The sequence below is a fragment of the Protopterus annectens genome, chromosome 11.part0 (genome assembly GCF_019279795.1).
Source record: "Protopterus annectens isolate FY-2018-M chromosome 11.part0, PAN1.0, whole genome shotgun sequence".
Taxonomy (NCBI): Eukaryota; Metazoa; Chordata; order Ceratodontiformes; family Protopteridae; genus Protopterus; species Protopterus annectens.
In genome coordinates this window covers 358,365,385-358,437,473 of record NC_056745.1, presented here as the reverse complement: position 1 = coordinate 358,437,473, position 72,089 = coordinate 358,365,385, and positions in this window count along the sequence as shown.

Genomic DNA, 72,089 nt, shown 5'->3' with positions numbered 1-72,089 from the left:
CACCTGGCAGCTCTGCTAGTTCTCCTTGGTAAACTTCCTACTACTTCTTTTCCTTCCTTTTCCCATTTCTGTTTCCACAGGGGGCAGCGCCGTGCAACCAAGCGCAAACACGCGCACACGAGCACACACGCATGCACACAGCCTTACACAGGCTTACACGGGCTTAGGCGGGTGCACATTCGTGCATACAGGCTTAGACAGCCTTACACAGGCTTACATGGTTGCACAAATGCGCACACAAGCTTAGATCGGTTTACAGGCACACACACAGTGTAAGCATCTTTGCAAGAAACTTCAGTGATAGCCATGGCGTACACCTTCGGTTTCTGGGTTTCAGTTTAGACAACTGTAGACATGCCTCTTCCAGTCCTGAGTAACTCACAGCAAACTCATGCCACTCTGCTCCAATAAGCTTACAGTCTTTTTGATACATACCCCCTCATGATGTCACCTATCTTCTACTCTGTTACTCCCCTAATCCTAATCTTACACTCTAGGGACATGGTTCACATGGCAGGGAAATTTGGGATTCACTATCCTTATACTCATTTGCATAGGATTGCCTGCTAATGCTTGGTTACATCTCTCATAATGAGCTTCCCCCCCTTCACAACCACTACTCAGTAGTCATGTTGTCTTCAGCCTGCCGTTCACCTGCATGGCAGATGAATATTTTGAATAAAATACCTATTTGTGGTTTTTATTTTTTGTTTTTAGGGTTGTTAGAACACCACAGGTTTGCACAGCGCTGCCCTACGCTTAAACATCGGAGTTCGAGGAAAAAAAAATATTTTTTTATTATTTTGCAACGGACAAAAATGCCAATGGCAGTATATTTGGCCATTGGAATGCTTCCTCAACTGGATGCATCCTTTATTTGGAGCTGTCATAGCTCCGTTTTGCTTTTTGTAGAACGGTACTCAGTTGCCAACCGAGTACATTTCTACAAATAACACTACTCTTACTCGGACAGGTTAGTGTTTCCTGGATCGCAAATTTACCTCATTTGCACAGCTTTCAGCAGCAAATGAGGTAATTTGCATAAACTAACACTGTCCGTGCAAGAGTCGTTTTAGGAGCTCTCTTGCACGCCCCTGCCGGCTGTTCCTGGATCGCTCAGCAGGCATGTTGGCTGGCTGGAGTCTTACTCTGCTCTTAGACTCCCTGCAAGCCTTCGTGAATCCGGCCCACTATGAAGCATTCAGGTATATTGCCAGTTTATTGCGTATATGATATTTTCCGTGTTGAACTTGTAGTTACATAACTGTTACAGGAGAAAAAGTGGTACAATCTATCTAACTAAATGCATTTGAAATAGATGTGGTTTCTTTTGTTAGAACTTTATTATACTGGGCCTCAGAGCTGGATCCAGTACAAGGCAACCAAGGTTGTTGCCTATGACCTGATGTTTGTTGGAGGCCCTGACTGACTTTAAAAAAAAATATTGTTGCTATAAAATAATGCCCCATTGCTTGTCTAATCCCAGAAATGCTCTGCTCCAGAAGCACATATGACCAACACATACATGTAACAGGACATTTGAATTTGCAACAGGAACAAAGCAGCACATCAAAGTCTCCTCCAGCATGGATTGTTTTTTTAGTTCAGGAAATGTGCAGGATTGTCCTGTCCTTTGTGGGTAGATGATTTAGACAAGTTAGAATGAGTTTTGAAACACCCCAGTTAGAGGGCACTCTCTAGTTAGGTGGCTTGTTTAGAGTCAAATGTTGAACCTTGACTAAGGGAAGTAAGAAACCTAATCCTCCACACCAACTGCCACATTTCCCTTAACTCTCTTGTTTTCCTTCTTGTAAATCACTGAGGATTGCAGCCTGCCAATGTCAGTCATAGTTTTGTAGTCTGGGCTACAACAATTTGTCTAGCACTTAGTGCAGATGAGGTAGGCCTTGAGCTGATAATGAGCTGGTTCCTGTACTACACAGCTTGATTCCCTCAGCTTTTATTTATCATCTTTGAGACTCTGCTAAGTTTTTTCACTTGACAGTACTCCTGGGTAGTTCCTGAAAAGGAACACCTATGTCCAATGGACTGTCCCAAGCTGTCGGCAAATGCATTATTTATTTATTTACTTAACATTTGTTTACCAGGAACATCTGACTCAGAACAAGCTGATTTTCAGCAGAGGCCTGGGGAGGAACACTCCAGACACATGTCTTTGTAACGTGGGAGGAAACCAGAGCACCTGGAGGAAACACATAGGAACATAGGGAGGACATGCAGACTCTGTACAGAAGGCACCCCAGCTGAAAATTGAACTAGCCTTTATATATGAAATTTAATTCCCCATCCCGTATTTTTAAGACTATTAACTTCCAATGCATTTGAATTTTAAAATTTAAAGGGGGTTACCAGACATTTAAAAACTGATTTAAAGGGGGAAAAAAATTTTTTTCCAGCAAAATTTTTTTCTGGAAGGGTTTTGGAAAATGGGTTACTGAAACTTTGAAAAAAAGGGGTGAAAAAATTTTTGAAATTTAAAGAAAAAGAAAAAAGCACAAAGGGGGTTTTTTAAATAGAGAAAAAATACATATATTGATTAAACCCTTATTTTTCCATGAATGCTAGTTTGGAAGTTTATTTCCCAAAAATCAAATTATTAGATTTTGTAGAATACTGATTGTAATGGAATATTTTTTTTTATCAAAATTTTTTTTAAATTATTTAAAAGATTAGAACTTTTTAAAATTTGGCTTTTAAACGAAAAAAATAATAATTTTCATGGGCCCTGGTTAAAAATTAAATTAAAACCTTTGGGCCAATTTTTAATTTTAAAGTTAATGTTTTTTAATTTTTTTTTAAATACCTTTTTTCATTTTAAAAGAAAAAGTTTTTCCCCCCGGACTGTTGCCCATGGTTAAAATTCTTTTTTTACCATTATTGAAATTTCTTTTTAGAATAAAAATTTTAAATGTTTTTTAAATTTTTTTTTAAATTTTTTAAAGCGATAGAAAACAGATAAATTTTTTACATTTAATTTTATAATTAAAATTTTTAATAAAAAAAATTTTTTGGGGGAGAAAAAACCAAATTTTCCCCAAATTTTTTTAAGTTTAAAATCAAAAATTACCGGGGTTTGGTTTCTAAGTTTTCCGAATTCTCATGAGTTTTTGTAAAACATCTGTTTTTTTTGAAGGTTGTCATAGGGTAATGAAAAAATTTTCATTATACCAATTCCATTGAAAAAAAGAAAAATAAATCAAAAAAATAAAAATTTTTTAAAATTTTTTAGTCTCAAAAATAAATTTTGGGGGGTTCTTTTTAACTTTTTTTGGGCAAAAAAAAAAATTTGTAAAATTTCAGTGAAAATTCTGTAAATTTTGATGTTTTTTTAAAAAGGTAGCCTTTTTACTCCAAAAATTTTATGCCCAAATAATGAAAAAAATTTTGGTTTAAAAATTTTTAACAAAAAATACATTTTAAATTATTTCTTCTTTTTTATTTTGAGAAATTTCAAAAATAACATTTTTGGTTCTTTAAAAAATTATTTTAAAAAGATCTTGTGATAAGTAAAATTTTAAAAAGGTTAAGGTAAAGAAGGGGGGTTTCAAACCTCCGGAAAGGGTTAAAGGGCTTAAGGACCAAATTTTGGGTGGGCAAATTCATAATTAATACAAATAACCTTTAAAAGTGGGGGCTTCCCAAAACCCCCTAAAAGGCCCCCCCAAAGAGAAAGTAAAAAACCCCCAAAGATGTGTAAAGTAAAAAACCAAAAAAACCATGAAGACTTTTAAAAAAAATTAAAAGCTTTTTATTTTTAAAGTTTTAAAGTTTTGCCCTGATCTGTTTGCTGGCCCCACAAAAGTTGATAGGGGCAAAAAGAAAAAATTGCAAAGAAGCCAAAGAATACATGGGTAAACCCACGAAGAGGGGGTAGGGTTACCCCAAACATCAAATTTATAAATAAATGAAAAAATTTTATTTAAAAAAAAAAATTTTTTTTTAAAAAAATGTTGGGGGCCAGTATTTTGAAGAAAGGGGAAAAAAAAAAAAAAAGAACCAAATATTTAACAAGCTGATTTAAGCCGTAGGTGGGGGGAACATTAAAATATCCAGGGGGAAAGGGGAACTGAAAATAGGGGGGGGGTTAAATTTAAATGTGAAATGGCCCAGTATATGAGGAAATGGGGGAACCAAACAAGCCAGGTGCCTTTTGCGACTACTCCAACAAGCTAACCGGGGGTTGAGAAAGGTTAAAATGTTTAAAGCCATTACCCTGTTAACAGTTAAAATATGGGGCCCAGGTTAACTCGGAACCCTGCCCATAGCAAAGTATGAAAAAAGCCTGACGGGCCAAAAGCGTAAAGCTAAATGGGAAAAATGGAAAAGAACAGCAAACAGGTTTTGGAATTTAAAAATTCCAAAAGGGCCTCACAGAAATTGGGAAAAAAAAAAATTTTAAAACCCCAGGGGGAAAAGCTAACTAGGGAACCTTTTCAGTCAGGAGGGATTAGGGGGGGGAGTTGGCCAAGAGGGGGGGCATTAAGCCAAATATATGGTTTGGGCCATGAAGAGGTAGGGGCCATCCGGGGGCAAAAAGGGTAGGGTGGGAGGGGCAATTTTCCCCACCCCCAAAAACCAAGGATGGGAACGGTTCACCAATCCCCTAAAGAGAGGAAGGGCCAACAAATTGGATCCAAGGGGCTCCCCCCAACAAAATTCAGAATTTTGAAAGAAAAACCGCTAAAATTTTGGGAGGTTTCCAATATTTTTAAATTTTTTTAACAGTCAGGTGTACAGTCTCACCATCCCGTAGGCGGGGCCCCACCACGGAAATTTTCCGAACGAAAAATTGGAACGCCAAAAGAGTCAGTTAGTATATTAATAAAATAAAAACTTTAAAGAGATTTCAATATTTATTAAAATGGTGCAGTGTCCAAAAATAAAAATAAAACAAGCAAAATGGTTTTCCACCGAATATAATTCAAAACCCGGGAAAAATTTAAGTAAAAGCTGGAAAAAGTGAAATTTTCCCTTTAAAATTTAAAATGCCAAAGTAACTTTTGGAAAGGATTTTAAAACTGTAAAACATGTAATAAAGCCTGTTAATCCAAATTTTAAAAATAAAACAAGTGGATTAAAAGGTATGAATAAAAAAATTTTAATAACTCCAATAAAGTAACGCAGTAACAGTGAAATAATTGGGGGAAACCCAAACAGCAAAAATGTTTTGGAAAAAGATGAACTGGAATTTGCCCCAAAACGGGATATTTTCTCTATTTAAATAAAGTAGGTTGAGAAAAAAACACCAAGTTTTTAACCTTAAAAAAATTACGGAGTTAGTAACAGAAGAATGAATGTGAGAAAAAAAGAAATGTTATTAGTAGAGTAAATTTTCCCAACTGATAATTTCCATGGAAATTGCAGATGTATGGTTTTTTGATAAAAATTTACAGTTTAAAGGGATTTAAGGGAATAAAAATTTTTCTTACCCCCCCAAACCAAAATAATTTATAAAGGGGATGTTATTAAATTAACCCCCTACATTTGTTTTTGGGTTCATAAATTTGCTGTATTTTGTGCATTCCCTGAAACATAAATGACCCTTTGATTAATGAGTTGTTATTTTATTTTTTAAAATTACATTTTATCTTCTTTTAATGGGTTTATGGGTTTTTTAAATTTAAACAATGCTGTGTTCAACAAATTGTGAAGGGTTTTGCATTTCCCTGAAAAAATAATCCCACCTTCCCACCTCACGGCATGTGGATGTGGGGGCCCTTGGGTGGCCCTGTCCATGGGGGAATGGGGGAGGGGGTCCCCCTCTGCAATGGGGAAAAAAAATCCACTCCCCCTCCATGCCCATTTATAAATCCATTTGGCTTGGGCCCCTCCCAGTTAGGCGGGGGCCCTCCGGGGGCCTGTCCCCACCTGAGCCCCCCCTTGGGCGTCCGGGGCAACTGCCCGGGGGGATCTCACCCGTTGCCCTGTGGGCTAGGGTCAGATTCCCCCTCCCGTAATTTGTGAACCCCCACGTGTCTCCCCCCCCCTTAGCACGGTTTTTTTGCTTTAACCTCCCACCTCCTGATCCAAATTCCTGTCCTCTCCCTCTCCCTAAAAAAAAAACATCGTCCCCAAAAAAATTACCCCAAACATGCCCCCCTTTTTCACCTGTTGCTCTGTCTGCTTACGGCTTACCAAATTTTATTTTGTCCTACACCTCCCCGGGGGGGAAGGAAAATTTCCCCCAAATTTAAAAATATGCCACTTTGCTAAAAAAAAAGGGGGCACAGGGGCCTTTTACTTTCCCCTGAAAAACCCCATTTTTTTTTCCACTTTATTTTGTCCCTTTTTTTCAATTTCCCTTTTCCCCCCTTTTTTTTTTCCAAAAAAAAAGGCGGAAAAAAATGCATTTTTGCTTCCCCCAAAACCCCTTTTTCCAGGCCTGTGCCTCCCCACCCACTCCCTTCCCTCTTAAAAGTCCCTTGTCATTGAATAAAGGGCCGTATTTTCCAGCAGCAAAAAAAAACCCTTTGTCTCAACCCAGGCCCTTGGCCTAGTCGCAACACCCTAACCTACTGCTTAAAGCTTGTCTAAAAGAAAAACTTAGTGGTTAAGAAAAAATACTCTAGTCCAAACAGCTGAAACTGTCTCAGGGGTTTTTTAAAAAGACTTTAAAAAACCCAGATTTATATAGGAATAATGTAAGGATTGGCAAGAACACAAAAAGGCAGGATAAAACTGCCAATTAATGTTGGAAAATAGAACTGTGATGAGACGGGGATGTTGTGTGAAAAAAATGTAAACGTCCCCCACTGCACCCGGAAATTTACTCAGGGGAAAAAAATTAAACACTGCAATGGTAATAAAAACGAATAGCAACTTGGGAAAAAGGTGTAGTAAACAATGTAAATCCCACGCACCTGGAAATGAATACATTGGAGAATTGTATTACCTTTCCATGACTATAAAAATGCCCCGGGAAGTACAGGTGTACAATGTCAAATACCTGTAATGAACCCCAACCAGGGCCAAACCCCTAGGAAAACCCCACCAAACAAAACATAAACCCCAAAAGATTTGCGCAAAAGTTTGAAAAAATAAAATAAAAAGAAGAAAATTTAAGGAAAGCATAGCACATAAAAGGGGGAAAAAAGGGCCCAAAATTTGAAGAAGCAAAATTGAAGGGCCATGCAAACCCGAACCACAACCCCCAAGGAAACACAAACCCCAAAACAAACACTATTCAGTTTACATCCAAGGGGGGGAACACGGGGGAAGGAAACTGAAGAAAAATCTTCGGGTTTACAAACACCAAAAATTGGGGCTCCCAACCCCTTTAATAAGAACACCACACAAACCAGGGGCCCCCCCCCCAAACAAAAAGGGCCCTATAACGATTTTATCCCTTTCCTAAACCTAGAACTGTCCTAAAAACAGGGATGAAATTTATAAACGGCTAACAATTGGTAGGGCCCAAAATGGTGTAAAACCTAAAAAGCATCCGTACCCCCAGTCCACCATCAAACTTTATTACCCCTGGGGGAGAAAGAGAGAGAGAGAGAGAGAGGGGGGGAAAAAAAAAGAAGAAAGAAAGAAAAAAGAAAAAAAAAAAATTAAAAAAAAGTAACAAAAAAAAAAGGGGGAACAGCAGGCCAACTCATGCAGGCCCCCCAAAACCTGCAACAAACACAGGTAATGTAAAGTACTAGTATAATAGTCTACATACTGTGAACCCTCCAGATGTGTTATTGGTCTGTATCTATGTATATGAAGATGTGCATAGGGCGGGACATACTGCAACTGTCTCTGAAGGCTCTACATACATATGTATGTGAAGGTACCTATGTGCACATAGCAATGTAGGTTGTAGTGCAATGTACAAGTAGGTTGTACAGTAATGGATGTTAAAATTGGTTTTTTTTTTTTAAAAAAAAAAAATATATATATATATTATTATTATCATTGTATAAATATGAAAAAAAAAAAAAAAAAAAAAAAAAAAAAAAAAAAAAAGGGGGGGGGGGAAAAAAAAAAAAAATTTTTTTTTTTTTTAAAAGGGGGGGGAAAAAAAAAAAAACCCTTTTATTTAAAAAACCCCCAAAAAAATTTTTTTCCCCCCCCCCCGGGAAACCCCCCCCCCAAAATTTCCATGAAGGGGTCAGTGAGGGTCTCTGCCTAACATGAACTGGGATCCTGTTCCACAGTATGGGAAGCCTCTGAGTTATGGATCTGCCCCACATGTCCTATTCATATTTGTGCTGAGGTTTAAATCTGTAGCTGTTGTGGTTCTGATGGATTTGGATTTTGAGGTGGAACAGCCATCAATTCCTGATTGGACATGGCCTTACTCAGGCACAGATCACCTCTAAGTAGGTATGCTATGGAATAGAGCAGAGTTTCTTTAGTCTGGCAGCATATGAAATTTTTGGGGACCCTTGATCCTCCTGGTGAGGCTTATGGGGTCCCCTAGCTGTTGCAAGTGCCAGGTGAGGTACATACCAAATGGGGCATAGTACACAGTCATGGGCCTGATAAGGGAGGAGTATAGGGGTACAATGACCTTTTTGATCTGGATGTGAATCCCTTCATGATAAGGTGGGCAAGGTAGGAAGTCTATCCAACCACTTTGGCAACATGGGTGTCAAATGAGAGGTCACGAGTGTCCCCAGGTCTCTGATTACTTTGTCTGTACTCAGTGGGTTACTGTCTTGTGATAATATGTGGGTACCTTGTCTTTTCCGGGTATGACTATACATTATTTGGCATGCAGTTTAAGGCCATGACTCCCGGGACCAGTTATGTTTCAGTGGGTTTTTGTAGGATGTATGTGTCAGCTGGTGTATACTATCCCCAGTATGCAGTCATCTTTGAACATTGTCAGCCACTACCTCCCATGTTTTCTTCCACATCTGAAAAAAATGGAACATGAGGGTCCCAGGACAGAGCCCTGTGGGACACCATGTGACTGGCTCTGAGTCTAAAATGGCACCAGTGTTTGACTTTAGGGTTTCTATCCTTAGCCAGTTTGCAACCCATCTTGTGACATATGGATTTACATTTAAACTGTTGAGCATGTCTATGATGCCAGAGTGGGGGATTGTGTCGAAAACTGTAGCCAAGTCCAGGTAGGCTGTATGGACTGCTGTGCCCTTTTAATGGCTCTAGTGACTGATTTAAAAGGTCAACCAGGTTCAAAGGCAGGATCTGCCCTCTACAAAGAACTGGGTGGGATCAAGTGTCTGTAAGTCCCCAATGTCTCTGTGTATGAGTTCCATAATGATCCCTTTTCCCTAGCGTTGCAGACCAGGCTGGTTGCTTAGGGGGAGTTACCAGGGTCTGTAGAGGTGCCTCCTTTTTGGAGTGGGACTACTGTTGCTGTATGCCAGTGTCCAGGTACATATGCTGTAGTAAGGCTATGGTTAAATAGCATTTTATGTGGGGTTTTGCTCCTCTTGGTTCACAGCATGCAACCTGCATACCGGGGGCCCATTGATGCTGTGTTTAAGCTTTGCTGAGGGGGGTTTTCAGCTGGACATCTGAGATGACAGGGGGGTTACAGTCAGCTGGGATAAGTAATTCCTCATGGGGGGTGAGGAGGGGGGAAATCTGCACTGAACCTGTCTGCCAGAATGTTGGCAATATCTGTGTGTTCAGTGTATTTTTTCACTGTGAACTAACTCTGAACATATCTGAGGGTTTTCCCCCCAGGTGTTAACATAGCAGAAGAAGGCCTTGTGGTTATCTGTAGTGTCCATAGTGATTTTCCTCTCATTGTTGGCCTTGCATGTTTGTATGAGAGAATGTATCTTTCTACTGCTGATCAGAGATGCCTTATCTTTTTGGAATTCTCTTGCAGTAGCTACCTTCTGTTGTTATACAATTTGTTCATGGGTGGGGTCCACCAGACATGCCTGCCCTTGGTGGAGATTTTGGGTTTTTTTTGGGATTGCATGATCCATGCATTCTTGGAGATGTCCAGAAAGCATTTGTGAAGGAGTCTGCATTGTGGGAGTGGTTTCCACTGGCCCAGTGGGCTTAAAAGGGTACCAACTCAGTTTTAAGAAGTGTAAAGTCGGCATTTGAGAGGTTTTCCTGTAGTCTTTTTTGTTGTGGGGAGGTGGGATATGTATATCCAGGGGGATTAGTCTGTGGTCAGATGTGACTAGTGAGGGGTATACTTCCAGCACATTGTCCCCCTGTTTGTGATGATCAGGTCTAGTATATTATTTCCTTGTGGAGAGGTGACTAGCTGTTCCATTGGCTTAGTGAATTCCAGGAACCTTTGGGCTAGGGTGTTTGGGTAGAATAATGCACCCAGTGTATGTTAGGGTAGTTGAAGTCTCCCCAAAATGATGGGTGTGGTGGGACATTCATATCCTCCAATGTCTTCAGGAAGGCTGACTGTGGTTCCTGAGATTGGGAGGGTGGTCTGTAACATGCTACCAGTTGTATAGCGGTTTGCCTAGGTTATTGCACCTGGATGGTCTTTGATGCTTCATGTGTTGCCACTAACCTGGAGGTGTGGGGTCCTTCATGAATATGGACACCCCCCCTTTTGTTTTGGCCCCAGTCCTGGGGCCAAAAGCATGATTGGGGATAGCCTGGTACTGCTGGTGTGCTCTCAGGAGCCTTGAACCAGGTTTCACTTACTGCACAGACATCAAGATTGTAGAATATGCGTACAGATATATGTAATACACACAACATATATAGATGTTGAGATAAAACATATACAGAAGATCTGACTGACAACAGATATGTCTGTATATGAACTCTCTCTCTCTGTCCCACCCCTCTCACTCTCACTCTCCCCCTTCTCTCTCTCACTCTCCCCCCCCCACATCTATATGTATATATCTACATGTATATACATATTATATATATATATATATATATATATATATATATATATATATATATATATATATAAAAATATATATATATATATATATATATATATATATATATATATATATATATATATATATATATATATATATATATATAATATATAAAATATATATATATATAGTGAGGCACATGTGTGCAGATGTATTGCAACAGGTGCCTGGTGCAAAAGGGATGGAGTGAACACCAGTGTGGATACTGGAGTACCATACCCCCTTCAAAACACTGACACCAGTAACCACCACATATGTGCATGCCTGCCCACCACTGCATGTGTCAGGGGAACAGGGGGAACAAGTGTACAATAGGCTCCCCCTTGATATAACAGTGGCACACTAGTCCTGTAATACCTGTACATGGAATGTGTCAGGGGCATGGTGTGTCAGCTATGGACATGTAGGTCACTGACCCCACACCCCACAATGTCCTACGGTATGTACCTCCCATGACAGCTACAATATGGAGAAGGACACAGACATAAAATAACTGTGTCAATGCACTCAAACATATTACCTATGCAGAATGACTGACAAGAAAAGGACACAGACTACCTACATAGAGGTTACCACTGCTGGATATACATAGTTCAGTCACACCCATGACAGTTGTCTAACAACCATGGTAACACCCCAACATCCACAACAAAAATTTCCTATGTCTGTCGTCCTTGTCACTGCAGTATAGAGCACATGGTGGAGGTACAGGTCCCTACCCCCAGATTGACATACCCTGGGTAAACCACACAGAATTGAAGCAAGGCTCCCCATGAGTGATGTCAGACATTCCCTGCTGAATGTTATGAGATAGGTAATATGCCATATGAGTCACCCTGTGTAACTGTTTGTAAGGAGCAGGTGCGATCATAACACATGTGTTACAAAAGGGGAGGGTAGCATAACAGTATGCTGCTGTGGCTCAGGGCCAATAGCATACTACCTACCTAAGACACAACACACACCCATGAACCCATTGCAAACCAAATATGTGAGGTGGAATGAGTGTGCCAGTGACTGGGTGCATGCTATGTACTGGTATGAATGCTCACCATGACTGTCTGTCTGCCATGGTAGTGTGTGTCCTTTTTGTGATGCCAGAGACAGATGTGTGAGGTATTGTGATCAACACATACTACATTGCCATATGTTGTTCTGTGTTACCCTGTATGTGACTGTGGTGTAGGTAGGGTTATGACAAGTAAGAGTAGTGTGCATTACCAGTGAAATAAGTAACGTGCATTTTGCAGTGCATGGGTTGATAATGTTCCCCATACAGTACCTTGATACAAACCCCCCGTGTGAGGTTGTGCATTGGACCTGAACCAGTTGCTGACTGCTGCAGTATACTAGTCTGTTGTATGGAGTGTGCCAGGTACTGTTGCACAGTTGTCGGGTGAGCACTGATATCTGGTCATTTACATGTGTATCCCCAATAGACAGACAGATGCTATATATGGTGGTTAAGTTATATCACTCAGTCGAGTATTATGTGTATTATGTGTGCCATAGTTTTCTGACAGATATTGCTGACATATTTTTTTCTCCTTTTCAGGGCTATGGTTCACCAGGAAAACCCCGTGTACCCCGGGGGGGAAAAAGAGATACACCAGAGCCTGGGTGGGATTTCAATACTCTTTTCCCCAAGAACCAGCAGGGAGGGCTGCACTGTGGCAAGACCTGGTCCATCGGGGGAAAAAAGGAAAATAACCGGACATATGAGCAGTCGCCATCACTGCAGTGATTTAATTAGAAATGTCCCGGCATCGATATCCACAGGGCAGCTTGCCACAGGTGGTGGGGGTGGCTAGACATCCCCCCCCACCAGACTGGAGGGACTACTCCTAAGTGTTGTGGCTCAAGTCCAACAGCAACAGCAGCAGCATACATGTGTAATGATGGAGGCTGGAGCCATCCAGCAGCAGGACACGGAGCATGCAGGTAACATGCCATGTGTATAGTTGACTTTTTGTACACTGTTAGGTTATGCATGTGTGAGGTGTGTCCTCATTTTTAGCTGTAATCTTGGTAATTATTGTGCAAGAGTGATATTCTCAATATCAACAGTAGACCTGTGGAAGCTAACTGTTGCACTACTGAACTGTATCATCTCACAGTATCAATGGCACAGTTGTGCCCACTGACAATAAATGTCTCATTTCTGCAGGTCCCTTGGTGTAACAGCAAGGCAGCCTATCCATGCTGGTGAGTGTGTAATACCATTACCTTCAATACTCTTTATACTAATAGTAATAATAGGCTGAAGCAGTAGTGCTATGTGTTTGATTGCAGGTGTGTTTGTGTCTGTGTTGATATCTCATATACTGAGGTGTGTGCATGTGTGCATGTGCCCATGTGCACATTTTGCATTTTGCATGTGCCCTGTGTGCATGTGCATGTGCCCATGTGTGCATGTGTGCATGTGCCCATTTCCCATGTGTGCATGTATGTGTGCATGTGTGCATGTGCCCCTGTGCATGTGTGCATGTGCCCATGTGTGCATGTGCATGTGCCCATGTGTGCATGTGTGCATTATCAGTGGTGACATTGTGTACACATTGTAAACTGTGTTTCCTGTCTTACTCCCACAGGTTCTGGTGCTGCTCTGGTGGTGCAGCAGGGAACCTGAATCAGCTGCTGTGGATAGTGATAATGATGATACCTGTGTAATGGCACAGGTAGGTGTGCCAGGGTCCATCATTGGTCAGCCAATTGACAGTACACAGCTGTCGACCCCATCAATGTGCACAGTCATCCTGCCAATACATCCTTTGTCACCAATGTCCCTAGGTGATGGATAGGATACAGTGGGATTGACCAGGGTAATGTGGTATCAGTGGCACATGCATCCCCACACGCAGCCATGGCCAGGGTCCTGACATGACCACACAGGCAGATGTCCAGGGTTCTGGGGCATCCAGGCATACCTCCCTGTCAGACGTGCCCACAGAGGTCTTTCAACCTCAGCTATGTTTGGGCTGTAATGCAGGCACAGTCACGTATGGAATGGTACACCAGACAGGGTCTGAGGGAGCTGGGGCATGTCGCACAGCATGGTGACAGTATGGGGATGTTGCGGCTGCCATCCGTAACTTCACCGAGGTCATTGACAGACATTGGGGACACATTAGATCTGTTCCCAAATACATGTCCATGAGCCAGGGCAATGGTGGATGGTTGAGCATTGGCGTGGCGTATGCCAGCAACAGCAGCAGCTGGCAGCCAGAGACAACAGGCCACGCTCATAGTGCCAGCAGCAGCCCCAGCAATGCTGGGTCTGTGCTGTCATCAGACCCCCCAGGAGACCACTGCCGGGTCTGGACAGTCCCAACAGGGACCTGTCTCCAGTCACCAACCGCCTGCTTCTGATGACAGTACCCAGTCTGGCTTAATACCTGATACGGTCCATAGCACCCCTGCCAGGCACAGGTACCATGTCCGTGGCCACAGACAGTGATCTGTATGACCTGGCAGGTACAGTCTGTGGCTGTCCACAAACACCTGTATATGGCAGCCATGAGGTGGGACTGTGTGCATGCATATACACATTGATAACACCTAGGGCTACCCATCACTGCATCAACATTGCCCCATCTTGTACTGCTGTCCCTCACCAACACACACACACACATGTCAATTGGTTGTATCAGTGGCAGACTCAGGCATACCAAGTTGTGCATATGATGAAACTGTGCCACCTCCTGCAATCTGTAACATTGGTGCAGGAACAGGTTAACATGGTGCTGATGCACAGGGTGACTACATATGTTGTAATAGTATAATGTTGACAACAGTACAGTGTAATGATATCATTGTGGGTATATCCCAGCATGCCTGATGCAGTTACAGTATGAATGTCATTGTATTGTTTTGTACACCCATAGTAATTACCATAGTGTACTGTCTGCACATCTTTGCATACTGGTGGTGAGGGTGTAAGATGGCCACCTACATAGGTAGCACAGGGGATAAAAATGTACATATTGATACTCAATGATGGCATGTCAACTGCGAGTTGCATGCTGTCCCCCGACTCTGCAATGAGGATGTTTGAGGATGTTGATATCTGTGCAGTAATACACAACAGGTTCAAGGCTCACAAGAGCACATAGCACTACAAGGTCACACCTCATACCATGCATGACAGCACCAAAACACAGAACTAACTATGACAGGAGGAGAGTTCCATACATGTCAAGGATACTGTGGTGCCAGGACAGGTAGCATACATCATACTAAGTCTGGAACTGCTGAGTGAGGGCTCAGTGTCTGTTATTTGACATGTGTATTATTACAGGTATGAGCACTTGGGTATCAGGCCAGTTATTCAACATTAAAAGGGACATGGTCTATACACTTGTGGGGGGTGTCTGACCTGTGAATGTCTGGGTACAGGCTTATAGTGATGCATATATGCACTGTTACCTACTGGAAGTCATACACCTTGTTTGTTTTAGCATAGTCTACATACAGGCCTGCTGACTGTAGCTTTGTTTGTATGCATGTTTGCTTTTTATGTTCCTGAAACACTGATTCCACCTACAGTGCAGATTTACAGTGCCTCTGTGGATCCCTAGTGACATCTGTATTGCTTACTGTACTGATGTCCATGTCTCACTTGACAGAACGTCACTGTTTGTCCTGTTTGCATGTAGGTTGCCTGTAACACATTGCATATGACTTACCTCACATTTGCTCAAGACAGCATTCATATATGCCAGCACTAACAAATCAGGAGCACTACACCCCACATATCACCTTGAGTACCTTGTTCCCCATTGGCCCTATGTGTTTTACTTAGTATGGGAACCCAAAGCTATGGTAGCATGTGCAAAGGTCACCTGTCAATCTACCTCTGGTCCAGTTGGTGAATCTGTGAGTCATGTGGCAATGTTACAGCTGCCTCATGTACACAGACAACCCCCTCCCTTCCATACACTTACAACACATGTGAGAGATGCAACCACATAGCCAAACTGGGGCTAAGCTCTCTTAACTCAGACTGGCATCCCTGTCAGGTGGAGTGGGATACTACAGTGAATACAGTACCAGTCTCACATAGACCTGCCACACCCAATCCAAACACAGAAACACACAGGTACATTTTTGGACTCTCAGAATACATCCTGCCTGAGCAGCTGACACCTGCAAAGCAGACACACAAGCAAACGGGCCCGAGCAGAGCATGCAACACATAGCTCACAAAGCCTGTGTGCCAAACAGTCACAGGCCATGGCTTGACAACACACCTGCTACAGTTGTATGAGTACCTCTTATCAGGTACACTGAGGTCCTGCTCACCAGGCTGAACAAGGTGAAGGTCATGCTGAGATGCCCATTGGGCACTATGATCCACCACATAACACAAGCATACAGGTCACTCCAAGGCATGTAAATATGACTCAGTCATTGTCTGTGCCAGTGTTATGACCTGTGGGACCTCCCTGGACTACATGTTAGGGGACATAGAGGGGCTCTCTGAGCTTGTGGCACAGGCTGGTATGACCCTGACCCTTTAGTAGCATCTTACCCTCACCAAAAATGCTGCCACAATATGTAGACAGGATGATCAGTTTCTTTATATGTTTCGTGACATTCAAAGGGGATCCAATGCCTGTCAGGTGGGATTACATGCTGGACAAGCCACATTGCTTTGCTTGGAACAGCTTGCATCTGTCACCCATGGGCCATTGTATATTGGCAGAGGCTGTTGCTACACACATAGTGCCTTTGTATGCAAGGCTGACATTACATAGCCACCTACACAGGTATCACATGGGATGGACACTAATAGTAATGCTACTCAACAGCAGAGTGTAAACCTCAAGATGCATGCAGTGGAAACTGTCCTTAGCATGGGGGACAGCAATATCCATGCAGTAACAGACTCCTGGTACAAGGCTCCCAGGTGCACACCATCACTGCCAGGTCATCCTATACCATGCTTGTCATCCCCCACATGCAAAACCAGAACAGGGGATGTATCCAAAGGCACCTCAGATACACACACCCCAGGTTGGTGGCCCCACAAAGCATCAGAGCCTATCCATGTGCAACTAACAGTGGGTTAGACTGCCTTCAGGTTCATAGCCTGGCACACACCACCCCCCTACCCAGGAAAACCCAGTGTGAGGTTGTGCATTGGACCTGAACCAGTATGCTGACTGCTGCAGTATACTAGTCTGTTGTATGGAGTGTGCCAGGTACTGTTGCACAGTTGTCGGATGAGCACTGATATCTGGTCATTTACATGTGTATCCCCCAACAGACAGACAGATGCTATATATGGTGGTTAAGTTATATCACTACAGTCGAGTATTATGTGTATTATGTGTGCCATAGTTTTCTGACAGATATTGCTGACATATTTTCTTTCTCCTTTTCAGGGCTATGGTTCACCAGTGAAACCCTGTGTACTTTGCTGCGGAGGAAGAAGAGATACACCAGAGCCTGGTGTGGGATTTCGCAATACTCTTTTCCCGCACCAGCCAGAACCAGCAGGAGAGGGCTGCACTGTGGCAAGACCTGGTCCATCGGGTAAATTACATAGGTACACATAACCGGACATATGAGCAGGTACGCCATCACTGCAGTGATTTAATTAGAAATGTCCGTCAGCGTGCATCAGATATCCACAGGCAGCAGCCTGCCACAGGTGGTGGGGTGGCTAGACATCCCCCCCTCACCAGACTGGAGGGACTACTCCTAAGTGTTGTGGCTCCAGCCCAACAGCAACAGCAGCAGCATACATGTGTAATGATGGAGGCTGGAGCCACCCAGCAGCAGGACACGGAGCATGCAGGTAACATGCCATGTGTATAGTTGACTGTTCTGTACACTGTTAGGTTATGCATGTGTGAGGTGTGTCCTCATTTTATAGCTGTAATCTTGGTAATTATTGTGCAAGAGTGATATTCTCAATATCAACAGTAGACCTGTGGAAGCTAACTGTTACACTACTGAACTGTATCATACTCACAGTATCAATGGCACAGTTGTGCCCACTGACAATAAATGTCTCATTTCTGCAGATCCCTTTGGTGTAACAGCAAGGCAGCCTATCCATGCTGGTGAGTGTGTAATACCATTACCTTCAATACTCTTGATACTAACAGTAATAATAGGTTGAAGCAGTAGTGCTATGTGTTTGATTGCAGGTGTGTTTGTGTCTGTGTGTTGATATCTCATATACTGAGGTGTGTGCATGTGTGCATGTGCCCATGTGCACATGTGTGCATGTGTGCATGTGCACATGTGTGCATGTGTGCATGTGCCCATGTGTGCATGTGTGCATGTGCCCATGTGCCCATGTGTGCATGTGCGCATGTGTGCATGTGTGCATGTGCCCATGTGTGCATGTGTGCATGTGCCCATGTGTGCATGTGTGCATGTGCCCATGTGTGCATGTGTGCATGCGTGCATCAGTGGTGACATTGTGTACACATTGTAAACTGTGTTTCCTGTCTTACTCCCACAGGTTCTGGTGCTGCTCTGGTGTTGTGCAGCAGGGAACCTGAATCAGCTGCTGTGGATAGTGATAATGATGATACCTGTGTAATGGCACAGGTAGGTGTGCCAGGGTCCATCATTGGTCAGCCAATTGACAGTACACAGCTGTCGACCCCATCAATGTGCACAGTCATCCTGCCAATACATCCTTTGTCACCAATGTCCCTAGGTGATGGACAGGATACAGTGGGAATTGACCAGGGTAATGTGGTATCAGTGGCACATGCATCCCCACACAGCAGCCATGGCCAGGGTCCTGACATGATACCACACAGGCAGATGTCCAGGGGTTCTCATGGGAGCATCCATAGGCATACCTCCCCTGTCAGACGTGCCCACAGAGGTCTTTCAACCTCAGCTATGTTTCGGGCTGTAATGCAGGCACAGTCACGTATGGAATGGTACACCAGACAGGGTCTGAGGGAGCTGAGAGCATGTCGCACAGCTATGAGTGACAGTATGCGTGATGTTGCGGCTGCCATCCGTAACTTCACCGAGGTCATTGACAGACATTGGGGGGACACATTAGATCTGTTCCACAACTACATGTCCATGAGCCAGGGCAATGGTGGATGGTTGAAGCATTGACGTGGCCGTATACCAGCAACAGCAGCAGCTGGCAGCCATTGCAGACGACAACAGGCCCACGGCCGCTCACATAGTGCCATCAGCAGCCCCAGCAATGCTGGGTCTGTGCTGTCATCAGACCGCCCCAGGAGACCACGTGCACGTGGCTCTGGACAGTCCCAACAGGGACCTGTCTCCAGTCACCAACCACCTGCTTCTGATGACAGTACCCAGTCTGGCTTAATACCTGATACGGTCCATAGCACCCCTGCCAGGCACAGGTACCATGTCCGTGGCCACAGACAGTGATCTGTATGACCTGGCAGGTACAGTCTGTGGCTGTCCACAAACACCTGTATATGGCAGCCATGAGGTGGGACTGTGTGCATGCATACACACATGCAAATTGATAACACCTAGGGCTACCGCATACACTGCATCAACATTGCCCCATCTTGTACTGCTGTCCCTCACCAACACACACACAGACATGTCAATTGGTTGTATCAGTGGCAGACTCAGGCATACCAAGTACACACCCTGTGCATATGATGAAACTGTGCCACCTCCTGCAATCTGTAACATTGGTGCAGGAACAGGTTAACATGATGCTGATGCACAGGGTGACTACATAGAAGTGTTGTAATAGTATAATGTTGACAATAGTACAGTGTAATGATATCATTGTGGGTATATACCAGCATGCCTGATGCAGTTACAGTATGAATGTCATTGTATTGTTTTGTACACCCATAGTAATTACCATAGTGTACTGTCTGCACATCTTTGCATACTGGTGGTGAGTCTGTCAAGAGATGGCCACCTACATAGGTAGCACAGGGGATATGAAAATGTACATATTGATACTCAATGATGGTCATGTCAACTGCGAGTTGCATGCTGTCACTTTCGACTCTGCAATGAGGATGTTTGAGGATGTTGATATCTATGCAGTAATACACAACAGGTTCAAGACTCACAAGAGCACATTAGCACTACAAGGTCACACCTCATACCATGCATGACAGCACCAAAACACAGAACTAACTATGACAGGAGGGAGAGTCTCCATACATGTCAAGGATACTGTGGTGCCAGGACAGGTAGCATACATCATACTAAGTCTGGAACTGCTGAGTGAGGGCTCGGTGTCTGTTATTTGAAATGTGTATTATTACAGGTATGAGCACTTGGGTATCAGGCCAGTTATTCAACATTACGAAGGTACATGGTCTATACACTTGTGGGGGGCTGTCTGACCTGTGAATGTCTGGGTACAGGCTTATAGTGCCTGCATATATGCACTGTTACCTACTGGAAGTCATACACCTTGTTTGTTGTAGCATAGTCTACATACAGGCCCGCTGACTGTAGCTTTGTTTGTATGCATGTTTGCTTGTTATGTTCCTGAAACACTGATTCCACCTGCAGTGCAGATTTACAGTGCCTCTGTGGATCCCTAGTGACATATGTATTGCTTACTGTACTGATGTTCATGTCTCACTTGACAGAACGTCACTGTTTGTCCTGTTTGCATGTAGGTTGCCTGTAACACATTGCATATGACTTACCTCGCATTTGCTCAAGACAGCATTCATATATGCCAGCACTAACAAATCAGGAGCACTACACCCTCACATACTCACCTTGAGTACCTTGTTCCCCATTGGCCCTATGTGTTGTTACTTAGTATGGGATTTGCAATGCTATGGTAGCATGTGCAAAGGTCACCTGTCAATCTACTCTCTGGTCCAGTTGGTGAATCTGTGAGTCATGTGGCAATGTTACAGCTGCCTCATGTACACAGACAATCCTCTCCCCTTTCCATACACTTACAACACATGTGAGAGATGCAACCACATAGCCAAACTGGGGGCTAAGCTCTCTTAACTCAGTACTGGCATACCCTGTCAGGTGGAGTGGGATACTACAGTGAATACAGTACCAGTCTCACATAGACCTGCCACAACCGCAATCCAAACACAGAAACACACAGGTACTTTCTTGGACTCTCAGAATATCATCCTGCCTGAGCAGCTGACACCTGCAAAGCAGACACACAAGCAAACGTTAAGCCAGAGCAGAGCATGTGCAACACATAGCTCACAAAGCCTGTGTGCCAAACAGTCACAGGCCATACGGCTTGACAACACACCTGCTACAGTTGTATGATGTACCTCTATCATCAGGTACACTGAGGTCCTGCTCACCAGGCTGAACAAGGTGAAGGTCATGCTGAGATGCCCATTGGGCACTATGATCCACCACATAACACAAGCATACAGGTCACTCCAAGGCATGTAGAAATATGACTCAGTCATTGTCTGTGCCAGTGTTTATGACCTGTGACGCACCTCCCTGGACTACATGTTAGGGGACATAGAGGGGCTCTCTGAGCTTGTGGCACAGGCTGGTATGACCCTGACCTTGAGTAGCATCTTACCCTCACCAAGAATGCTGCCACAATATGTAGACAGGATGATCAGTTTCTACAATTGCCATATGTTTCGGTGACATTCAAAGGGGATCCAATGCCTGTCAGCGTGGGATTACATGCTGGACAAGCCACATTGCTTTGCTTGGGACAGCTTGCACCTGTCACCCATGGGCCATTGTATATTGGCAGAGGCTGTTGCTACACACATAGTGCCTTTGTATGCAAGGCTGACATTACATAGCCACCTACACAGGTATCACATGGGATAGGACACTAATAGTAATGCTACTCAACAGCAGTAGTGTAAACCTCAAGATGCATGCAGTGGAAACTGTCCTTAGCATGGGGTACAGCAATATCCATGCAGTAACAGACTCCTGGTACAAGGCTCCCAGGTGCACACCATCACTGCCAGGTCATACCTCATACCATGCTTGTCATCCTCTACACATGCACCAAACCAGAACAGAGGGGATGTATCCAAAGGCACCTCAGATACACACACCCCCAGGTTGGTGGCACAGCACAAAGCATCAGAGCCTATCCATGTGCAACTAACAGTGGGTTAGACTGCCTTCAGGTTCATAGCCTGGCACACACCACCTTCCCATACCCAGAAAACCCACTTGGCCTTCCTGACAACACTGGGAGTATGACGGTCTCTACAAACACCATTATATGGGTGGACTGCGACTACCCAAACATAGAGTGTGAGCATTACTCTAGCTCAAAGACCCTTTCTGAAGGGTTCTTAGCATTCATTCCCTGCATTGCTATGGAACAACTTGTTTCCACTCCCACAAGAGGTGACAACATGCTGCACCTGTTCATCACCAACATGTGGACTATATGCTGCAGACCAGTCATGTATCCCTCGCTGGTGGGATGACACCATCTACAACCTACACTGTATATTCACATACCACATGCAGCCCCTGCACAGAACACCACAGTCATACAGTTGTCTAATGCATATTCCATGTATTCACATGAGGCAGGCTTCGGACATGGGAACTATTGAAGTTCACAGGTACATATGTGTAGGTGGCACACACATACATCATGTGTGCATTGACATTACTGATATAATGTATGTCATGCAATATTGGGAACAACACCCCACACACATGGACAAACTGTGTGACAAAAACGCACATGGCGTTTGTAGGATACAAACCCCTGCCTAACTATGTTATGTCACTTGTGAGAGATGCAGTAGCAGAGTGTGCTATTTGCATTACTGGGAGGTTTGCTTCCTCCTGCTGTACTTATAGGGTGCTGACATCATCAGTGTTTAGACAGTGAAAAATGCAGCATGTGTTGTATTGTACTAGTTGCCAAAAGGGACATTTCTCTTACACGTGGAATTGCACACACACACTACTCCCCCACACACTGAGCACTTGCAGGATTCAAACCCATACCTAACTATGTTATGTTACTTGTGAGAGACGCAGTAGCAGAGTGTGCTATTTGTGTTACTGGTAGGCTTGCTTTCTCCTGCTGTACTTATAGGGTGCTGACATCATCAGTGTTTAGACAGTGGAATATGCAGCATGTGTTGTGTTGTACTAGTTGCCAAAAGGAACATTTCTCTTACACATGGAATTACACACACACTACTCCCCCACACACATTCACTACTTGCAGGATTCAAACCCCTACTTAACTATGTTATGACACTTGTGAGAGACGCAGTAGCAGAGCATACTATTTGCATTACTGGGAGCATTGCTTTCTCCTGCTGTACTTATAGGGTGCTGACATCATCAGTGTTTAGACAGTGGAATATGCAGCATGTGCTGTGTTGTATGAGTTGCCAAAAGGAACATTTCTCTTACACATGGAATTGCACACACACTACTCCCCCACACACATTCACTGAGCACTTGCAGGATTCAAACCCCTACCTAACTATGTTATGACACTTGTGAGAGACGCAGTAGCAGAGTGTGCTATTCAAATTACTGGGCATTATTTGTGCTCCTGACATATGTATAGTGTGCTGACATCATTATGTATGAAGAGGTATGTACATCTGTTACTATCCATCAGTACAGGGGAGAGCATATCTATGCATTAACTTTGCACAGGCACAGTGGCCTACTGTACTGCAGAGGCAGACGCCAGATACACTATGGATAGCCTTCTGTATTCCCTAGGGACAACAGCCTAGTATTGCACTCTACGGCCATATGTTTACCTGTCAGATGCAAGTATCTATTGCTCATATACTGTTTGTGGGTCTTTATTGCCATAGCTTTCCCTATCTCTATGAACAACTTGTGTACCGTGGAAGATGTTTGCATATGAGTGGGACCAAGTACTTTACTTATGTCTCTGTTGTAATTTCACTGTGTGCACTGGGCAGATTTCTGTATTGTGGGAGGTTCCTGTGTTAACACATACAAATGCCAGATATGTGTGTGCAACTGCTGAACTGTGACATGGCCTAAGTGTGTGAGCATGCCCAGTTCACAGTTTCTATGGCTTCTTGACTGACACGTCTCATTTATCTAAGTGTGCGAGCATGCCCAGTGTGAACTTTCCTTATGTTGGGATCTGTGGTCCACCACATTTGTGTTTGTGTGTGGACGTCATCTATATTTCACATGTACAGTTGAGTGTTGGACATCAGGTTGTGTTCTTACTGCCCAACTGCTTTGTGTCTGAACCTAACAGGCATTATGCTGTGCCTGCAGGGTCACCATGGGATAGTTTGCATACAGTTGTCAACATCCTTTCCTACTGACCAAACAGTTGTATTGTCATATAGTGTACTGGTGCAGTACTTTCACTGTGGTGGACAGTATCATTGGTGTCAGTCCTATCACTGCTTGTAATATTTATAGTGAGCACACCAGACTGGTTGAGGGCCAGTTGTGCAGATATGACCATGTTGCATTTTGTTCAGATATGGACAGCATAGTACATGATTGTCCGACATTGTTAATGTATTCCACAACTTGTGTGGACAGTGACAAACAATGGCCATGTGCCCTCGTCCATTTGTAATGCTAGTCAGAGTGTTTGTCCTTCAACACACATTTACTGGTGTTTGCCATGACATATGTCAAGGTTAGTGTGCTGTGCCTCTGTCTACCCGTGACATACAGGTGATATCCAGGGTGCACCTACCATCTCCCATCCAGTCATCATGATTCCTCTGGATGACAGTCAGTGAGGGACTCCCTGGATAACCTGTACTGGGAGTTTAGTTGTGAGTGGAGTGAGCTTCTGGGTTATGGACCAATCGGTACAGCATGTCCTGTTTATGTCTGTGCTGGGGTTCAGGCCTGTCAGCTGCATAGGTCACCAGTATTCAGATTTTACATGGTGCCAAATGTCCATTGATACCAGCTTGGTCATGGCTTTATACATTAGGCACAGTTCACCTCCAGCCAGGCAGTATGGCACTGTGTGGAGCTGAAGTTTGTTTAATCAGGCGACACATGGCATCTGTTACAGCTCTGCGATCCTCCTGGTGGGGTATTTGTGGGGTCTTTCCAGTTGATGCAGGTGTCTGCTAAGGTACATCCATGAAAGGCCATTGTACACAATTGTGAGGCTGCTGATGGATGACTGGAGAGGCACATTGACCTACCCTGACCTAGCTGTGCTTACCTTCATGATTAGGTGGGTATATGGTATGTTTCTGTAACAACTACAGACACATGGTTGTCACATGCTGGATATCTATCACCTTGTGTCCCCAGGTCTCTTATTGCTCCTGATGTACTTACTGGGTTAACACCTATGTGGTAATTTCTGGCCATGTACTGTGTTTCCACAGGGGATGACTATACACTATACTGCATTTAGCTTGTTGACATGGCTGTGACACCACTTGCATGTTTCTATGTGTGCCTTTTGTAGGTTGCTTGTGTCAGCTGGAGGGTCCGATATGGTGGCCAGTTTGTAGTCCTCTGCAAGCCTGCTCAGACAGAGTCTGTCCATGTTGGCCTGTACCTATGTGACATATAAAGCATACAAGAGAGGTCCCAGGACTATGCCTTGTGGGATGCCAGTTGTACCTGGTTTGCAGTCTGACATGGCTGCAGCATGTCTGACCAGGTCAGTTCTGTCCTTGAGCTGGTTTGCAACCCATCTACTTGGATAGGGGTTTATAGTTAGGCTGGTGAGCTTATCTGTACTGACCAACTAGGGTATTGTATGGAAGGGTTTAGCAAGGTCCAGATAGGCTGTGTGATCCACATTCCCCACATCAATGGCCTTGGTGCACATTTCACATGAGTCAGACATGTATAAGGGGCAGGGTCTGCCCTATGACAGCCACACTGGGTAGGGTCCAATGTCTGTAGGTACCCAATCTCGTTATTCATGGGATCCATGATCATCCTCTCCATTACTTTGCCAACCTAGATAGTCAGGGTTGAGGGGTGATAGTTTGCAGTATCCATTCAGGTACCACCTTTGTGGTGAGGGATCACTGTTGCTGTACACTGCTCTTTGGGTACATATTCTGTGGTAAGACTGATAGTGCACAGTAATGCTATTTGGTGTTCCATTCTTCTTACAGTACTTGTTGGACACAACCCAGGACACCATCTGGTACCATTGATGCTGTGTGGTGTGCTTTGTAGATGCTGGCTGTTACCTCAGCATCTGCAATGTCAGGGGGCCAGCACTCTGCTGGGATAGATATTTGGCAGTTAGGTGCTGGTAGGGAGTTTGCAAAGAATCTGTTAGGTAGGATGTTGGCAATGTGTGTGGGTTTGGTGTATTGTTTGTGATATTAGAGTACTGCAGAGCATATCTATGGATTATCACCATGGTTCCTACCATCAGGTAGGACAGCTGTGTGATAATCCTTTGTGTCCTGTACAATTAGTATCATCATAGGTTCATAGGTTCATACTAGGCTATCTGCCCTGGCCTTGTTTGAGCATGGACAGACTGTGTGTGAGTTTCGACACCCCTTGCAATGTGCATATTATGCCCATGTAGGGTTTACTTTACTAGATGTGACACAGGGATGGCCCCCAGTGTACACCTACTATCTCCCATGCACTTCACCAGATTTCTCTTGTTGAGTATGAGTGTGGCGCTCAGCCTATCATGGACTGGGATTCTGTTCCAGAGTGTAAGGAGCCTCTGGGTTATGGATCTGTCCCTCCAGCAGATCCTATTTATCTATGTGTGGAGGTTCAGATATCTCACTGTGGTGTCTCTGCTGGATTTGGGGTTTCTGCAGTGGAGCATGTCCATTCGTTCTGGATTGGACATGGCCTTGTACATCAGGCATACATCGCCTCTGACTGGGCAGTATGCTTGTGAATTGGGCTGTGGTTTCTTCAACCAGGCTGCAGATGTCAAATGTTTGGACCCTTTATCCTGTTGATGAGGTACATTTGGGGTCTTTCTAACTGCTGCAGGTGTAAGGTAAGGTACATCCGAACTGGGGCATTGTTGTCACATATGGGCCTGATAAGGGAAGAGTATGGGGGCACAGTGACCTCTCTTGATCTACATGTGCATCCTTTCATATTAAGGTGGGCAATATAGCAGGTCTTCATGGCCACCTTGGCAATGTGAGTGTCACATGACAGGTTACCGTCCACTTGTGTCCCTAGGTCCCTGATTACTTCTTCCATATATAATGGATTGCCACCTATGTCATACTTTGTGTGTGCCTTGTTTGGTATTTGTTGAGACATTCATACTCTGCAGTGTCTTCAGGAAGGCTGGCTGGGGTTCCTGGGTTTGTGAGTGTGGTCTGTAGCAGGCTGCAAACAGGAACGCAGTTTGAGCCACTGTTACTTGCCCGTGGATAGTCCATGCTGCTTCTTGCTGTGGTACCAACCTGGGGGTGTGGTTATCCTTGACAATTACTGATAGCCACACTCCTATTGTAGTGTGTTCCATGTTCTGGAGCTGTAGAGCATGGTATGAGGCATAACCTGGTAGTATTAGGGTGCTCTTCTGGCCTTGACCCAGGTTTCTGTTACAGAATAGATATTACCATTCTCCATGCTGTGGTGGGTTTGGTCTGCATGCACCTTGCAGGTTAGACTTCTGGCGTTGGGTAGCATTACGTCCAGGTTGTTTTCCCTTGTGCTACCTATGGTGGTGGGTTTGTGTTTCCAGCCTTACCTATTCAAGGCACAGTGGGGGTGACAACAGCCTTTGCCAGTATCCACACAGCCAGGTGTGCTGGGTGCGTGCCATCCCTAGCAGGTGGGGCATCATGTCTTGCTCAGCATGTCAGCCCAGGCTGTCGGCCATTTGTTCCCCCTTGCTAACAGCAATGCTTCAGCCAATTATTGTACTTGATCTTGTTGTCTTCATAGTATGGCATCATGCTTGGTGAGGGTGAGATGTTAGGCAGGGTCTTCATGTTTGCATATACTAGATGGTGTTACATTGCTTAACACATGACAATCATGCCTCAGGTGGTGCTGCAGGGCTGCCTCTGTCGGATGCACATACTACACTCCCTGTACATGTTTGAGAGCAGGTTGTGTCATGTTAGGCATCCCTGTTACTATATGAGTGAGTCAGAGAGGGTTATCATTCCCAGGGGTCCTACTGAGCCAGTGTATGTGCTATGTGTTGCCTCTTTGCCAAGGCCAGGGCATACTGGGCACGCCTCCTTCTGCCTACTGGGGCAGGCTCAGGTTCTTCCTCCTCCGAGTCACGCTCTGCCTGTGATGGCCTTGGCAATGGTGGGGGGCTGTTTGCCCCGGCCCTATGCTGGTCCTGCTGCAGCTGTTTTCTCAGAATCATATTATGTAGCATAGCACATACCATGACAATTTGGGTACATGTAGTTGGTGAGTACTGCAAGGCTCCACCAGATGTGTCCAGGCACCAGAACCATGACTTGAGCAACCCAAACACACATTATGTGTTTGTGCGTGTGCCTCATTATGGCGTTCTTGTTCAGGTGTGTGTGCGTTTCTCATGGGTGTCATCATCCACGGCTCTAGTGCATATCTTGCATCCCCCACTAGGTGACCATGTGGGATGTCCTCATTGGCAAATGTCTGGTACAGCTGCTTCAAATGCCAGATATGGGAATCATGGTAGCTCCCAGGGCAGCCAGCACACACATTCATTATTATGCCCTGGGCATCACACATGACCTGGCAGTATATTTAGGGGAAGCCCTTGCGGTTAATGTAGGCCCTACCCTGCTCACCGGCTGGTGCTTTGATGCGTATGTGCGTGCAGTCTATTGCACCCACTACCTCAGGGTATTCCACTATTTGATGGAAGAGATGCATATTGCTGGCCAATACCTCACAGGAATTGGGGAAATATACATGCTCACCGACATGTGCTGACATGGCATCCAGGAACTGGTGCAGTACCCTGGTGGCTGATGCCTGTGATATCCCCATCATATCACCAGTTGGTCTCTGGAAGGTACCTGTTGCTAGTATTCTTAGGCCAACACATACCTTGGTTTCCACTGGGATGGGTTCCCCTCTGTTGGTTCTGTGTGTGAGGCGTGGCCTGCACAGCTCAACAATTTGCTGCAGGAGGTCTCTGTCCACTCTATAGCGCTCTAGTATCTCCAACTCATGTAACCCCTGGTAGGTGACCCTGGGCCTGTACACTCTTCTCCTTCTCCTCACTGTGGGTTGTCTGGCAGCATTTGCATTGTCACCACCCTCAGCAAGTACTTATGTCTCCTTATAACAGCTATGGCAGCCCCTAGCATGTGTTGTCTGAGTGCAGCTTTTTAAGTTTTCACTTCTACTAGCTTACTCCTGTCTTGCAGTGTCTCTTGAGAGAAACATACTGCAATGCTGTTTGCAGTGTTTTAAGTGCTGGGCTGGGCTAGTATTCTGCCTGTGTAATTGCCTGCTTCTAATTGTTTTCACCTGCTAGCTTTACCAGTATTCCCTGCTAGCTTCCTATTATTTCTTCTGCTTCCTTTTTCCTCTCTGTTTCCTCAGAGGGGGAGCAGCACGCATACCAGCGAAAACACGCTCACAGTGGCTACCACACATGCACACATGCTTACACGGACTAGAATCTGCTTATTTGGGTTAAAACGCATGCACACCAGCGCAAACAAGTTAATAGATCTTTACATAGGCTCCTACATGCTTACTCTGCCTTACACACACGCACTCTGTCTTACTCGCACCTCCCAGCGCACACATGCAGGCATGCACGCACAGCAAGAAACGTTGGTGTGGGCCACAGTGTACACCTTCCATTTCTTGACTTTCCCATGCTTATCTGTTGACACTCCTCTTTTTATGCTGTGTGATTGACATCTTTCACATACCACTTTGCTCCAATGAGCTGGATTTCTTCCTGACATTCCCCCTGTGATGTCACCTATCTCCTACTCTGTTACTCCCCCTTATCTAACTCTTACACTACACAGAATGTGCTCATTTGCTATGTGACAGTGTGATTCACTATCCTACCACTCATTTACATAGGATTGCCTAATAATGCTTAGTTACATGTCTTACACTCAGCTTCCCCCCTTAGCAACCACTAGATGGTGGTCATGTTGTTTCTGGTCTGCTAGTCCCTACATTGCAAATCCATGCATTACATAAAACCCACATTTATGGGTTTCAAACCTTTATTTTTATGTCTTATTTAGCGCAGCCCATTTGTGCGGGGCTGCGCTGCGTTTAAACATCGCCGATCGCCGAAAAAAAAATATTTTATTTCATGTTTGCATCGGGTTACCATGCCAATGGCCACATATTTGGCCATTGGCATGCTGCCTGCTACATATGCACACTTTATTTGGAGCTGTCATGGCTCCATTGTGTTATTTGCAGTAACGTACTCAGTTGTCAACTGAGTACATTTCTGCACCTAACACGACTCTTACACGGGCTGGTTTAAGCTTCGTGGATCGCTAATCTACTTCATTTGCATGTCTTTCGGCTGCAAGTGAGGTAATTAGCATATCCACACCCTGCCCATGTAAGAGACGTTTTAGCTGGTCCCTTACACAGGATTTCGGGCTGTTTCTGGATCACGATGGCTGCATGGAGTCTTACATGACTCTTAGACTCCATGCAAGCCATCGTGAATCCTGCCCCATATGTATTTATTATTAGTTGACCATCCATTACTCCTTGATTGTCTATACATTGTTCCCAACAAGAAAAATTTCTTGTTTCCCATAAGGAAAATATATTCCTATGAAATTTATTAGAAAAATTCTTAGTAGAACCAAAAGGAGTTATTAACTCTAGCCACATTTTTATGTCTGACTTATTTATAACAAACTTTCTAAATGTGTTAAATATATTATTTATAAAGTGTAAGTTGGTTGGTCTTGCAATATTATATTAGATTCCTATAGATAAAATATGCCAGGTTTTATTAATTTGATTGTCTAGCATAAGATTATTTATTAAAGAGTTTTCTCTGGAGTAGATGATGGTGTGTAAGGTTTTCCAATTTGAAAAATAATTAGGATAAATCCAATTTAAAATTATTCTAATTATAGAGGCTTTTATATATTTCTCAATGTCTGGAAAATGTATTCCTCATTTTTCCCATGATTTGATATGTGTAAGAGCTATTCTATTTTACTTGGATACCATAAAAAATTTAATAAAATTGTGTTTATTTCTTTTAAAATATGTTTATCTGGTATCATAGGAATGGCTTGTGCTATATATAACATTTTTGGTAAGAGAATTATTTTTATTAACTGAAGTCTATCTTCAAAGGTTAGATACATTTTATTCCATTTTAATATATAGTTTTTTAAATTATCTAAGATATTTTTGAAATTTATAGAAATAGTTTCTTTTATATTATTACATAAGGTAATCCCCAAGTAAGCTATTGTAGAGACTTGTTTGCCCATTATATGATTCCCTTCTATTATTAAGTCCTTTTTTTGTTTAATAACATGAAGTTAGACTTTGACTTATTAAAATGGAGACCTGAAATCAAATAAAAATGTTCTACTTCCTTCTCTAATTCTTTTAGCGATTGTTTTGAAGTAGATAGTGTAAGCAATATGTCATCTGCAAATAACATAATCTTAGATTTATATTTCCCATATACATCAATACCTGTTATTTTTGTAGTAGACCGAATTGAAGAAGCAAATAGTTCAATGGTGAGAGCGAATAATATAGGGGACCTAGGACAACCTTGTTTTGTTCCTTTTGTTAAAGCTATAGATTCAGAAGTAAAAGGTCCTAATTTTACATATGCTAGATTATTTTTATATATATTCTTTATTAATGAGACAAATGTAGGAGGAAAGTCATATAGAGTTAAAATCCTGAATAAATATTCCCAATTTAGTGAATCAAAGGCTTTTTCTATGTCTAGAGTTATTAACAGGGCTTCCTGATCTTGTCTATTTAAATACTCTATAAGTGTCAATACTCTTTGAATATTGTCATAGGTATGCCTATTATAAATAAAGCCCATTTGATCTTCATTTATTACGTGCATTAAAGATTTTTTAATTCTGTTCACTAAAATAAACATAAAGATTTTATAATCATTATTGAGTAATGAAATCAGTCTATAAGAATTACATTGTGTAGGATCCTTATTTTCTTTTATTATGGGTGTTTTTAGTGAATACCTCCAAGAGGGTGGAATTATATTATTATTTTGAACTTTAGCAAGGTTTTGTGAAATAGTAAGGTTATGGATGGGGGAACCATTTTATATAGTTCTATTATAATACCATCCATTCCAGGGTCTTTATTACTTTTGCTTTCTTTAATACTATTTGCAACTTCTTTGTATGTAATTTGATTTTGTATATCCAATTTAATTTTTTCATGTAATTTCATTACGTTGGCAAATTTCAAATCTAGATTTAGGTGATTATTAGTGTTTTTGTCCGAATCATAATGCTTCATATAATGACATTTGAATGCATCAAGAATCTCGCTTACATCATAAACCTTTTTGTTATTTTTCCCTTCATGAATGATATTCATAATGTTATTTAGTCTAGATTGTTTCTTTACCCTGGATGCTAAGTTATGCATGTATCTTGGTGATGTGGAGTAAGAATTTAATTTTAATCTTTCCAATGCTAGATTTGCATTATGAGTAAGAATTTCAGTATATTTTTTATTTAAATCCTCAATTTTTTTGCTATCAGTGTTGTTTATTAGGTCCTTCTTTTTAAGAATTATGATCTTCTTTTGTATATTGTCTAACTCTGATTCCCATTCTTTTCTTTTATTTCTATACCATGCAAGAATTTTGCCATATATATATATATATATATATATATATATATATATATATATATATATATATATATATATAGACTTTTAAAGTATCCCAAATCAATATTATATTTAAATCTTCAGTATAATTAGTGTCTGAAAAAAATTGTAATTCTAGATTTAGCCAGGGTTTAAATTCTTTTAATTTTGTAATATAGGCTGGTGTTCTTGTTAAGAAATTTAGTTTTTTAAATTCCATTTAAATTTTGAGAAGAAGAGCATTATGATCTGAAATAGGACAATAAATTATTTTAAAATTTACTATTTTTGTGTTTCTCCAGCCAATATCAAATTGCCTTTATACATGTTACTTATAAAGTCTAAATGTTTTTTTGCAGTTCCGATACCCATACCAGGAATCCAGTATAAGTTTACTAATGTCTAAATTCTATTATTATATTTTATTATGACTATTGTTAAGAGACCTTCTTTATCTTCATAACTGTAAATAATTTGAGGATTAATAATATTTTTTTCCACAAAGTTATTACTCCTCTTGTTTTTTTTTATGTGAGGAATGGACTAATATTAAGTATTCATTTGGATTCCAGATATGTTTATCAAGTGTATTAAAATGAGACTCTTTGAGAAATATTACTTGTGCTTTATTAATTTTTAGATATCTTAATAAATTAGATCTTTTCTTAGGGCTATTCAAGCCATTAACATTTATAGAAAACAATGTCAAGTCCATGTAAGTTATTTAGTTCAGTAAGATTTATGGTTCGAACCCAACCCAGTACTCTATTTTGATATATAGATTGCTCATGTGACTCTTCATTCCTATCTTTTTCTGTTGTTAGATATATGTTGTAGTCCAACTCAGGCCCATAAGAATGAAAAAATTTTAAAACAAAATCAACTACATCTAGTAATAAAAAATAGTAATACCAAAATACTCCTACTAGACATGGAATGATATACATTCCCAATCTGTTAGATGAAAAAAAATCCAACAGATTGTCCCTCATACCTTAACAGCAAAGAATTTTCTGTAAGCTCCATATTGATTTACTGGAGATATGCTAATCTTAGTGGTTTTAATAAGAGAGCAACAATAGAATGCCAAATAACTTTAATTTCCCATCAGAAATCATTATAAGCCAGTCCTTTCTATGGGTTAAACATGTTTTGTGCACCTTTGAACTGATTCATAAGTCATGCTATATTAAGTATGACACTGATATTTATACATACATTACTACATTTGTTATGCTCTATAGTGCATTTTCCCATGTCAATTTATATGTTTGAGAAGTAACTTAGTAAAAATCTTTAAAAGTTTTTCATTGGACCCGATACTCAAATATATACAATATGCTCCGTGAGGTCATCACCTTAGAAATTGTGTGCAATGCAGCATTATATTATACCATATGTATCTCTACACATACATATTACAGTATTTCAATATCTTGAAGTTGGCTTGTACTAATACATAACTAATAAAGTCAGTCAGATATAGTGCTTATACTGGTTGTTTCAAATATTATGAGATATTTGTGTTTTACTAAAATATTCTTTTTGCTATAAACTTTATTTCAAAGGTATATAGAAGAGATCTATCACCTTGAATTCCCCAATAAAAGTTCATAACATAGATGCAGTTATCTGTGAATAAGTAAATAACCTAATAAGAGAAAAGTTATTGTCAGTTTAGTTGCATTTTCTGCTAAATGTTAAAGATTTTACAAGTTTTGTCATAAACAAATTGGCAGCTACTTGTGATTAAGAAATAATTGACACTATGTCTGTGTGCCATTGTTGTGCAGATGCTATTTACAAATTGAAAAACAAATTTGAATTTGCAACAAGCCCAGTCTTGTGATTTCAGCAGGTATAGATACATCTATGCACCATCTATTCTGTGTCTCATCTTCTATCGCGATAAGAATCTTTACCTCTGTCCCCTTAAAAGACCATATTAGTCTGCTCACATTATTTTAAATTGGGTTTAGTTTGCTACAAATAAATGGATTGCAAGCGACAATCTACAAAACATGGCACTGACTCAAATAACATATGTAAAATGGACTGAATAATTTTTGACAAACGAATATGTGATATACATTGCTTATGGTAAAATAAGAATAAACTGAAAGAAAACAAAAGAAAGGTAATGTGGAAAGAATGCTGCATAATGCTTTCTTCAGTGTAGTTATGTGACCTAGCAATTCGGAATGTACATACCCTACAAAGTCTAATAAAAGACAAACAGAGAACAAATAAAGACTAAATTCAGTAAAGACTCTGATGGGAAATCGAATAATTTATATTTGATGTGAGATTAAATTTGTTCAAGTTGTATCTACAAGAAATTCTATTATAAAGTACCCCTTCAGATTTGCAAGCATAAACATTATAGTAGCACCTCTATGCAAGGCATAGATAGAGTCTTGCAAATATAATCCCATCACATTTACTATTGTAGAATAGCAATAAAGAAATCATGGTGATGTATATATCAGTTCAGTTCTATCAGTCAGTTGTTAGGAAATAAACAAAAGTGGCTATGTGAAAATCTTTCTTTCTGGTGTTGAAATGTAATACCTCGGCATCATAAAGAGCCGCTACCAATCACCAGCTAACCAAAACTCCGCTGTGATTATCCCCAATCGGGAAAGCTACAACTGCTAATCTTTTTTCATGAATATAGCCTATCTAGCTGTCTGACATGGTACAAACTGTGTAAGACCTGTCACAGCATCTGTGATGCAAAACAATGTCTCGAACAGCCCTACTACTACGCTGTAATTCTTGAAGCATACATATATTTCTACGCTTAGCCATTTTAATTGCCAGTACTATTGCCTGCCAACATCCCCAAAGCCATTAAATACTGAGTAATTCCCTATGTTCACCTCGACCTTCCCTGTCCTATTTCTACTTCTCTTGATCCTGTTACAAACAGTGTATTCGCTTATTCTCCTCATTATACTGTCCTAGCTAATTACCTAACATCAGACCCCCAAAAAAATGGACAGTCTAGCTATAACAACACCACTGGTCTACAACAACTAGCGTATCAGAGCTCTGTTCGGACATTAATGAACAAGCTCAAGAGCATCCATTCATCAATTAAAGATTAAATCTAGCAGATAAAGAGAAAACTTGTTATGTCAAAAATATCTGAAACCAAATTAAGCCAGTGAAATGGGAATTCTTTACTTGAGACCAATATAGCATACTAATTATGATTTTAAATTCGTTGTTTGTGAGGTAAGGAATGTAAAACCAACTACTTATACCTATTTGAAGTACAGATGTCCTATAGATTTTTGTTATAAAAAGATATATGGTAGGCTTGCCAATATTTATTAATCATGAAACACCTGTTAGGCATAACATGACATGTCATCACAGAAAGTCACTGTAATTCCTGAACAGTATCAAGACAAGTATATTTGTAAATAACCAGGGTAATAAATTGTAAGATGTGTCTGATTTAGCACAGAAAGCTGAGTCAAGGATTTAAACATGTGCACTAGTAAACACTGTCCTTCATAATACATTTTGCATTCCTTCTTTTTACTGAGCTGTAGAGATGCTTTATAGAAAGAAGCATATATTAGCAGCCAATTTTAAGACTGATCCATGCATACATACATGGAGTTAATTCCCTTTTTAAGTGCCCAGAAAGCTGAGAGTGATTTGGCGCCCTCAGTAGCTCGTGGAAACTCTTCTGAACTATGTTGTACATTTGTGCTTCGCCAACGAACGTTCAAATTTGAAAAATAGTCTGTTTTACAAACTAGAAGTAAACTAGACTTTAAAACAGACATTATTTATTGTCTCTCAACATTTTTATCCAATTATTTATTTTAAAGTTTAATATTTTAATAAAAAAAAACTTTTAACATATTTGCCCGATCTAAACTTCGTACCAATCTCACATGCCTCTATATCATACCATCCCTTCCCTACCTTTCTATCTCAAAAATCATGTCAAAGTAAGAACAAAACTATACACAACTGTTAATCAGTGTTATTTATCAATAATATAACAATTAGATTTACTTTTGAGGTAATTTAAACTCATAAAAGCATTTATAGTGTAGAGAAAGGAGATAGAGAAATATTAAAGAGCAGAGAAAACAATGAAGAAAACAAAGAGTGATAAACATGAAGAGAAATATAGTAATAAGCAATATAAATCAAATGTTATACATACGCTTAGTTTATTTTAGAGTGTGTTTCATTTTTTATTTGAATCTTTGAGAGAACTTATAACTGCTGTGCTTTTTGAATGAGTTCTTTGTTTCTTCTTCTTGACATTAGTCCAAGAATATTTATCTGGAGATCTTTTTAAAGACAAAGATGATGCCCAGTCCATTTCCTCTGGAATTGTTATTATGTTATTATTTTTGATAAAAGAAGTTGCCTCTTCTAAATTATTGAAAGTTCTCATTTTGTTTAAGTGGAGGATCTTGACTTTTGCAGGATACACAAGTTGTGCTTTTATTTTTTAACAAGTGGCCATGTTTTCTTCCTCATTTCTAGGACTCTGGAAGAATAGTCATTATCGAATCTTATTTGATGGTGATTGTATTTTAAAGGACTATTTCTCCACGCTGATTTAAGTACAAGTTCTTTATCAATATATGATAAAAAATTTACTACTATTGATCTAGTAGAAGCATTGGGTGAGGAAGACATAGCTTTGCCTATGGCTCTATGAGCCCTTTCTATGCCACTAGATAGCCCTTCTTTTAAGTCCAAAATTTCAGGTAGCCATGGGTTTAAAAATAAAATAATGTCCTCACCTTCAGTTTTTTCTGGAAGACCAAATATTCTGATGTTTGTTCACCTTTCTCTGTTTTCTAGGTCATCTATCTTATCAATAAGCCAGTTGTTCTGCTGTAAAAGTAAATTGCTTTGAATTTCTTCCTCTTTCAGTCTCCCATCTATATCACAGAGAGAAGTCTTGATGTCTGAGATTTTTGTTTGTTGTTGCTGCAATAATTTTCTGAGAACATCAGTTTGTTTTTGAAATTTTTCACTTAGATTTTCAAGGTTGTCCTTGAAACCATCCATTTTCAAGGATAGTTCCTGTAGAGTGGAAGATATGAGATAGCTATTCTTGATGGCAGAGAAGTATGGAGGTAAAAAAATGAGATGTAGGTGTCCTGCAAGCATGTGAGCCCCCCCCCCGCCCCCAAATAGTATGTAGTATGAAGTAATATTTCTGATTTTTATATGACTTGTAGGTTTTTGAACAAAACTGCTGCAATATTTATATTGTTTTTAATTATTTTGCTTTATTAGTTGCACTGAAGAATGAATGAATTTATTAATAAACCTGGATTGTATTTTAAACATTTTGCATTTTAATATTGTAATCATGTTGCATTTTAGTAATTTATTTTTTCAGCATCTTCTTAACAGCATCCAGCAACTGCAAAGGGTTGCCATTTGTAAGGTCATGTAGTCTGCATTATTTGAAGTGATGATCAGAGGTGTCTGATCCTACATCCATTATGTAGTCATTGTTGCATGTTACTGTGATACAATTTTCTCTGCAAGATCAGAGTGTAAAGTCAGCATTTAGTTTTAAAAAAATACTCTGGCAGTTAGAGCAGAAGACTAAAGTTCCAACTTGTTAATGAGCTGCTTCATGTGGCAAGTGTGCAGGGTTTGAATCTTTCCATCTTCATTTATCTAGTGTGTGACATTAAGCAGGCCACCTAACCAGACAGTGCTTTGGAACAATTGAAAATTTGGGCTAGGCTCCTTAATGACCTTCTGGACTACAAGCTTAGTAACTATGAACCTGCTGCCATTGTTTGCATGACATTCCTTATTGCATAGCTAATCTAGATTAGGAAATGTTATGGCAATATCACCAGCACACCATTTTTTAATGTAACCTAGGGAACTTATTCCTCAAGGATAGCAGGTACTGCATTTGTAGATGAAGCACTGAAATGTAAAGTTGTTTGCCTGCAGCAACCTCTGCATTTGTAATAGTTCTCTTCAATCTGCCCACAGCAGCCTCTGCATTTGTAATAGTTCTCATCAATCTGCCCACAGCAACCTCTGCATTTGTAATAGTTCTCTTCAATTTGCCCGCAGCAACCTCTGCATTTGTAATAGTTCTCGTCAATCTGAATTTATCAGATAACTTTTACTTTTGCAGAGATTGTGCATATTAATATATATCAGGTGATTCACATTTCTTATCCTCTCATAAATGCTCTTCTATTTAAACTGTGCTACGTAAGGATGAATCTTATGGTCTGATGCTAGTGATCTTTATGCAGTTTCATGTAGTTCATCCAAAGCTATCAATAAAGTATATATAATTAATTTCTTCGTAACAGTAAGGGGAGCAGACAATTGTCAAAGTGGCTATAACTGTTGGTGGGGTTGGGGGCTGTTTGTAGATGAAAGTGCCTTATGCTCTTACCATCTGATATTTTAAACAGTCTCTAATCTGGCTTTGCAGGACTATTTTGTGTGTGTGTGTGTTTGTTTGTGTGTGTGTGTGTGTGTGTGTGTGTGTGTGTGTGTGTGTGTGTGTGTGTGTGTGTGTGTGTGTGTGTGTGAATTAAGTTGCAATACTTTTCCTACTGCATTTGTGTGAAACACATTTGAAATATGTGACTTTAATCATTACTATTGTTATTAATGTTTTGACATAGACATCTGAGAAGAATGCAGCTAACAGTGTAGGTATAATTGCTGGGTTTGACGGATGGCTTTGACAAAATAACTGGATTTGTCATAATGGTTAAGGTATTCACTTCACAGACACACACTGCACTGTTTGATTCTGACCTCATTTTATTGGGCTAGGCTTGTAATAGCCTTCAGACTGAGTGACTAGTATTTATCTAATGTGAGTTTCACTGCATTTTCAGTGAATGTAAGTTTCAAGGAAAGAGAAGTCTACTTTTGCTCTTGCCAAATCTGTTTTCAGTATGAGACTGTTTTGCTTTGTCTAGCAAATGCCCATCAGTATTTGTGGAATAAAATTTGGCATATTTTTTTTTAAATTAAATCTAAAGCTATGTAATCATTGTTAAAATATAGAATGCATACTGACAGGTTAGAACTATGTTTATGATAATTTGGGGGAGGTAGCCAAATAATGGGACACTGGAATGGCTGTGGGGGACATAGCTCTCAAACCTTTAGTGCAAGAAATCTGGACAAAGCTTGACATAATGGGGAGGACAACAGCCCAAAACTAGGTACCGATATTAAACATTGCTCTTAGAAATTTAGAAATTTGCTAGAATGACGCGGTTTGTGATGACATGCATTTTCATGAGATCATCCCAGTTATTTGGTAGAAAATCACAAGTTTTATGAGCAACAGACCAAAAATTTGAGGCAAAAACCTGGACATTCTCCAAAAATCTGAGCAGTTGATAGGTACTGGGGCTGGTCCATTACTCTGCCTAGGGGCCCATTTGACTATGATCTGGGACTGATATTCTGGTATACAGGATGGATTTATATCTGGCCATTCCTGTCTAGATAATTTGGTGTTTTGAATTAGGTTAACCTACATCACTGTGGTGTCCTGAATTAGATATGCCTACTGATGCTGTTTATTTATATCTTTTTAGAACCTTTTATTCTGTTCTACACAAAAGATTATTCAGGTCACAAAATCTTTGAACATTAATAATTATACCACCACTTAGGCCGCTTGGGTTCACAGTGGTTTTGGAATAGAAGATGTAAAGTTAGAGGTAGAAATAGATAATAATCAGAAATGTTGGTTAATGAGGGTATCCCACAGGGTTAGGGTTTAGGACCATTCTTATTTGGGTTATCGGTGTCTTCTTCTTTTCCTTTTGATGAGATTATCTGGATATAGTACACATGCACAGCTGACACCTGCCAGACATCTAAAAATAGAAACCGGATGTAATTAATTAGTTATAGTTGTCTACTTTTTTATTTTATTTTATTTTTTTGAATGGCCATTTGCACTGTATGGCTCGGTCTTAGCAACACTAACAGGTAGCTTAGTAGTATCTGTGAAGGTATACTGATTTTCTCACTATCCAAATAACTAAATAAGTAGAGGCACAGCCTCAAGTGTAGTAGGCCCAGGTTCAAGTCCCCAGCAGTCATACCTTTTTACATTTATTGTTGTGGAAATGTATGAGGTGACCTAAAGGGTGGTTTAGTTTAAAAACAAAATTGTTACATTTGGAAAAGCTGCATGGTGCTAAGCACTGCTGAAACATAGTTAACAGATACTCCTGCTTGCACATTGCTAAGCATTGCTAAAACACGGATATGTGAGTTTACGCGATGCTCAGCTTCTCTAAGCAGGTTTGCATGATGCTAAGCAATGCGGTGCTTTTTTAAATGTTACAGTATGACGTGTACAGGCGGGAAAACAGTCTACATTAAGGGCAATAGGCAGGAATTCTGCAGCATTTCTTGGAGTCTTACTAACCTGTTGCTATGCCTGGCAGTGTTGGTGAGGAAGTGCACTTCTCTTTTGGGTGCAGAGGTGGGGTGTGCAGGAGTCAAGAGAGTTTGTTGGTCTCCTGGTCTGGAACTATGAACCCTGGCTATTGCAGGGTGGTTACCAGGTCTCAGAATGTAAAGCTGAAGCCTGGCATTAATTAGCCAGGAATCTTACCAGTGCTACTGGTATCCCCTGCATTGGTGAGTGGTATCATCACCACTATTACGACCTGAAGCAAAGGAAGAGGGGAACCTTGGAAACCTGAGTCCAAGAGGCTAGGGCTGGGCATGCCCCACAGATATGTAAGTATGTTTGTTACTACCTTACTAAAATACAAGCTGAATCCTTGCAAAACTGGTATGCATAATGGTGTGCTTCTCTTCCAACAGCTGCAGCTGAACAGGCTCAAAATGGGCAATCTCACACTGGGCACCTGTCCAGGATGCTCCGTGAGTGTGGTAAATACAGATATTTTCTGATAACTGTAGTGCAATAAATAATAAACAATACCAATAACAATAAGCAATAAGGTTTAAAGCAAGACTGTATTTTGATAACTAATGTGTTCAAATAACTGCAGCATGGTTGTATTCATTGCATGTGTGTTCTAATGTCACTGCTGTCAACTGTAAAACTGAAATAAATAAAGAATGCAAAAGTAATTGCCTGATAAATGTATTGCACAACCCACAGTATGGTTCAGGGCTGTCTTCAGGCCACTTTCAGTCAAATAATACTCTCCATTCATCCCACTCCAGGAACAAAGTATATGGGTTATGTAGCCCACATTTTGAGCAGATACGTATATACTTCACAAATTCTAAGTAGCAATAACAATAAAGTGTAAAGCAGGATTGTGGTTTGATAGGTAATGTGTTCAAATAAGTGCAGTAGGGCTGTATTCATTGTATGTGTGTTCTAATGTCACTGCAGTCAGTTGTTACATTATGGGCACATGTCCCCTGGAGTCATAGTTTTTGGGTTTTACTCCCATGCCTGCCAACTAAGACATGATGGCTGTCTAGTCTACTTAATGTGCACAGACATACTTCTCAACTGTCATGATTTTTTGTAATGTAATGAAAACTGCCCAAATGGTCTAATCCATGATTAGCAGATAAATGATTACCTGGAATGTAATATATTTGCAAATCCATTTACAGAGGACCTTGGCAGTTATGTAAGTGCACATTATGTGAAACAGTTACGTGTAGCTGTGTACCTGGATTTGTTAGTGCTTGGCCCATACTGTCCTATGCTAACAGCTTGAGAGGTATGTAAGTGCTACATCATCTATAGAAGAATTTGAGTCACTGTACTCACAACTGACATGGAACACCTGTAGAAGTATGTATTAGTAGTCTGTGTATTAATATCATCTGCAAATTCATAATGGTATGTTTTTTCTCTCTCTCCCACCCCTTATCTTCTTAAATTTATTAATGTTATTTATTATTATGATTTAATATTAAAATATTCTGTTAAACTAACTGTTATATTGGCCTTATAGGTTATTTCATACTGGCTTGCTGTTAACATACTTACCATTATGTTATTTATTGTTGTGTTCTACATAATATACCTTAATATGTATTTGGATTAATCAATATTATATTCAATTATGTTAATACAAGGTAGGTTGGTTCCAGGTGATCCACATACCTTGGCTCCTCCAGCCGTGGCACTGGGGCCCAGCACGTCTGGGCTGCAGCCTGGTAGTTCCCCCTCTGCTACCTATTTTCTACTTGTGGCATCGGGTAGTTCCACCTCACAGGCTGGGGGTGAGCCCCCCTCTAGGAGTCCTGGTGGAGGGGGTGGTATTGTCACCCATGATGAACTACCAGGATTGGTGCACAGGATAGTTTTCTGAGGTTATGGATGCCATCTTCACTGGATGGAGGGCATGCTTGCCACCCTGGTGGGGCAGCCTCAACCCAGAGCCCAACCTCCACTGACACCCCAGTGGCAGCGAAGAAGCAGTGCTGACCTTCCCATGGGTAGGGACTTAAGTCATGCTGCTACACTTGCACCACACCACACTCATCACATAGTCCCACTAAACCTACACCACCAAAATCCACACATAGAAACACAAAAACATTCACGGATGCTCTCAGTAATAATCTGCTGAAGCAACAGAGACCTCCAAAGTAGAAATGCAAGCAACCTCCACCCCTAACACAACCCAAATGACACCAGCAAATTTGAAGAATCATTTTGGTCTGCAGTTTTCAACAACCTAAATGACACATAGCCCACAGACTCAGTGTGCCACTCAACCACAGCCCATAAGGCAAAACAATGTACCCAACACACTAGTCATAGGTGATCCTATAGTCCGGTACACTGATTTCCCACTTACCAGGCTAAACAAGGAGAAGGTTACTGTCAGCTGCCTGTCAGGTGCCAGGATCCGCCACATAACCCACACACTCAGGTCACTCCACAACAAGTACAAATATGACTCTGTCATTGTCCATGTTGGTGTGAATGACCTCAGATGTATCTCCCTGGACTATATGAAAAGAGATATGGAAGAGCTCTCCGATCTTGTAGCCCAGGCAGGTATGACCCTAGTCCTGAGTAGCATCCTGCCATTGCCCAGAATGATACCACTGTACAAGGACAAAATGATTGACTTCACCAATTGGCTAAGCTTCTGGTATCATTCTAAGGGGATCCAGTACCTGTCTGCCTGAAACGACATGGTCAACAGACCACAATGCTTTGCCAGAGATGGCCTGCACCTGTCACCTCTGGGATTCTGGATACTGGCTAAGGCTCTTTCTGCCCCTATAGTGCCTTTTTTTAGGCAAGGTTCAAATGACAAATTCACCATCATAACAGGAACAGACAAGCAAAAACTGAATGTATTGCTACTCAATGCTAGAAGCCTAAATCTCAAAATGCACTCCCTCAAGGCACTCCTTAAAATGGAGAACATCGATATTTGTGCAGTGACTGAGGCCTGGTTCAAGGCTCCAGAGAGCACTCCTGCATTACCAGGCTATAACTCATACCACACTTTTCGGCCACCTAACCTGGACCGGAACACCAAAGGCGGAGGTGTGCCCATATTCATTAAGGATATCCACAACTCCAGGCTAGTTGCTCAGCATAATGCATCTGAGGTTATCCAAGTGCAACTAACTCTGGGCAAAACTGCAATCCAAATTGTAGCTTGATACAGATCCCCCACCATGCCCCAGGATTCCCACTCCTCTTTTCTTGATATACTGGAAAATATTAGGGTTCAACCAAACACCCTAATAATGGGTGATTTCAACTACCCCACCATTAACTGGGAAAACTACTCATGTACCAACTCCTTAGCTCAATGCTTTCTGGAATTCATAAAGTCCAATGCCCTGGATCAACTTATCTACACCCCCACCAGGGGCAACAATATCCTAGACCTAGTCATTACCAACATGAGTGACCGGTGTTTCACACCTGAAGTCAACTCCTCATTGGTCAGATCCGACCATAAGCTAATCACCCTAAATATCCACATCCCGCCCCCACCCCACATTAAGGAAATCACAGTAAAAGATTTCTCCAAAGCCAACTTCATGCTTCTTAAGACAGAAGTGGTGAACTTCATGACACCCATTCAGATGGACAATACAGTTACGACTGCTGAATCCTACACAGATGCACTCTATAAGCACTTACACGAGTGCATGGATCATGCTATCCCAAACAGAACCAAGACACTATCCTCCAAAAAAAGGAAGCCAATCTGGTGGTCCCCTGCCATAAGCAAATTCTACAACAGAAGGAAGAAACTGTTGCAAAAGAGAGTAAAATCCCATGAGTAGAGGACCCTTATAAGATCCTCCAAAGCTAGCTATGAAAACAAAATCACCATTGATTCTAGGGACAGCCACACAGCATTCTATATCTATGTCAAGAATCTCAATGGCAACACCCAGATCTGCTCTGAGTTACAGCACAACGGCATGAAAATTACAGAACCAACTGATATTGCCAACATCCTGGCAGATAGGTTAATTTCTAACTTTATCCCCCTCTCACCCCCTTAAGGGCCCATATCTATACTGGAAGAATGCAGAGTCCCTGTAATCACAACTATGCAGGTAAAAGCTGCACTCTCTAAAGCCAAAAACACAGCATCCATGGGACCGTACAACATCCCAGGCTGCGTTTTACACGAACTTCAGAATGAACTGACTCCCCACCTAAGCACCATGTTCAATCATAGTCTCACATCAGGATTTGTGCCCACTGCATGGTGCACAGCAACAATTATCCCACTCCACAAATGGGGAGCCACCACTGATCTCGGGAACTATCGCCCTATTAGCCTGATGAGCCTGATCTATAAGGCAATGAAACATATCATCATGGAACTCATAAACAAAGACATTGGTAACCTCCAAATGCGGGACTCCACCCAGTTCGGGTTTGTGAAAGGCAGATCATGCCTCCTGAACTTGATCAACTTCTTTGAGGCAGTCACCAAAGCTGTAGACGAGGGTAAACTGGTTCACACAGCCTATCTTGACCTCGCTAAGGCTTTCGACACCATCCCCCATTCTGGAATTATAGCTAAACTCACTAAACTAGGTAAAAATCCCTATGTCACAAGATGGTTTGCCAATTGGTTCACTGACAGAACCCACACTATAAAAGTTGCAGACTCCAAATCTGACTTCAAACCAGTGACAGGTGGAGTACCACAGGGTTCAGTCCTGGGACCTCTCCTGCTTTGTATCTACTTCTCTGAAGTACAGGTTAACACAGAAGGCCTTTGGCTAATGAAGTTTGCAGATGACTGCAAACTAGGAGCCATAGTTGAGTCCCCAAATGATGTGGATATCCTACAGAAGGGTCTCACTGAGACAGATGCCTGGTGTCAGAACCATGGCCTCAAGCTCAATGCCAAAAAGTGCATTGTCATCCCCTTTGGAAAAAACTCTGTACCCATGAACTACCACATAGGCGGCAGTCTACTTAACACCGAATGTATGATAAGAGACCTGGGGACCCAGGTGGATAGTAGTCTCTCCTATGATAATCACATCACCACAGTAGTCAGAAAATCCTTCTACGTGGCACACTTCATCACAAAATGGTTCTCATCCAGGAAAAAAAGAGGTCATTGTTCCCCTCTACTCAACACTCATTAGACCTATTATAGAGTATAACACCCTTTTTGGAATGTACCTCACAAGACATCTGCAACAGCTGGAAAGGCCACATAAGTACCTCACAAAGAGGATTACTGGCCTCAAACAGATGCCCTACACTGACTTTCTCAAAAAACTCCAGCTTTACTCTGTAGCATATCACCTACTCTGAGGTGATCTCTGCCTAACATATAAAGCTATGTCACACCCAGAGCTGTTGGACATGCTACACCTAAAGAAATCCCAATACCTCCAAGCTACATGCTCTAGGGACCTAAACCTTGTCACCACAATAAACAGGACATGCTAGAGGGATGGATTCCTGTCCCAGAGACTTCCCATACTCTGGAACAAGCTACCCATCTATGTCAAGGAAAGTTCCTCATTAGCACTATTCAAGAAAAATCTTGATAAGTGGATGGGAAATAGGAAATACACCCTGGGGATCACTTCTATGGCTCTGCTTGACAGGGGCACAGGAAAATAACTTTCTTGGGTGGCATAAGCCAGGGAACCTTGTTGGCTAGGCTTACTTAGGCCCTTGGGCCGATAGCCTAATACCTACCTATGAACCATGTGGAGGCACCTGAGACTTGGATCCCTCAACAACCTCCCAATCCAAGGTGGTCACTTCCCCCTCTTGTGTCACACACCACCCCTGTGTGCTGTCTTGTGTGTTTGCAAAAGCTTCCTCACTTTACCAACTTACATCCCCCACACATACCTATGTCCCTTCCCTAACATTCCACTCTCACCTTAAAAAAAAATCGCCACCTGTCCCAAAAAAAAAAATTATTGTCTCATACATAGCTCTCCATTTTGCACGTGTCCACCGGATACATGTAATTTGGTCCAGTTGGCTTGACAATGCAGTTATGTTGTCACCACCTCTCTCTCTGGGGGTGACAGTCCAAATTCATCTACAGCATGTCTGTAAACTCAGCTAAATGAGCTATATTGATATATGTGTTTTAAATGATAATAAATTCATATAAAATAAACACCTATCCCCTATTTTGAACCCAAGACCATCACAACTGCAGACCACTGCATTAACCTACCACACCACACAGCTGTTAATTAAAACAGGTGACTTAAGCAAAACACAGTAATTGCAAGTTACCATCAATAAGCATGTTTAAGCAGAGATGTGCATCATGTAGAGTCACTCAAATTTGCTGAAAAAGTAATGGAAAAACGGAGTGTAACCTGGAGTCTGGTACAGGACTACACCACTAGAAAACAGGGCAGAATAATGGATGTAAGTGAGGTCTCTAATAGCAGATAAATGTGAAGTTTTATTAGCAACATGTAGAAGTACACTTGCTAAAACATTAATGTCAAAATACATGTCCAGCTGGGAGTCTGGTGGAGAAATACATCCCTATAAAGCAGGCACGTAATAATGGATGTAATGGAGGTATGTCACAGCCTGTATGTGTGCACTTATATCTTTACAAATACAAATACTGTAACTGTGACTCAGTAGCTCAGTCTTTCAAATGCTTTGGAAACAGTACATTTTGCCACACATGGTCCTGGCTTCAAATCCAGTGGTGTGTAGCATTTAAATTACATTATTGTGAAGCCATCAATGAATGACTGAGTCATGCACTCTTTATGCACACAATGCATTTTAAATGCAATGTCTGCTTTTCAGCGATGGAAGTCAAAGAACTACAGATAGGAACACACTTGGCATATCCTTATAGCAACACAATAAAGTGCATAAAGTGTCAGGTCATGCATTAATATGCATTCACAGAGAAGTTTAACTTAGGTAAAGTAAATGAGGCCCACTAATAGAGTGCACTACACAATCATTTCATAATGATATTACAGATTAGCACACCTGCACAACTAACAGACACGTGGAGGTCCTGCTACTAACAAGGACTGCCAGCACACACATTCTAAATGACTATCATAATGTAATACATGGCCTGGCAGTTGCCCACATGGTTGACATAATGATATATTTACCCCCTATGTTGCTCAAGGACACAACAAACATGTTACCTAGTACTCTGTTAGTGATACCATTGCCTAACATACTTACACATGCCTTAATTTGGAATGGACACCCTCAATCTGACTCTACCTCTACAACAAGGCTGCCACAGCTCCCCAGTTACACCAAAGTGTTCACACTCTTTGCCTATGCCTATTGCCTGAAACATCAGCTGCAGCCTGTAGCACACACATCTGTATGTAAAATTAGCTGCTACAGAGATACCCTATGCAATTACGTAATGTCTTAACACCAGTAATATCCAGCACAACATATCATAAAGGGCTTCTAATCTAAATGAAGGCCTTATATCTTGTTCAGTGGTTGCATGTCATTGGGTGATTATACTGCAAATCAGCTGTGTTGGCTGCAATTAGCATTTAGGAACCACAGATTGATTAAGAGCCACTCACCTGGTATTGACAACCATGTTAAAAAGCCGAACAGCTGGCTAGGGGAACCAGTCTGTATGAGACTTTCTTCACACAGTAAATGTGTTGCCAAAAACCTTATATACCTGCACATATTAACAGAGGAATATTGTACTCCATAAGGTATGTAACCTTTTTTGTTTGCAACATGATGCATATGTGTGAATATACTTAGGGTGAATGGGGATTACAGCATTAAGCCTTTCTGAGAACTGTAATGATAACATGTCCATGATCTCCAGATTTGTTTCACCTACAGAATATGTACGATACATCAAGGGTGGAATGTTTTTTGTCAATGTGGCACACTGGTCTTGTGAGAACGTCCCTTTATAGTGGTTGTAATAGCACACTGCTATTTGTTTGGCACTGTTGTTTTGACATATTATCAGGGGGTTGCTCCTAGGGGACACACCACAATGGACTCCTGTGTTGGGTGTGTGATCATATAGCAATATCTGTAATGGCACAAACAGGAGCAGCTGACTATTGCTGGTATCTTAGTTGTATCCACATGCTTAGTATGTTTGCACACTGTGGAATATGACATGTGTGATCAAGCAGTGGATACTGCCAGCTATTCTGTTCTTGCTGTACCTCTGCATAGTGTACTCTCAAATATGTGGTCCTGACATGTGTTCCCATTTTGTTGTCTTTCAGGAAACATGTATGCAAGATGCTGTGCCCCTTTTATGGATGCTGAAAACTATATAATCATGGAAGGCCTCCGTCAACATCATGAACTTTTACTGTCCAAGGGGAGGCAAAACAGGGATCAGCAGGCAGCAATGTGAGCTGACCTTGTCCATGATGTTAATGCCATAGGTCACCAGAGCAGGACATATGTGCAGGTTTGACACCATGTGACAGATATGATAGATGTTGCATGCAGAAGAGCAGCAGCTGTGGCCACATATTGTGGTGCCACTGGTGGAGAGCCTGCAGTGGAACAACCACTCTCTGCCACTGAGGAATTCCTGGTGAACCCAGGAACACATGACAGCACCCAGGCATCCATTACATCATATATCATGGATATGGGCACTGTAGTTTCCATGCCAAAGGAGTGTCCAGGTAGGCTTAGTTTGATAAGCATTGGAATATTGTAGCATTCAGTGTGTCAGAGTGTACATACTTTTACGTGGGTGTCAGGTGTTTGTTTTGTTTTGGGGGGCGGTTTAACTGCAGTTTGAATCTCATGCTCAGATTTTGACCAACATACAAATTAACAAAGTAGCTACTGTAAATGTGGAGATATTACCCTGTTATAGTGTAAGATAGAGTGGAGTTTGCATTATCTCTCCCTCAACTTTTTATAGGTCTGTCAGGAATCGGATAAGGCTGTGGTCCTGCTTATGGTAAGCACAACACTGTTTTCTTACAGATGCATATTTACTGCAATGTATTCCCTAAAGTCTCATCCAAGGCCTACTGGCTGGATTGCTGTACTGTCAGCATGATTACCAACTGCACAGATATTTTCTGACTGTACATACTTTAGAGTCATACCTATGCCTTGTAGGTGTGACCACACTGATAGATGTGACAGTATTGTCAGGACATTACAGATTGCCATCTGTGTCAACTGTGAAAAGTCTTCACAAATGTCAACAGTGTACCTCATTTTTGCTGATGAGATTGTTGTGCAAAGAGCTTTTAATTATAAGTAACTACAGGTGTTTGTTGGAAAAGTAATATCATCATGTCCTACTATATGAGCTTATGAGATAAACAGATCTGTAATAGTAACAGCTCTGTATACAGCTTTACATATATTGCAACATAGTACTACAGAACATAATAGTGCAGGTATTAATGTACTGCTTTTCCCTTTTTTATCACAGGTGACTGGGGGGGTGGTCTCTGTCCCCTACACAACCTGATATCAGTGTCTCTTCAGACTCTGATAATGATGGTGGCCAAAGTGAGGCACAAGTGGGTGTTTCAGGGGCTGAATCTGTCCCAGATGTTTACATCCCTCTTCTACACTCATTATCACCACACACAGTCAATATGCCTACACATACCCAGTCCCCAGAGAGCACAGATATTGGACAGTCAGAGGGTGGGGACATTGAACAGGAACATGTGGCAACTATGGCTCCAGTGAGTGTCGACACTGGCCATAGCCAAAGAGCTGGTGAGATTCCACACAGGCGGATTGATACGGGTGCTAGTAGGAGGCCTGCTGTCCTTCCACCACCTGTTGCAAGTGTCTCATCATGGGTCACTTGGCATATGTTTGTGACCATCATGGAGGCACACGCATGTTCCAAAAGGAACACCAGATGAATTCTCAGGGTTATGGATGCAGCATAGTCTGACATCCGTGACTGCCTCCACCGCATTGCTGAGACCCTTGATTGGTTCAGTGATGCAGTGGAAAGATGGTGGTCTGAGACAGGTCACAGAATATCTGTCTTGGAATGCACATTGTCTGTTATGGAATGTCTGGTTGGAGATGAGTGTTGGGACTCATGGGCGTGCACAATCACACTTCCATGGTGGTAGTACATCCAGTGCACCAGAGGGGGATGTGCTGTCCACACCAAGATGTGACAGGCCATGGGATCATGGTCCTGGGCATTCCCATGTTGGTCACAGTCCCAGCAGACAGCAGTCACCATCAGGTACTCGCACCACTTCTGACCTTGGGCATGAAGGTGCCAGTACAACTCCTGGCAGAACCAGTTGCAGTGTTCAGGGATGGAGACGGTGAACTGTCAGCTCTGCCATGCACAGTTCAAAGCTGTCCAACATATACACATGTAGGGCTAGTACAGAGCTTGACAGTGTTCATGCATACACTCATAAACCACTGTCAAAATCAGGTCACCTACAGACACACACTGTGCATTTCCATGGTCCAGTTTGCCTGCTTCCCTTCCTGACTCACACACATGCTTTCAACCTATTGGGTCAGCCTAGGACTCTTGCACCCCAACACAGCACCCTGTGCAAGTGATGATACCTGTGCCACATCCCCTACATCCTCATCATCAATGCAGGAAAATTAAGCTATGTGTCTGATGCACAGGGTGATGATATAAATTAATATGTACTTGTGTAATGCAGTGTTGCTTTGCCATGCCACTTGCACTGGTCACTTGCAGATACTGTATGCTGACATTTGTAATGAGTAAGCACATTTTGTGTACTTTATGTTGTATGATGTTGTGATGGCTATATACTTACACAATGAAAAGCATGTTATGGATCTGTTTATGGTTCAGTTTCAGGTGTCTGTAGGGAACACCTATGGATACACAGCAGCAATAAATCCATAGACATCACAGCACAGGATAGAATGTCAGCACAGAAGAAATAGGTCTTCAGCAAGGTACTGCACTATAGGTGCATGGCTCCATAGGTTCATATGTGTATAACAGACTAACAAAGACAATGGCGTCATTCAGCCTACTCATGCATCCCTAATCTATGAAAAGGTCTGATACCCTTGATAAGTGTCACCAGGGTTTCGGGAGCTAACACATCTACAAGCTGTGGTGATGGAGATGACCCATCTACAAATTTCCTGTGTCCATTACAGACATTTGTCCTACACCAGTTATGATTGTCTTGTTCTACATCTCATTGTATAACTTGCATATGATGCCGTTACAGCAGATGTGTACTTCACATGCATGGGGGCCTGTTACATATAGCGTGTAGTATCTGTGTTACATACCTGTCTCTCCAGCATGTACTATGTATACCACAGTGAAGGTGTAGGTATGTAGAACAGGTAATAAATGTGTTAGTTCTGTCTTGGATAAGTGGGAGATACACAGTGGGATCTGACACCTCCCTGTATGGCAGCCGTACATATCCTCTCCATGCATGTAGGAGACAGACTACACATGTACGCTCCTGACAGGGACTGCATCAGACATGTTATCTGCAATGTGTATTGGTTTACCATGGAATTTGTGTGGCTGCTACAGTTGTAAGATATGCCATGCAGTGACATAGCAAAGGTGCCATTGTACTCAATGATAGGTGTGATGAGTGCCAAATACAGTATAACAATGACAGTCTGGGATTTACATGCCATACCTTTCTGTATAGGCTGCACAAAATTGAATGCATCCTCACATCTTACCAACCAGTGATAGTCAAAGGCTACATTACTCTCTGTGTCCATATCCATGAGTAATGGCTCAACTGTGTGTGGTGTGCAGACACTACTATATTTTCTATGGGTGGATGACTTCTAAAAGCATAGTATTGTGCAGTCCTTCGCATTTACTATTTGTCTGTGACTCTGACAACAACTGAGTGTGTGTCTCAGGCCATCCAGGATAACTGTTGGTTCTGTGTGGGATTCAGTGACAGCTCCTAATATGCAATCACCTGCTAATGTAGTCAGTCAGAGGTCACTGACAGTGGCAGTGACTGCAGAGAAGTGAATGGCTAGAAAGGGTCCTCCATTAATGATGTCTGAAGGAAGTCCGCTGGTGTAGAACTACACAATGCTATCTTCCCAGATTATAGCTATCAGACACTTGGCAATCCACCAGCTGACATACCACTTTGTAAATAACCTACACAGTTTTCAGCAATGCCTGCTTGCCTAATATTGCCAAACACACTGTCAGGCCATGGTAGGTGGAGTGAGCCATATTCCCCTCATCCATTGTATAGTTTAACACTCAAAGAGGCCCACCAGTTAGGGTAGGTAGGCATGATCTGTCCTTGAGAAAAACAAACTGTGTATGGTATAGTGTCAGTAGGTGTACGACATTGTTACTGATAGTATCCGTGCTAACTCCTTTCATGGCTTTACATATCAGATGACTGAGAGATCTAGGGACACTGCTTGGCACTGCATGCTAGTTGTCCTCTGATCAACTAAGTATTGCAGTTACTTCCATCATGTTCCAAGAAAAGAGTCATCCAAGGTGTCTGTACAGAGCACAGACAAACAATGGATGGAAGGATAATGTGTATACCTTGTGAAGGTAAGGTGGGAGGTTTTACACAGGTATTCTGCAGTTGGACACTACTCAGGTAGTGTGTACTGAAAGGAGACAATTACCTTGTGACGAATGCAGAAAGCAGGGGAGTCCCCTGAATTGCTGGTGCCTGGCTACTGCTAATGCTGTTCTCACCACAACCACTCTCTCATGGGATACCATGCTCCAATACTTTTTTTGTCATCACAAGCAAAACGTTACTACAAAGCTCATGATGATAAACAGGGCACAGCCTGTTTGTTCATCAACATAGTTGTACCATGGCATGACTCTGCAGCCTTCACATACCCTTCTTCAGGTAGATGCCTTGATTAGCAACCTGGGCACTCAGTTGGCTTTTGCATGTGTTATGCCTTCTGTTTCAGGGTTGGTAGTATGTCACTAGGGAATTGACAAGATGGTAATTAGGAGCACAGCTGTAGTGTCACAATATAATGTGCAATGTCCGGTGACATAGATGTCTAGACTTGCTGAAACAAGCAGCACAGTGGCAGTGATCCATGTTAGGTATCAAAGTCACAGCAATTCATGCATCCTGCCCTTCAACAGGTTAGTGGATAGCTGCATGATATGGCTCTGAAGCCTATTGCAGAGGACTGGCCACCTTTGGCCAGAGTGTGTCCACCTGCCACATGTCCTAGGTATGTCATACTGTACTGTTCAGAACACATGTCTGTGTTCCCACATCATGTCACACAGCAACCAGTTTACTATCTGGTTGCTTGACAGGCATTGTTTGCTTGCAAAGCCAACATAATGACAGCATAGGTGAACAAGTCCTGTGTGCATGCACAGACATCCACATCTTCACTGCAAGGAGTGCCTACAAACACTGTGTTTCAGGCTGTCAACCCCAAGGGTGTGGCAACATGACCCTAACTTTGCTAGACTTGCACAGTGTCACATTTGTAGGTATGGTATTGGGACCAAGCCTAATACTAGGATTATGGTCAATCCAAGATCTACATGGCTGGCAAAGCATTGTATGACACACTGTCAGGTGCTGTGTTACCTTAGGGGACCTACATGAAGGTGAAATGTTACATTTCACCACCTGTCATGACACTGCCTAACGATGGAGTGCTGTGATGTACAGACAAGCATGACTGTACTGTTAATGGCATTATCAATGACTGCTGATGAGATGTGGAAAGTGTCCCCATCTCTCTACTCCTATGCCACACAAACACGTGTGACAGATGTGAATGTATTTCAAACCTTGATTCCATGGTGTCTTAAACAGCAGTCAGTACATATGGCAATGAGCATTTTGCCAACATACACAGCTCACCTCCTGCTCCACCCACATCACACACACCTGCATGTGTGCAGCTTCTTACCAGACACATTCCCAAGCAACAGACACCTCAGAAAATCATACCTCTGGAGAGCATAGTACAAATAATAGTTCATGCACCACTGTCGCACCAGTCAAACACAAAATCATACCTATTATTCATAGGTGATTACATTGTGAGACACATTGATGTCCATGTCACCAGTCTATATATGGGAAAGGTCACAGTTAGCTGCCTGTAGGTTGACACGATACACCATACCACACATTGCCGCAACTCAAGGAATATCAGGTAAGATAATGATGACATCATAGTTCCTGCAGGTGTGTACGACTAGGAACATACATCACTGGACTTTATGCAGACACATGACTGAGCTTAGACACTCTGCCTCTCTCTTGAGTATGCCCATAGCTTTCAGCGGCAATTGACCCTTACCTAGGATGATGGCTCAATACACACACAGAAAATGATGGATTTCAATAATTGCCTTAGCATGTGGTGCCATTGTAAGGGGGCTCTACTACATGTCCACCTGAGATGACTTGCTCAACAGATGTCAAAGCTTTGCCAGAGATGGTCTTCATCTCTCAACCCTGGGATGTGGAGTACTGGCCAAGGCTTCTGACACCCACAGTGCATCTTATAGGCACTGTCTGGAGGGAAACCTTTCCAATGAGAACACCATCTTCATACAACATCACAACTCACAGTTATGCTGCCACATGCTAGGAATGGCAACACTAAACCCCACTCTGTGGAAGGTGTCCCCACCTTGGAATATGCAGACATTTGTACGGTCAAAGACACCTGGTTTGCTAGATGGCCAACTGAGAGCAGTGAATTTTGAGAGCTCCATAAACTAGTATAATAATATAGGAAATTGTTTTTATTTTCAATTTTAAAACATCAGAAATCTATAGATAAACCACTAAACTACAAAAATATCAATTTTGGTGGGACAAAAATCTTCCTGTCAACTAACTTGGAGATATATTGAGTCAGTGAATATGAACAACTCAAGGAATTCTAATCCAGATGCTGCTTTGAAAAAAGAACTGCAGTTGATGACATCTACCTTACAGGAACTATCATTGAAGATGGATGGGTTTAAAAATGACTTAGAAAACCTCAAATTAAATTCTCAAATACAGACTGATACTCTTAAGGAACTCTTACAGCAACACCATACAAAAATAACAAATATAGAGATGTCTCTAAATGACATTGAAGGGACACTCAAAGAGGAAAAATTCCAAAAATAATTTCTGCTTAAACAGAATACACAGCTGCTTAGCAAAAGAGATGACTTAGAAAACAGGGAAAGGTGAAACAATATAAGGATTTTTGGTCTTCCTGAAAACACTGAAGGAGAAGACATTATTTCATTCTTAACAAGCTGGATTCCTGAATTTTTAGACTTGAAAGAGGGACTTTCATTTTGGAATTGAAAGGGGGCATAGAACACTGAGAAAACCTGCTTCTAACACAACAAATACTCCACCTAGATCCATAGTTATAACATGTCTTTCATTTCTGGACAAGGAACTAATATTAAAATCTGCTTGGAGAAAATCATCCTTAAAATACAATCAAAGCCTGATAATGTTTGACAATGATTATTCTTCCAGAATACTAGAACAAAGGAAAAAAGTCTGTCCAATAATAAAACTGTTGAAACAAAACAACATTAAAGCGCAGCTGGCCTTTCGAGCCAAGATAAAAATACTTTTTGAAAATGAGATGAGAACCTTTAATGACTTAGAAGAAGCTACTTACCAGGATTCAGCAAGCTCTGCACAGCGTGCAGGAATAGTGCAGGAGCTGCTGGAGGCAATATGGCCACAGATAGATCCAGGAACAAGCTCCTGGGACATGCACGAGCGCTCCTGCACTATTCCTGCATGGACACAGCTCCTGTATGCAAATTACCCCATTTGCAGGTGAAAAACATGTAAATTAGGTTAATTTGCAATCCAGGAAGCTGGCAGCTATCCGTGGAGGACTGGTGTAACATGCAGAAATATACTCGGTTAGTAACCGAGTACATTTCTGCAAACTATAAAACAGAGCCATGACAGCTCCAAATAAAGGGTTATATAAAGTGTAAAGCATGCCAATGGCCAAATATATGGCCACTGGCATGGAAAACAGTTGCAAAAACAAAAAAAATAACTTATTTTTTTGGGCCGATTTTGGCTGTTTAAGTGCAGGGCAGTGGCGTGCAAATGGGATTGGCCAGAAAATAACAGAAAAACCCTGAAAAAAGCTTTCTCTGCAAAATCACAATTTTGCCATTAAAGTCAATGGCAGGCAGAAGACAACAAGGCCAGTGAATAGTGGTTGCTAATGGGGAAGGCTCAGTGTAGGACTTGTATCTAGGGATTAGTAGACAATCTTATGCAAATGAAGGGAATAGTACTGAATCCCAGATTTCCCCTCATGGCTAGCCTGCACCCAACCATGTAAGTGCAGGAAGACCATGATGCAAGCTTAAGAGCTAGCTGACATCATAGAGGGGTGTGTCAGGCATACTGTAAGCTTATTGGAGCCCTGTGGCTCGGGTTTGCCCTTAGCTTAACAGAGCTAAGCAAGGGGGTGTGTCTGAAGCTGCCAAGCACTCTTTACATTGCCTAAACGGGTGTGCGCACCACTCATCATGTTTTAAATGAAAAAAAAAAGTAAACCAGGAAATAGCAGCTCCATGCACATCTGAGCACTGTGTTTATGTAGAGCGCCTTGGGGCTTAAACAGGAAGGCAATGGGAAGGGAAAACAGCAGTAGGAAGGTAATCAAGGAGAACTAGCATAGCTGGCAGGTGAAATGTATCAGGATCAGCCAATTACACAGGCAGCAGCCCAGCCCAGTGCACTACTATAAACTATGCAAACACCTTTCTCTCTGTTTTTTCCCACAAACTCTACACCACCGGTGTACACAAATGGGGACATTTTACTTAACAAAAGCAACAAAATAATAGGGGCTGCATTAGCTGTCATAAATCAACATGTGGAAGAGGCTGAGGGTGGTGAGGATGAAAATGCTGATGAGCAACCCACAGTGAGAAGGAGAAGAGTGTAAAGACCCAGGGTAACCTACAAGGGGCTACATGAGCTGGAGATAGTGGAGCACTATAGGGTGGACAGGGACCTTCTACAGCAAATTGTTGAGCTGTGCAGGCCACACCTCACACACAGAACCAACAGAGGAGAACCCATCCCAGTGGATACCAAGGTATGTCTAGGCCTAAGAATACTAGCCACAGGTACCTTCCAAAGGCCAACTGGGGATATCATGGGGATCTCACAGGCATCAGCATCCAGGGTACTCCACCAGTTCCTGGATGCCATGTCAGCACATGCTGGTGAGGACGTATATTTCCACAACACCCGTGAGGCGTTGACCAGCAATATGTGTCTCTTCCACCAAACAGCAGAGTACCCTGAGGTAGTGGGTGCTATAGACTGCACGCAAATACACATCAAAGCACTACCCGGAGAGTGGGGTAGGGTCTACATCAACCGCAAGGGCTTCCCATCCATCAACTGCCAGGTCATGTGCGATGCCCAGGGCATTATAATGAATGTGTGTGCTGGCTGCCCTGGAAGCTTTCGCAACTAGCATATGACACAGCTGTGCCAGAGATTTGCCAATGAGGACATCCCTTATGGCCACCTAGTGGGGGGGCTGGTTACGCACTGGAGCCATGGCTGATGACACCCATCAGAAATGCACACACACCCATAATGAGGCACACACACAGACCAGAATCATAATAGAGCATGTGTTTGGGATGCTCAAGTCACAGTTCCAATGCCTGAACATATCCAGTGGAGCCTTGCAGTACTCACCAGCTACATGTACCCAAATTGTCATAGTATGTGCTATGCTACGCAATATGATCCTGTGGAAGCAGCTGCAGCAGGAACAGCACATGGCAGGACCACACAGCCCAGCACCATTACCAAGGCCTGTACGGGCACAGAGTGACTCAGAGGAGGAACAACCTGAGCCTGCCCCGGTAGGCAGAAGGAGGCATGGCCAGTATGCCCAGGCCTTGGCAAAGAGGCAACGCATAGCACATACACTGACATGGCAGGAACCCAGAGAAAGACACCTCTCTCTGACTCGCACATACAGTAAAAGGGATGCCAAACATGACACTACCTGTACTTAACCATGTATAGGGAATGTACTATGTGCATCCAACATGTCAGCCCTCCAGCACCATCCTCAATACTGGCACAGCCACAGGGTACGTCACTCTCCCTATCAATTGCTGAATGGAGTAGTATGTTTTGTTACTTGTATCTACTGGTATGGATGTGAGCATGCAAGGGAATTGGGTGGCTGAATGGGATGCCAGCAGATAGTAGACATTTATAGTGGCATCATGAAATCTGTAACAAATACTGGTGTCACCATAATAGCCAGTACTAGACAAGGTGACAAAACCCACTGCAAGAAATGTGGTGGGCCAAATGTGTGTCCATAGGACACACACATGTCAGGGAGACTCACATACCCAACAACAGTCTCAGCCAGCAGGACAGGCATAGACAAACACAAAGAAATGCTGTGCTAAGGCCTCTGATTGATGGCTATGGAGAATAGCCCCCCTCCAGACCTACACAGACAGACCACAACAGGTCAGACAGTGGTATGTTAGTTCTGAAGGGTAAGAAGTCTGAAACTGAAATGTAGGTCAATAAAACCTAAGAACTGTAGTACACTGATATGCCTCTAGTCTGCATTATAGGTCAGAATACAGAATGAAATGGAGTACCTGAAATACCAATACAGTCATAGCAAATGTGTACAGTTGTCAGGTGTGCCCCCCCACAATCCTATGTAGAAATATAGTAACATGTATGTGTAGGTATAATAACAGTGGAGAACTGATTACCTGAGCCGGCCAAAGTAGCAGGATAGCTTGTAGCACATGTACAATATAAAGGGCTGTGTGTGTTAGGTTGGTGTGTGTTGTATATTGTGTGAGAGTGGTCAGCATGTAGGCATGGTGAGGTTTGTCCTGGTGGCCATTGGCCAATACTGCCGATGACAGGGCCAAGTTCTCACAAGTGCAGTGTCAAACACAATGCATCCCAGCAAGACACATTCCAGCAGTACGTAATAGTAATTATTTGGATGTAATATCTGTCACCATCTGAAAGATGGACATGGCATGAATGTGGGCACAGACATACACACAGTACACAGGGGGAAGTATCCTAGACAGACAGTGTATAAAATGTTACTGTCAAATGGACACACTTTTGGAATTGTACATATAGGTTAGCAGCACATTAGTTGGGTTTGTAGTATGGAAAACCAGTGTTGTCTGGCCAAACACTGGCAGACCACAAAGGTCACAGGAATGAAGTTTTGAGAAACTGCTGATGTCCCTGCACAAGCCAGCTTAAGTGGAATGCCCCACGTATATCTGTGAGTCAGCTGCAAGTAGCTTCCATAGCACACGTGCACCCAACTCACCCCACCATCACCCACAGGTCTTATCCCTGCTGTTGGGAATGGGTACAATATGACCCCCACCTCTGTATAAAAATAGCCCCAGAATGCAGCATGCTGAAGAGGTGTAACTTGCAGGTGTGTCCCTGGCTGTAATCAGCACCCTGCCAGCTGCCACACCACTAGATCAATAATGACAGAAACTACTGACATTAACACCTTGCACACCTACCTGTCACCCCAAGGGAATATAGTGGCTTGCAGTCTGGGACTGTAGGAGTGATAAAATGCAACGGCCTGCTACAGATGGCCTGCATAACTACCAAATGCCCTACAGTCCTCTGCCAAATGCCTGTGTCTCACCCTTACTGCCAATGTATGTTATGTCATGGACTCCCAAATAACAACATAACACAGTCCACAGAACCCAAATGCAAGGCCATGTGGACAAATCTCAGTGACATGTCCACCATGTCCTACTGCATGAACTGTGGACCAACACCAAAATACGGCTGGGATGAAGTGATAACTATAGGGAACTTATCAGATAATGTTTGCATGATGTTTGGAAGAGGACAGAATAACAGGGGGGTAGGAGCATGGACGCCATGGAGTGTGTGAAACTCAGCCATGTGCACATACTATCCCTGCCTGCAAACACAGGAATGGGTGGCTACAAACCTGCTTGTAAACCACAATGTGAAGGGGTAATGACCAGAAATATGACCCCTGCCTCTGGGTAACCTGTGTGAATCTGTACAACTGTGAGGTATGGCCACAGTAGGATATGGCCATATTGTCACGTCGATGGATGTACAAGCATGGGTTCCTCAGACACCACTGTACCAAGGTGCTGAACCATTTAAACAGACTCATCAGCAAGTGTCTGCAGCTTCCCCTCCAGAATGGCATGATTGTGCAAGAATATGTAGGCTGCAGACCACAATACTAGACACAGCTTCATTCACCCTGTGTTCCCCAGGAAATTACTGCAAGCAAATATGTATACCTGACAGACGTTGATGACATAAAATATCACAGTTTAAATAGTACATATGTCTGAATATCTCTGCTAACACCAAAATCATGTAGCAGAAGCAGCACAGACACAATTACCTACGGTAATCCACTAGCCTTTCCCATTTTGACCCCATATTGTCAACCAATCTACAGATATCCCACAGAAACAGGTTGCTAGCTGTAGGTGTAGAGCACAAAAGCCTGCACTGGAGTACAACCTACCTGGAATGGATTTACACATTCAATACAGAAGGTCATATTGGGCATGCTTCCACACTTAGAGAAATGAAGCCCATGTCTGACAACAACAGTGGACTATACATATCTGACAGTCACAGATGTTTGTGCACACACTCTACATTGTACACCAGTCATGCTTTGCACACACACTGGAAAGGAATACACACATATATCCAAGGACAACACACTATAATAGGCCAAATTTACACATGCATAGATGTGTGGAAAAGAGTGACAGACAGTGACAAACAGCCTCCCATTATGAGGCCTGTCCCACCCAGCACACATCCAATTGGCTAAAATCACATGATGTGCAAATGTCAATCACTGTAGACATTTACCTCTGGTATCCCTCAGCCAGCACTATAGTGTCTGTGGTGCTTGCGATAACTGTGCAACATGACTGTACAAGTCATTATTCATCTAGCAGTTGTATACACGTACCTGTGAAATATAAACCTGTGTGCACCTGAGTGTTGTGTGTCTGCTTCCAGATGAATGGTTTATGGTTCATGCACACACACTGCACTCCTCATTGCCCTACTTTGGCAGGAATGCTGATGTCATTCACCTTGAAATACACCTTTGTTGATGACATAGTACTATAAGCTCCGTGGTGTGTGCTATAACTGCGTAATGCTATAGTGTGATGTACTAGTTAGGTAGGAGGTCTAATCCCAGACATGGCAACTGTGTGTGTGTGTGTGTGTGTGTGTGTGTGTGTGTGTGTGTGTGTGTGTGTGTGGTTGGTTGTGTGTGTGGTTGGTTGTGTGTGTGTAGGGATCAATGCTTTTGTGACCATTCACAGTCACTATACTTCCCATTGCCCTACTTTGGCAAGCCTGCTGATGTCATTCACCTTGAAATACAACTTTGGGGAAGGAATAGCCTGGTAAACTCTGTGGTGCATCCTATAACTGCATAATGCTGTAGTATGATCTACTAGTTAGGTAGGAGTTTTATTCCCAGACATGGCAACTGTAAAACATTCTGTGTGTGTGTTTGTCTGTGTAGTGTTCAATGCTTTTGAGGCCATTCACACTCACTACAATTTCCATTGCCCTGCTTTGGCAGGGCGGCTGATGTCATTTACTTTGAAATACACCTTTAGGGAAGGAGTAGCCCAGTAAGCTTTGTGGTGTGTGCTATAACTGTGTAATGCTGTAATGTGATGTACTAGTTAGGTAGGAGTTCTACTTCCAGACATGGAAACTGTGTGTGTTTGGTTGTGTTTGTGTGTGTGTGTGTGTGTGTGTGTGTGTGTGTGTGTGTGTGTGTGTGTATGTGTGTGTATGTGTAGGGATCAATGCTTTTGTAGCCATTTACAGTCATTACAGACCTGATCCAAGGCTCCAGAGAGCACCCCTACAATACCAGGTATAGCTCTTACCACACCTGTCGGTCACCAAACCAGGAATAAAACACTAAAGGTAGAGGAGTGTCCATCTTCACCAAAGATATTCATACCACTAGGCTACTTGCCCAACACAATGTGTCTGAAATACTCCCGGTGCAACTAACACTAGGTAAGACTGCAATCCAAATTGTATAGCTTGCTACAGATCCCCCACCATGCCCCAAGATTCCCCCTACACCTTTCTAAACATACTGGAAAATATTATGATACAACCAAACACCCTAATACTGGGTGACTTACTCTACCCTGCCATTAACTGGGAAAATTACTTGTGTACCAGCATGTGTGCCCAATGCTTCTTGGAAGTCATAATTCCAAATGCCCTGGATCAAGTAACCCATAGTCCCACCAGGGGCTCCAATATCCTAGACCTGGTCATTACCAACATGGGAAATCAATGCTCCACACCTATGGTCACCACATCAGTGGTCAGGTCTGCCCATAAGCTAATCACCCTTAACATCCACATCCCCCCACACCCCAGTAAGAAAACCTCCATAACACACATTTCCAAAGCCATCTTCATGCTACACATGTCAGACGTGATTAACGTCATGACACCCATGCAGATGGGAGCTGAAATGGCGACTGCTGAATTCTACACTAAGACACTGTATGAACACATCCACTCATGCATGAATTGTGCCATCCCAAATAGAACCAAGATGCTCCCCACCAAGAAAAGGAAGAAAATGGGATGGTCCCCTGCCATAAACAAACTGTATAACAAAAGGAAGAAACTGTTGCAGAAAAGAGGGAATTTCCAGGATGCAAAATATTTCCTTACCAGCCTCAGTAAGAAGCTGAGATCCCTCATAAAATCTTCCAAAGCTAGTTACGAGCATAATATAGCCAAATATAATTGCAAGCTGTTCCATAGCTATGTCAGGAATCTAAATGGCAATGCTCAAATCTACTCTGAACTACAACAGGATGGCATTAAATATACTGATCCCAAGGATATTGCCAAAATCCTGGCAGATCGATTCAGTGCCAACTGCACCCCCCTCCCACCCCCTAAAGGGTCCATTTCAATACTGAAAGATTGCCAGATTCTGGTAATAATGGTCACACAGGTAAAAACCACACTCTCCAGAGCTAAGAAAACAGCATCCATGGGACCAGACAGCATCCTGGGCTGTGTACTACATGAACTACAAAATGAACTGGCACCTCACCTATGTTTCATGTCTAATCATAGCCACACCACAGGCTTTGTGCCCACTGGGTGGCACACAGCTAGAGTTATCCCAGTCCACAAGGGGAGATCCACCTTGGATCATGGGAACTACCACCCCAGCAGTATGACGTGTCTGATCTGAAAGGCCATGGAATGTATTCTCATGGAACTTATAAACAAAGACATTGGCAACCTGCAAACACTGGACCCCACCCAGGTTGGGTTTGTGAAGGGCCGATTATGTCTCCTGAACCTGATTGACATCTTTGAATCAGTCTCCAGAGCTGTGGATGAGGGTAAGGTGGTTCACACAGCCTATCCAGACCTCACCAAGGCCTTTGACATGATCACCCAGTCAGGAATCATAGATAAATGTACTAAGCTGGCCATTAATCCCTATGTCACCCAATGGGTTGCCAGCTGCCTTACTGACAGAACCCACACTTTGTAAAGGTAGGTGACTCCAAATCCAGCCCCAGACAAGTGACATTTGGAGAACCTCAGGGTTCAGTCCTGGGACCGCTCTTGTTTGGCATTTACTGCTTTGAAGTACAGGCCATCACTAAGGGACTCTGGCTAACAAAGGCTGCAGATGACTGCAAACTGGGAGCCAATATTGAATCCCCATATGATGTGGATATTTTACAGAAGGGCCTTACAGAAAGAGATGCTTGGTGCCTGAGCCATGGCCTCAAGCTCAATGCCAAGAAATGTATAGTTATCCCCTTAGGGAAGGGACATGCACCCATGAAGTACCACATAGGTGGCAGTACACTAAACACCTAAAGTATGATAAGAGACTTAGGGACACAGGTGGACAGTGATCTCACCTTTGATAATCACATCTCCACAACAGTCAGGAAATCCACCTATGTGGCACACCTCATCACTAAGGGCTTTTCATCCAGGAAAAAATAGGCCATTGTCCCATTGTAGTCATCTCTCAGTAGACCCAGTACAGACTACAATGCCTCTTTTGGTATGTACCTCACAAGACATCTGCAACAACTAGAAAGACTGCAGACATACCTCACTAAAAGAATCACAGGCCTAAACCAGATCCCCTACCATATGCTGACCATCTGAAAATCATCCAGCTATACTCTGTCACATATTCTGTACTCAGAGGTGATCTCTGCTTAGCATACAATGCCATGTCAAACCCAGAGCTGTTGGACATGTTACACTTAAAGAAATCCCAATCCCTAAGAGCCACATGCTCCAGGGATCCAAACTGTGTCATCACAATGAACAAAACATGCTGGAGGGATGTGTTCCTGACCCAGAGACTCCCCAGACTCTGGAACAGACTGCCCATACATGTCAAGCAGAGTGCATCTTTGGCCCTCTTTAAAAGAAACCTTTACGATTGGATGGGAGATAGGAAATTCACCCCAGGGATCACATCAGTCACCCTGCTAGACAGGGGTACAGAGAAGTAAATATTTTGGGAAGACATAGCCAGGGAATTGCCATGGCTAGGCATGTATAGGCCTTAGGGCCAATAGCCTAGTACCAACCTATGAACCTATGAACTTCACTTTCCATTGCCCTACCTTAGCAAGCCTGCTGATGTCATTCACTTTGAAATACACCTTTGGGGAAGGAGTAGCCCTGTAAGCTCTGTGGCGTGTACTATAACTGCATAATGCTGTAGTGTGATGTAATAGTTAGGTAGGAGTTCTAATCTCAGACATGGCAACTGTAAAACTTTGTGTGTTTGTTTGTCTGTGTAGGGATCAATGCTTTTGAGGCCATTCACAGTCACTACAACTTCCATTGCCCTACTTTGGCAAGCCTGCTGATGTCATTCACTTTGAAATACACCTTTGGGGAAAGAGTAGCTCAGTAAACTCCTCTCCAGCACACAACACAGTTTCCGACTTAACCATAGCACCCCCACCGCCTTACTCTCTTTCTCTAACACTATCTTACAAAACAAAAATGCAGGTTATCTCTCCTCAGCTACCTTCCTAGACCTCTCTAAAGCTTTTGACATGGTCCCACACAAACAACTCATCTCTCTTCTCAATAACCTATCCTTCTCTCAGCCAGTCATCAACTGGTTTCAGAGTTACCTATATGACCACCAACACACAGTTGTTTGGCAGGATGACCTATCCCCCAACTACCAGTCTCCATAGGGGTTCCCCAAGGGTCCATCCTGGGACCCCTACTCTTCTCTATTTTCACCAGTAATCTAGCCTCAGCCACAACACATGGCACACTCATACAATACACAGATGACTCAACCATCATCTGCACAGCTCACTCCCTACCTGAACTGCAAAAAGTCACACAGGAAGCATTTACCTCTATTGAAACTTGGTTATCCAATGCCCAAGTAATACTCAACCCAAACAAAACAAAATTACTAATCTTCCAACCTACTAAACTTACCCTAGACAGCTCTCACTTTAACATCACAGCAAAAGACAACACCACCATCCATCCTACAGAACACATCAAATTACTAGGAACAGAAATTGATAGTAAACTGAACTTTGACATTCACATCTCCATGACCATTAAAAAAGTGCATAAAAAACTAGGGGCATTATATAGAAATCAGCAACTACTTACCAAAGCAGCTAAAATTTCGGTAGCAAATTTTCATCTTATCTCCACCCTACTCTACGCCTCTCCAATATTTACTAACCTTAGACAATGTGACCTAAATAAGCTCGAAACCTGCTACAACAAAATTGCCAAATTCACCACAGGGGCTTCCTACCGTACTCACCACTGTCTCTCACTAACAGAACTGGGCTGGTGAGAGCTCCCCCACCTCCTTTAATGGTACCAACTAGCACTCACCCGCAAACTAATAAACCAACCACTAAAAGTACCATCTCTCCAGAATCTACTCCAACCCTACATAACCACAAGGCCACTAAGATACAGCCACAGAAATCTCCTAGAGGTCACAAGAGCCAATAACTCTGCTGGAGAAGCATAATTCTACTGCACTATAGCCAAACTCTGGAACTCCCTCCCATCCTCAATTACCTCTGTAACTTCTTGCAACCACTTCAAATCCTTACTAAAATCACACTTAAAAACTTGCCAGATATGCCCTTGCAACCCCCCCTAATACCATCCACTACAGCCACCCACTACCTCTCTTAGCCCCCTATCAACAACCTACTCTTAGCAAGCTTGGCTACTCATGTTTCCAGCTACCTACCACATAGTGCTATCTTCTTGTAGCAACAACTGCTAATGGCTGTTATGTACCTCAAAACAGATTGTATCAGTTGTTCACTGATGAATCTCGACTACATTTGTAACCATGTTTAGTATATGTCACCATATTTAAAAATTGTACTATGTTCTACAGCTGTTTTACATCTATGTTTTATTCTTGTCTTACATCTTCAGATGGACTAATGTCTATATTTTAAATGCTATGTTTTTTAACTGTATAATGTAAGTAATAATGTGGAGCTTTTCTCCCCAGGCCTCCACTGATAACAGACCTGTGTCCAGTCGGACTCTCCTGGTCAACAAATGTAAATAAATAAATAAATAAAATAAACTCTTTGTCATGTGCAATAATTGTGTAATGCTATAGTGTGATGTACTAGTTAGGTAGAAGTTCTAATGCCAGACATGGCAACTATAAAACTTTGTGTGTGTGTGTTTGTTTTTCTGTGTAGGGAGCAATGCTTTTGAGGCCATTCACAGTCACTACAACTTCCGTTGCCTTAGTTTGACAAGCCTGCTGATGTCATTCACCTTGAAATACACCTTTGGGAAAAGAGTAGCCCAGTAAGCTTTGTGGCGCATGCTGTAACTGCGTAATGCTGTGGTGTGAAGTACTAGTTAGGTAGGAGTTCTAATCAAAGACATGGCAACTGCAAAACTTTGTGTATGTGTGTGTGTGTGTTTGTTTGTCTATGTAGGGATCAATGCTTCTGAGGCCATTCACAGTCACTACAACTTCCATTGCTGTACTTTGGCAAGCCTGCTGTCATTCACTTGGGGAATAACTAGCCCAGTAAGCTCCATGGCGCATGTTATAACTGTATAATGCTATAGTGTGATGTACTAGGTAGATAGGCATTCTAATCCCAGACATGGCAATTGTGAGACTCTGTAGGTGTGTGTTTGTCATTAGTATCCTGTGTGGAGGAAGCTGTGAGTATGTAATAACAGGACTCATTGTGGAGTGGGTTTTGCAAATTTCCTATATGGTGGGCCTATTATATGTCACAATGTCCACCTTACAAGGACAAGAGATGTCAAACAGCAGAGAGGCATAGACATGTAATAGCAATACATAGTCAGGCAGCGGTTTGAAACCCTGTACTGATAAGTGTGTGACACAAACATGCTTAGCTTTTACTCTCCTACCCCCTCCCTGTCTTACTTTGTCTCTGTGACATCATGGATTGGGAAAAAATATAGGCAACCCTTGTATTACCCAGTGAATAGTCTCCACCCATGTCTCATACACAGAGACAGTTGTCTAGGCAACAACCACTATGTTGGTAGTTCCCTGCATATTGCCCACAGATAGTAACCATGGTGTGATTGCAGTGGACTACAGAGAATATGGCACCCTGTCCCATCCCTACAATAGGCAAATCAATGCATACAGTGGTCCTTCACTATGCTCCCCACTGGACGGCTGCAACAACTGTAGAGTCAGCAAATGTAAGCCACAAAGGAAATACCATGCCTTATACACATGCCATGTATGGACAGATGTCACTGACAACAGTGAATACCTGTATCATGCTGTCAATGTAGGTGCAGGGTCAACCTAGTTTCCATTGCCAGTTCTCACCACAAGAGGTCAGGTATGGCACATCAAATGATAACAATCTGTCTGCACAACATGCCCCAGACACCCCAGGTACACTTCCATACGCCACAGAACATGCATGTGGGATGTGTGCACATCCCAGACACTATCCATGTTACAGAATGTAGAACACATACATGGCAAGCATTGCACAGCACTGGCCACCCACAATAGTAACCCAAATGATTGGATGGTGAATACAATACCCACCTGCGTGGACCAATCCAGAGACTACACCACTGAGTCACACTGCAGACCACTTTCACATGGCCTGATGCCAAGGTACACCCTTTACCTAGCCTTGTACAGCCTTTTGGCACAGTCAGCCACTACACACCTGTGAAGCAATGCACCAGTGCATGTCAGTACTGGCAAACCTGTGTCTGTGTGTGTGTAGTATAATGATTTGGATGCCATTCACACTCACTACACCTCCCATTGGCCTACGGAAGCATGCCTTCTGATCTCAGATACCTTGACATACCCTTTGCCCATATATCAGCCTGATAACCTCTGTGGTGCATGTGATACCTGCGTATTGTTACGTTGTGTGGCAAACTAGTTAGTTAGGAATTCTAATCCTGACCCTGCCAACTGTGATAATGTGTGTGAGTCCCTGAGAGAGTGTGGCTGTGTCATAATTGACACCTGTTCTTGTGGACAGGCACATGTACTACACCTACCTTATCCCTCCTTTAGCACTGTTGCTGATGTCACTCACCATCAAATATACATTTGGACAGTTCCCAACATTTAAGCACTGTAGTGCATGCAATAACTGCATAGACATGTAATAGCAATACATAGTCAGGCAGCGGTTTGAAACCCTGTACTGATAAGTGTGTGACACAAACATGCTTAGCTTTTACTCTCCTACCCCCTCCCTGTCTTACTTTGTCTCTGTCTGTCTCTCTCACTCCCTCTCTGGTGGATGTGGAGAAGTACACCTGCTTTGATTAGGTAACAGCTTGTGTTTTGTAAGTGATGCACATGATCAGCTGATGGCCTGGGCACAAATTGCAGTCCCCCACTAGCTGATTGCATGTGGAACAGCTGTGGTAACATTCCCATAGCCAATTGCATGGAAACACACTCCTATAACTAGGAACATCATGTGGGTGTTGGCCCTTTTCATTTACTGTGAGCAAGACTTCATGTCAGTGTTTGTCAAACAGCATCACAGATGGTAGTGGGATATACCTCTAACAACATACACTGTGGAGACAGGCCAAAAAACAGGAGGGGGATGTTCCAGACATGACTACAGAATGTAAGTTTTGTTCTTCTGCATTTGAAGTAATGTTGGTTTAACAGGGTTTGTGTGGATATGGCTGGTCTACATGATTTAATACCTGTCATGACAGTGTTAGGTGGTTGAGGAAATTCCCACCTGTACGGTTATCTGCAGACTGGCCAGTGTTTGGAGTCTTAGGTGTCTTGCGTAATTCACAGATTACCTATCATAGAACTGCAGAAGCATAGTCTGAGGATTGCAGTCAGTACATGGTGACAGCCATGGGAGATACTGACTTCATATCCCTCATAGGACATATGTCACAACAAACCTTGTTACACCAGTAAATGTATGAGGTTATCACAGCAATATGTCAATATTGGCCCTGCGTTTGTGCCTCCAGACACAACTCTGTCAACCTTTGTGCATATGTCATGCAGTAAGAGGTGCATATATTTAGAACACCATTATTTATTGACATCATAGCTGATAACAAGCCAGTGAGATATCAGACTGCTAGACATGATATGTATAATAGGGGGTTATATGTGAGGACATAACCTGGACATTCTGTGGTAGTGTGTACAGTAGTGAGGTCTGTGTACTAATGGTGATTGTTGACAGTGTGTGTATTGCAAATATGTACCTTGGCCTGTGTACAGACTGTGGTAGATGTCATTGTTCTTGGTCCTGTTCTATCTGATGTTACATGCTACTCCAGTGTATGGTACCCTATCGTCTTACATGTTTGTAGGGCCAAACACATACGCATGTCCCATACCACAGTCAGGCATTGGATGACACTGTGTAGTGGCCCAGTATATGTAGGGTTAGTGTGAGAGTTGCACATATGAGGATGGTGTTGATCAGACTGTCCATATACTGTAATATTAAGCTCGCTTAACATATGTGGCTGTGTTCACATTGGTTGTGGGTATGCACTTTCACACAGGTGTCTGTTACTCTGTGCTGTGACATGCCTGTAGAGCCTGCTATATTTGCAGGTACATGTGTATTCCCCCATAAGAAATGTAGGCCAGTGTTGTGGCAGTCAGCCTGTAGTTTGCACAGTGCTTTGTGACATGCCTAGCAGCTCAGTGTACTTACCCAGTTTGATGTTATGTCCAGATATTTGTCAGATGCAATGCAGCTGGGCCACCATAACTGTCATGTATTTCTGACAAAGCAGGGGGTGCTGTACCGATGTATGTCACTAACTAGCGGGTAGTATGTGGCCCTGTGACCTCTGCACCACCGGTTATTATGTGTCAGGACAGACAGGAGTGTGTGAATGCATAAACTGTGTGGGCATATGTATTCCGGTATTTACGTCATATACCCATTTACATGGCTGTTAACATCCACATTGTCTGGCTTGGTCCACATGTCTTGCACTAAGGGGTTCTATGTATACCTCTGCACTGACTAGAGTGTGTCAGACTGCCCACATTTATTAGTCATATCTTTGCTGTATTCTACAGGACCATTACTGTGATATCTGTGGTACTGTACTATGATGACCTTAGGATGTCTGTCAGTAACTGATAGCGTACATGTCAATACCAGATGTGACCTCCCACACACAACATATCTGTTAAGACAACCCCTGTTACAGTAGCAACAGTCTACATTTATACCTGCAATACTTACATGACATCCCCTTGCACTAAGAGGTTGAGACTATTGGTGCTGAGGTATGACTCCACTTCATGTTCTGGACATATGTTAAAAATATATGTATATAGATATGTATATCCATATATCTATATAGATATATACACATATACATATATATATATATATATATATATATATATAC